General features: G+C 45.5%; 1 long non-coding RNA gene across 1 annotated transcript; it reads right to left on the minus strand.

The window, feature by feature from the left end:
* Positions 1-9314: 9314 nt before the first annotated feature.
* On the minus strand, positions 9315-38789 carry LOC146857351 (uncharacterized). Its single transcript, XR_014979892.1, has 3 exons — positions 38712-38789; positions 38073-38167; positions 9315-9774 (listed from the first exon to the last, which is right to left on the minus strand). It is a non-coding gene; the product is annotated as an uncharacterized LOC146857351 (long non-coding RNA).
* Between the last annotated feature and the right edge of the window lie 33300 nt (positions 38790-72089).

Consider the following 72089-nt stretch of genomic DNA (forward strand, 5'->3'; position numbering starts at 1 on the left):
TAATAATTACTGCAAGTATATTGTTGCACATATTACCCTATTGCCAGAAATGTTTACAATGTTACTGCTGAACATTCTTTTAGTGACTTACCCCCGCATGAATTGTCATATAGACTTGCGCTGCGTAATAACACTTTCATTAGTATGTTACATCATTCCCATCAGACTAGTAATGCCACCAATTGTTGGGTGTGTGGCCGACTCCCTCCCTATCAGAATTATGAAGGAGTCCTGCCTTTCTTTCCACATCCGTTTACACATAATGGCTCCTGTGGAGCATGGTTCAGCTTAATCAATTCCATAGACTCAGATACAGCCGTTTACCAAGACCAGTGGGTATGGGGAAATCTGAACCTAGTTTTATTCAAAGTCTGTTACCCTGACAAGGAGGGTCGCCCCAAAGGAACAGGAACTGATCTAGAAAATGAAGTATATGGATTAGGTAACTTTACTCCTAATCTCATGGTTCTAAATGTCGAATCCGAAGTTGAACTAGTTTTACCAACCATGTCAGTATTCCCAGCGAAAGGTGAATTGTGTGTAAGAAAAGTTGGTTCCATACATATGGGCCATAGTAAATGCACTACTACAGTAGAATTCAGTGATCAAGGCAAATCTTCATTTAGAGCTTATCGCCACTCCTACTTTATATGTGGTCAGACTGCATATATGCGTCTACCTCTAGATTGGGATGGTACCTGCTACATTGCATTCCTTTTGCCACCTGTTTTCCTAGCTCCTCCTGATTATTATAGAAATATTCATTTAGTACACAACAGAGAGCGGAGAGATCTCCCAATTGTCGATTACACTGAAACAGCATGGGAAAAATACACAGATTTCAATAAAGGCATCTTTCCCTATATAGGTACTGTTACTAATAGTAAGCTGATACGTAGATTAACTAGAACCCTTGAAGCGGTAGTGAATGAAACTATTTCCGCCTTAGGCAATTTAACAGAAGAGCAGTCTGCTATGCGGATTGTTGTGCTTCAAAATCGTCTTGTCCTTGACGTCATCCTGGCTGATAGGGGCGGAGCTTGTAGGGTCATCGGATCAAGCTGTTGCATTTTCATACCAGAAAATTCGCCATCTGTATATAAAGCTATAACTCGCCTTCATAAGATTGTAAGCCAGATACACCAGAACCCAGGCACATGGACTTGGTCCGGTTGGTTTTGGAGTATAATATCTACCTTTGGATGGAAAGTTCTATCATTCCTAGGTATTGGCCTTCTCATACTATTCAGTTGCTGTCTATGTCTACAATGTGGACCAGCGATCTGTGGTCTGTGTGCCACATCGTGTATTCCACCACCAAGAATTCATTCGTCACGAAAGAAGAAAGAAGAACAAATGATGTTATATGAACAGATCAATGGATTAATGAAGATTGATATCTCTTGACGGGCAAGTAGGGGACAAGGAGGGAATGTGGAAATATGGATTTTTCTGGTCAGTTATGTCCCCTATCTTGGACCCCAACGGTTCTATGTGCATGTTACAAGTACATGTATGTTCCCTCCAGTTCCAGTTATGAAGACGCAAACACATGTGCGTCCACCGTCAACATGTCCTCTGTCAGATCCGCCATGAATAGGCCGGATATTCCATTCCCAAGTATGAAAAGCCACCGGCTTTATATGGTTCACCTATGCCATTTTACAGTCCAGGCAAGTAGGCCCTGATTCTGTCATCGAACTCTTCTTGCCTTCTGCCTCTGAAAGCACCAGTCTGAGCCTGCATCTGTGACCATGAACTTTGTCTCATTCTCTGCGCGGCTCACGAAGCCTGACATCAGCCTATTCTCTGCCAAGAACTGTATTTCACCTTCGAGTTATCTGCTTCACTCCCTGCCCAATGCATTCCTGTCTAGTAGTTTAAATAAACATTCTTCCAGCTACCGAGCAATGGCTCGGCTTCTCTGTCCTCATGCAAGTAATTCATAGTCCTGTTACCATGGAATATTCCTACCCCCTCGCATTTAGTGTAGACACTTAGACGCTTGTACACGCACGCACGGTCAGTATAGAATAGATTCTGTCCGAGAGTCCTTCTTTTTGGATAACACAGTTCTTTAAACATAGGATATTAGATATGATTTGGGATTAGGTTGACTTGACCCCCCAGACTTTTCGTCTCCACATGTAGAGCTAAATGTCAAGTCCCCTTCACCCCCTAGTTGCACGTCAATCACACGTCATGCTGCTGCGCGCGCATCTATGCCAAGTATTATCTTATAGATCCACCTATATATGACATCATAACCAATTATGTTCCTTTTTACTCCTTATTACACCCATTTTCGGTTACGCATATGAATCGTCATTTTCCTTATCAATTGTTACGCCTACTGTATTCGCTTCATTGTAATGTATGTTCTATAAAAGTCATTTCTTGTCAATAATGTATGTACTTCACTTCCTGAACCTCCGTGGTGATGGAACTTGGAGCAACCGATTATAATCGTTCATTGGAATAAAGCCCATTCCGAACCTCTAATACCACGGATTCTGCCTCTCATTTTACTGAGCTATTTTATTATGTTTCCGTATCAAATTAAGTCCCGGTAAGGAATTTTATTTACCACAGCTCCGGTAGTTGCACACAGTTCTGATACCCAAGTCTTCAAAGTATTCAAAGTCTTCATCTCTGCCTTGAGCTCTACTATCAAGTCCTCGATTTCCATGACTCGCACACTCATATTGTGAAGGTCTACTCTAATAAGTGTAACCTCAGTGGAGACCGAGTCAATCTTGCTTTCCAAGACAGTGCGTATCCCTTGTATTGCTGTCATGATGCTGTCAAGGTGGGGGTCTCCCCCGTCTGAATTGGCTGTGCCATTGGTTGCTGCAGATGCCCCAGCTGTTGTGTGTCTGTGGGTTCTGTTGGTAGGACTAATGTGTCCCACTTGGTTATGATGAACTGTGTGGGTCCAATGTCCCTAGGCCCCGCAGCTGCTGTTAATGGAGCAATAGGGAGTGCATGGTGAGCGGGGGGAAATGAGGGCAACTGACACTAACCCCTGCCTGCCAAGGAGCAAGGAACCAGCCCAAGGCGGCATGTCAGGTTTCACTTCATTGCTCCCAGCCCCATCACCAGTGTCCCCCCTTGCATCATGCACCTCAAGAAAAGTGCCCCCCTTCCAACTAGCGGTGGGAGCAATGGAGCGTCTCTCCCTCCTTCACTGCTGGTTGCAGACCAGAAGTAATCTCCAGGCAGGATGTGGCAACTTGTGGGGCGCAGATGTGAGGCTAAGGCATGGTAGTAAGCAGTGGGGCCCCAAGGAGAAATGCGCCTTTAAAGATTGAGCTGGAGAATGCAAGCTGCCCTACAATGATGACAGAAGTAAACCAAAATACACCCAGAGGCACCAGGCTCCACCACAAAAGTGCTGAAACACCACGGCCCAGCAGGATTTCCCTGCACTGCGTACACTAGTGTCACTTAAATAGGCCAGATGGGCTGCACCGCACGTCTTATAGGGTGGGGGGAGGGGGTCACGCGGGGAGGAGGTCACGCAGGTGGTGTTAATTTTACATTTTTTTTATTAAAACTTACCTTCAGCGGTCTGGTCCCGCCTTGCGTCGTCCTCGCAGGAAGCAGCCGCAGGCAGCCTCCCTTCCCTAAGTCAAACACAACACTGCAATGGCACAGGTGCCTATTGGGAGGCTGTTTTCTCAATGTAGGCGGCATGCAGCCTACATGGAGAAAAGGGCGAGTGTGCATGACTGTTTGGGTTGGCCCTGGAGCCGACCAAACAGTCAGCGCCCACAACATTGGGCTAGCCACTCCTCTCCTGGACTCCAGCAGACCTGATCCAACCAAATCCTTCTGCTTTCTCGCAGTGCAAGAAACATAAAATTGTATTTATACCATTTTATGTTTCTGCTTCTTGCACTGCGAGAAAGTAGTGGGGTGATGCTCCTCCGCCCACATGGAGGAGCCACCCCTGTGTTAGGGGCCTCCCATTGGAGAGTTCACATCCAGAGGGTGCCCCCACTGGACACAGGCATTGCCCCGATGGCAGACGCTAGGTTCAAAGATGATGCCGGGGGAATAAGCTGCCAGGTGGCCAGCAATCAGCCCCTCCACCCCGGGTCCGGAAGCAGGAATGGGACTCCCATGCGAAGTCTCAGACACACCTCACCTCTCACGTCGGTTGCCAACAATCTGTGGTGTCCGAGATATCCACCTGGATCCGGCCCTCATAGCCATATAGGCGCTGTGCTCTGTTTCACGTCAAGCAGGAGCTGGCCCTCTTCACTTTGCAATCCCGTCAGCGCGTGCACCGTCCATCTTCAACAGTCATGCGAGGCCGGTGCTCCACCACACTGAGTAAGTAGTCCGCACCTCAGGCGATGGGAATCATGAGCCCAAGAGCACGTTTTTCCTATTTTTGTGGCATCCCAGTTGTTGTGTCCTGCTGAACACGTTCTAGAGTCTCAGCAGACACAGAGTTTGTTAACCACTCCCTTGGGAGAGTGGGCACACATGCACCCCACACCCATCTATCACAGGCATCACGAGTGACGTGAGCCTTTTAATAAAAGGGCTCAGGTGTACATGCTCATGGGCAGATAGAGTACCCTACTCGTGTGTCCGTGTGGTTCATCTGCTAGCATGTGGGCCTAGTGCCCACGACATAACATTGGGGACGAGTGGGTTGTGACCCCATGCCATGCCGCTGGTGAAGGAAACCCCGTGTTTGAGGGAGCATGAGATCTCTGCTGCTGCGTACGTGCATGAAGTGAGCACGACAACCGAGAACAGTTTGGCCCGCATTGTACAGCAGGAGGAGAGGACAGTCTATACCACCGTGCTGGATGAGGAGGTCGAATGCGTTGCGGCCTATCAAAGTACAGCAGCACCCACATAACCCTCGCCTGAGGAAGTGTCTATCACATACCCCAACGTGCCACCGTCTGCCCTGGCATGAGGTGGAGAAAGGAGCAGTGCTCTCCCAGGAAATTGAGGCTCGCTTGCCTACCTCAGGCAAGGCAATGGAGACCCTGCAGAGTTGTTGGTGAGCGCCAGATAACCGCATCACTGAGGCACGGATCCTGAAGCGGTAACAGCTGTGAGGAGGGAGTGCCTCGTCAACCCGAAGGGACTGGCAAAGAAGCTAGGGGCCCTGCAGCCCACCTGGCCGTAAAAGCACCACGAGGCATATCGAAAGGAGGCCGGCCCCGAAAAGGAAGAAACACAGGCCGTGCCCCACCTGCACCTCCTTCCTTGTCCACAAGATAAGCTGCAGCCTAGACCAACCTGAACATAAAGCCAAAGAACGGCTGCAGCTCACTATCCACAGCTGGTGCCCTCATAGAGAACAGGAACGCCGAGATAGCGAACACTCGCCCCACACACCGCCCTGCCTGCCACCCTCAATTTATGAAGGGGGTGGATCAATGCATCAGTACACCGCGAGGCCCGCAGCGTCATGTAAGCTGCTGCGGTCTCCTGGGTTGAAGCCTGCACACCCTGGGCGGTCGTTAGTAGAGCCCGCATTGATGAGCCTGCAGTGCTTAGCGGCCCCGATGGGACTCATAAAAGTGAAATTGCGCTGGCTGGAGAAGACTGATGGGCATAGCACCACCTAGTGGCTACTTGGTACGCTGCACCCAGCTGAGTGACTGCCACGTTAATGAAGCGGCCCCAATTGGGCTAACTAACTGAGGAAGAAAGCAGCAGCAGCAGTGCATGCCCACACCTGAGGGGCCTGGATGTGACAGAGAGCAAATAACCTGGTGCTGCCTGTAGTCACATCAGGGAGAGGATACACGGCTCGTGAAGAGAACTCTGGATGACTCGAGCAGGCGCCCAGCACATATAAGCTCCCAAAGTTCCTGAACAGCAGGAAAGTGGAAGTGCATGAAGCAGCACAGCACCTGTAACTGGTAAGGAGTTGCCACCACATACACCACTGCAGGAGCCTTGCCACAGAAGGGGACAGTTATATAAAAGGGGAGAGCAGGTGCCCACACCCACTGAACAGCTCACTGCGCAGCTCATTCATAAGTGGAGGAAAGAGTGGAAGGCATTGAGCACTGCTCAAGACATCCCAGTAACAGACTGGTCAAGAGAGTGCCACATGTCGCATGGACTGCCTGTTAGGTTGAGAGGGAGAGACTGCAAAACCCCCAAGCCAAGAGACTGGTGTGGGAAGGACAGGCAGTGCTGCTGTGAATGTCTTTCTGCCCCAACTCTCAGCACCTAGACAGAGAGAGAATGCAGTGCCAATGAAAGTGCTGCCCACAGAACTGAGAGTGCCAAGAAGCCCAAAGCTGCCCCAGCACAGACAAGTGTCAAGCGACCAAAGGCAAGCCCCCCCTCTTGAAGCACATAAGGAGTGGGCACGATTCGTACAACTCCCAGTGGCTGACCGATGCCACCGCAATCAAGAGTTTTGCTACACAGCCCCAGTGGTGAACGGACATCACAGCAAGCCAGGAAAGCAGGCACGCCAAGCCCCCAAAGCAGGCGTCCCGAAGAAGGTAAAAAAGCGCGAGATGCACGACACATGCACCCAGAAGATTGTCAGCATGGGCAAATGCCCAGGAAAGGGGGAGATCTCCCCAAAGTGAAGAAGCAATGCCGAAGACAGCAGAGTGTCCTCCCTCACACTGCCTCAAGACGGAGTCGTCGGTGACCCAAGACACTCCATGTGGCAAGCTGTCACACGCAACATGTGCCCCAAGGACATGCAGCACGTGGCCGGATGCCGCATTGCACTGGAAGCAAGGAGCACGCCACTTGAAGTAACTAAGCATGCCTGAAAGGAGGCAGAAACAAGCCCCAGGATTGCGCAGCTGTGAAGTGCAAGCACGATGCCCTCGAGCGAAGAAGGTAACGACCACCCTGGCACCGCGAAAATCCAGGAAGAAGAAGAGAGGAGAGCAACTTGAAGTCTTGCTCACATAGCCCAGAGACTGTCAAAGTTGATAGGCCCAGTTGGCCTGATTGTAAGAAGGGTCATGCGACTGCACCCGGAAGAAGAATCGAAAAGAAGAGTGACAATCCTGTCACCATGAAGGACCGGACAAACACAGGTGCGCTAGGGAGAACAAGAGAAGAAGCATGAGGACTCTCAGCACCACAAGCCAAGAGCACACCCAGAGACACCAGACAGCCACCAAGGCGGACCGACGTCCCTGGAGACAGCCCAATGGGAGAACCAAACGTAAGCCGCCGCATGCACAAACCGCGTCTCTCCCCAATGCTTCCCAGTGTGACCGTCCATCCCCGAGTGTCGGCAGTCTAAGTCAGACGGCATCCCTGCTCCTGACTGCAGATGCCATGGGTGAAAAACAGCCTCAGCAAGACAAAGACACATGGCTGCGAAGTCCCTCCAGAAGCCTCCTCTCCTAGAAGATCGTCACTACCTATTGTTCAGGTCCAATGGCAATTTTCATCATCATTGCCATGTGCATGACACCGCACTCAGCAGGAAATGTGGAAGTGTGACCGGATAGTCTACACGAAGAATCGGACAACCAACCAGGTTCAGGAGGGGAAGTCGTGAGTGGCTGGGCCGGACGTTGAAGAAAACTCGAGCTGTTAAAGGAGCGCATCCCAACACATCAACAAGTAAAGGGGGGGACAATCAGAGAATGACCGCCCAGCGGGAGACCGAGAGTAAGTCGAAAGCATGCGCAGAGTTTCATGCCTCGCGTTTCTCAGCGTGTCCATCACACCACTGTCACCGACATCTTAGTAGCCCAAGAAGTCCAAGTGCACGGATGTAACTGACTCCCCAAAGGAAATGGAAGCACCTGGCCAGCCCCCACTCTCGGTGATCGACTCAAGTCGAAGGGCTGCAACTCTCACGGTAAGTCATCACCAAAGGTTGTCCAGTTTTACCACACGGCTGGCAATGCCATCATGCCAGTCCTCGTCAAATGTGTCAAACACTACTATCATGAGTGCCAAAGGACTGGAGTCCTACACCGTTGCTAAACCCGCCGACAAGAAGACCCAGAGACTACCTGCTAATATGGCTCACACCTGAACTGCGGCAGCGAGAGTATGTCTTGACGAAGACTCATCCACCCCTGAGGTTTGTGCGAGCGACTGGGTACTGGCTCCTCGGTGGTCTTGCAACTGACCCACGTCGGCACACAGGCAGCTCCAGCGCAGCTCACAAGCAGTCCTGTGGCAAACCCGACAAAGGGCCTCCCCATGCGGGAGAGTTGGACGAGACATTGCCCCACCAACTGGTTACCAGATCCAGCAAAATAGTGGAAAAGAGACTTCGGTCAATTCCGCAACACTTTCATGAACTTTCACCATGGACTCCAACCATGCTCCTGATGCACCCTGTTTGATGAACTGTTAGTATCCACCATGTACCATCCTCAACATCAGCGAAGGAGAGCCACCACAGACCAAAAAATCATGTTCCCGCCGGCATGGTATGAGAGTGCAGCTGACGTCTCCAAGCCAGCGTTCGTGTCCTGAACCACTCAGGTAAATTATGAGTGCCCACCGAGATCGTCCTGCTACATTCCCTGTCTGCTGTCTTCCTGCTGCCTGACACGAGAAGCTGATGGACCCTGTGGTGTATAGTTAATTCTATAATTCTATAATATCTATAATTCTTGTACGTATATAATTTGTATAGATCAATGTGTACAGCTCTGCATATTTAATCTTCCCCTCTCGTATTTAGCAAAATAATATAACAAATAGAAGGGTTTCATATTTGTTGAAGATTATATGGTCCAGGTGTGCTTTTTCACGTGTTCGGTCCAGGCTGCAAGATTCTGACCACTTACACTCTTCTCTCACTCAAGAATGTCTGCGTCTACCCAGGGTTGGGAATCCCTCCCATCCAAACTCTCCAAAAAGTAAATTGTTGTACAATATACTGCTCCAGCAACAAAGTTGATGACACACAGCTCACTGTAGAGCAAACATCCCCAATGAGGGGCAGTTATATTGGGCACCTGTTATTAAATATGTGACCCACAGCACCAACCGAACCACCAGCACATGAGAACTCTTACTTCACACACATCTGTCACACTTTTGTCCTGTCTGTGATGCAAGTGGCACACCACTACAACTTTTCATTTGTCACGCATTCAACACATTCTGGCCTAGATAAAGGCCACATCACTCACTAGCTTCCTAAGCCCCACTTGCATGCACCTGGTAACAGGGCTTCAAGGCAACGCTACAAGCAATGTACCATTATTTTTTATACTAAACAAATTAATATGTGGTCTTCGATTTCATATAATGCCACAATAAAATTAGAAAATAGCATACAAATGTAATGGAGATCCAGTTATTAATAAATCTCTGGCGCCATATCCATTCAGCTTGAACTTTACTGAGAACACCAACAGATGCTACAGCGACCCTCATTTGTTGTTATCCTAAAACAGCTCTTTTGCACCCCAGCTCTTCATGTTGGAAGTACCCATCCCTGACTATGACATTGTACCCCGCAAACAGATCACATCCCCTGCATTAATGCACTGCACTCTGTCTGTTTTTTCTTGCCAGCCTGCCTTAATTTGTGGCTGATTTGGTACAAGTAGGGTACTTGGCACTCAATAACTGGCAGCTCATCAAGAGATGCGCCCACGTCCTTCAGCACTTGTGGTTGTGGGGGTGTCTCAATATCCTTGTGACTCAGTTGGCTCCATCAATGTGGCATCTGCCAGGTGAATGGAAGGCTTCAGACAATGATCCATTTCTACGCAGTCCAGCAGAGTCTGGGAAGAGGGTCGCGAGGTTCTCTCTCTGAATCCTTTGTTGCGTGAACTCCTTAAATGATAATCGACAGAGCATTTAAAATCAATATTTTTCAGCAGTTACAAATAACAGCGTGCAGTCACATAAAGACACTTCATCGAAATAGACACGCATGTGCACAGATTATAGCTTTGTTTTTTAACCCATGTTTCACTTTGTGGTTTACATAGAGCTTTCTTACTGTGCAATACCACATAATTCCTTTAAAAACACACATTTCTCATATTTGTCCAAGTATTCCAGCTGAGTCTGTCAAATGTGCCAGATAAATCAAATAGCAAAAAACGCACTGCAACATCATAGATGAAATGATTACATTTAAGGAATTATGGAATAATATTTGAATGTTTATGACTTTAAATTCATAATTATTGACCGATGCAGATGTTCTACTGTCATACAATGCTATGAAACCGTCAATATTAACTTTCTGCTAGCTTCGTTTGTGTTTAAATTGTTATAATTTAATGAAAATGTATAGATTGTTTAGTCTTAACCTTTGCCTAATTACAATATTTGATTACCCCCATCCCAAAATTGATAATATGTTGGTTTGTGTTAGATAATCGTGATATACTTCGAAGATTGTTTTGACTATAAAAATAAACCAAGTGAACTGAGTGAAAAATGGGCATCATTTCAGTTCCAAAAATATCCATGAAGAGGAACTCCAATAAAGTTTAAACTAAAGATATCTCACGCTTCACCCGCTCTCCCGTTTGAGGTCATGGTGTGAAGACAGCACCAAATCAGCAACAAACAGCCTCTGCAGCCCCCAGCCCCGAATCCTCCATTTTGAGTGACATTTTTTGCCAAGTGAACGTTCCTGATGCTGGGAAAAGCAGCTGTGAGTGGGGGGATGGGTGGGAGGGGAGAGATGCACTGCACAAATGACATGCTCTTCTCCACATATCTATTGTCTGAAATTAATTGAATAATTTGGCTTCCTGAAACTTGAGGTTCAGCACTTAACATGATATGGAGCAAACTTTCTAAACATGCCAGTTGCTGTTGATAGTTACATGCATGTATGTCCTACATACATCTACTATGCAAGATGAAAAACACTGACTGTTATGAGCTTGCTGTAGACCTGGGCGGTAAACTCCACTCCATTTGCACGGTTTGCGGCGTTTTTCCCACTCCACGTAGAGCACAGAGCTCTGAAACATTCACCGGAGTCCCATCTGTCACCCGGTGAGCACGGATTACAAGAAACGGGGGTAGCCTTCCTCCAGATTACTGGGTGCAGGGTACTCCAGACCCCTTTACGGTCCAGCAGTTCTGAGATCGGTGCTGCAAGGGTCTGGGCCAGCCCGCCAGGGTTCCCAGGGGCCTGTGTCCATATCTGCCTCCTAGCCCTGCCAGATAGGCCTTTCCTCTGAGTCTGCCTTTCCCGAGAGCAGGCAGGGACCTGAAGTCGACATCCCCATGCAGAGGGAGGGATGCAGAGGGGTTCCGGCCTATGGGAAGCCGCCCCCACCATGTGCCACCCGGCACGGGAACCTCCCCCTCACACCCTGCGCTGCCAGGTGCAAGGTCGGGGGCACAATCCTTTGCAATGTCAGCAGGGTGACCAGATGTTGGGAGTAGGATCCCTACCCTGCACGAGTCGCTGGGAAGCAAGCAGCTCAATTAAGGATCTTCCTAAGCACCGGCCTCAGAGTGGATGGACCGCTGTGTGTCTGGGGGCTTAGGCCTGGGTTGTTCCGGTCGTCCCGTGCCCTCTGATCGCTGGGTCATCCCGGGCCATTTGTTCACCAGTCTGTCCAAACATATGACCCAGTGTAAATACAATATCAAATGAAGATCAACATCACCTGTTAAATCAATTACAAACAATGCTTATTCATGTTGAACATATTTAATCAAGTTTGAACATATATTGTCATGTTCAAAAGACAGCACATTTGTCAGAAAAATTGCGCCGAGGTGCCCCAAAGAGGAGGGAGGGAATGGTGCACTAATGTGCAAAAGTAAGGGTAAGTGAGAAAGGGAGGGCAGTGTACAATATATACATCCAAATCATAAAAGGCCTATCCAGCCTTAACCAAGGCTAAATTATTTATAGAGCCAGCGAACGGACGTTTATTCTGTTTCAAGATAATTGGAGCATCTTGAATTTATTGTGCCTTTTCCACAACATTAAAGAAAGGATTTAAAGCCATTAACTTTCACAAGAAACTCGTCCCTCTCTGACCCTGGAGCCTGTGGGCACTCCATGTCATATTTCTCCACCGCATGCCCTGGTGGACATAGGCTGCCCCCACGGTCCTGATGAAGACCCTTCTGTAAGGACTAGAATTCCCTACACCAACCTTGGGTCAAAACGTCTACAGCTCTATGTTATGTTTACCAAATATAGACAACTGTGATAGATTCACTGTGTCTTTTTAAACATTATGGTTGCGTAAATAATTTAGCCTTGGTTAATGTTGGATAGGCCTTTTATGATTTGTTCACTGCCCGCCCTTTCTCACTTAACCTCACTTTTGCACATTGCTGCACCATTCCCTAACTCCCTTTTGGGGCTCCTCGGCGCAATTTTTCTGACAAATGTGCTGTCTTTTGAACATGACAATCTAGGTCAACCTGGTTTGCAATGAGTCAGGGGTCCTAGTAGAGTGCCAACATGTTTTGAGCTTACCCCCAAGCTCTTCTTCAGGACACCACAGGGTCCAGCCCTGTGTGTACCACTCCAAGGTGCAGTAAAATGGTGATATTTACAAATGCCGGTTAATGAGCATTAATTGATACATACGACATTTAATAATGTTCGGTAGGTATTTTTTAAAAGGCCGTATTATGCCTCATGGTCGAAGCGAGGGGCAAGAGAGTTCCACGTGAATTTTCAAAGGCTTCTCTCCTGGCTGGATACCAGCTGGTGTTCCCTCGAGATCGGATCTCTGGACCCTGCAACCATGTCCAGTACGATTCAATCTACAAGGATCACAAGTGTTCTGACGTTTTCCTTGTTTCCGTCCCTCCACTGCAGAGCCAGTTTGGACCCTTCATATCTCGTTTTCCATCCAGCTGGATCCTCAACTACCACCACAGCACTATATTGATTAAAGTAACCTGGTCCTGCTGATGACCTGGAATCATACAGGTCGAAACGCCGTCGACCACTCAGCGTAACCTCTGGCATTACTGTGGTCAACCTAAGCAACTTAAGCAAAATACCTGACTTGTATATATTCTTCGTTGTATTGTTGATCTCCAAGTCTTCTGTATTTTTTTGCATTGTCCAAGCTGTTTTTTCACTTTATGTGTCACTGCGCCGTTCACTGTCACGAGCACAACATGTGCACACCCACGTTTGGGTTACTTATGCATACACTGTATTGTAGTGCTGATATAACTACTTACAAATAAGAATTTACTTTCTTCTTACAAACTTCTCGTTGCCTCCACTTTCTTCTCCTCTCCGATTGATTAATTCTTTCTTTGCATTTACCCTCTAAAATCATCATTGGTTGAGACATTGTTTGGATGGCTTCAGAAGCACAGACCTGGCCAGGACTCCGGAGGACCCTGGAGTGGTAGCCCCCATCCTGAGGCCCGCCGTGTGTCCAAGCACCCGGGACCTGCAGGTTGAGTAACTTGAATAAACTCCATATCTTGTGCCCATTTCGGAAATACATAGGTTACCTTGATACCTATTTTCACTTTTTATATTTTACCAAATGAATTGCTTTTACACGGTACACAATGAAAAACCATTGTAAGGTGCAGCTCAATTATTGGCTCTGGGTTCTTGGAGAACCTACAAGTCCTATAGATCCTCTCAACCAGAAGGGTCTAGCAGACGTACCAGTATATTGCTTTTGAAAATCTGCCATAGTTAGAAGTTACAGAAAAAACGTAGACACAAATGGCTGTTTTTTTTACTCAATTTCAATATTTTTGTCATTTCAACTGTTACTTTTTTATAGGAAAACCTTGAAGGATCTACATATATGACCCCTTACTGAATTCAAAATGTTGTCTTCTTTACAGAAATGTATGGGATCCAAAATGGATTTCACATCCACTTCTACCACTAACTGGAAGGACGATGAAAGCACAAAAATTAGGAAAACTTGACTATGTCCCAGTAAAATGCCAAAACTGTGTTGAAAAATTTAGTTTTCTGATTCAAGTCTGCCTATTCCTGAAAGATGGGAAGATGGTGATTTTAGCATCACAACCCCTTCATTGATGCCATTTGCAGGTGGTAAAAACTGAAGCTTTCTTTTGCAGCACTCCCCCCCCCCCAACCTCTATATTTAGATACATTTTCACTAATTTCTCGGTCCCCTCCACGGAAATCCACAAACCCTGGGTACTTTTAGAATCCCAAGGATGTTGGAAAAAAGGACACAAATTTTACTTGAATACCTTATGTGGACAAAAAGTTATGGGGTCTTAGTACAAACTAGCCAAATAGCCCAAAAAAAGGCTAAGCGCAGGGGGAAAGGCCTAGCAGCAAAGGGATAAAGAAAAAAAATATGAAACAAACAAACAAACACACAAACAAACAAGTAAACAAACAAACAAACAAAGAAACAAACAAAGGAGGACACAAAAAGAAAAAAGCAAGGAGGAAAGACAGGAGGAAATAAGGAAAGGCAGAAGGAAAGAAACAAAGAGAAGACAGAAGAAAGAAACAAGAAAAGAAGTAAAGAAAGCATAAAAGAAGGAAAGAAATAAGGAATGCAAGAAAGAAGAAAGGCAAGAAAGAAAGCAATAAGGAAACTATGAATGACAAAACAACAGACCAATGGATGAAGATAGCTGGCTGAAGCCCCTTTAAGTAATTATAATATACATACAATTTTAGTAAAATCAAAAGGTCATGGCTAACGCCAGACCTAAAAGTTGAGAATTTGTAAACCCACAGTGGTTGTCAATTCATGTGCAAAGGTCAATGAACCATTATAATCCAAATATTCTGTATAGGTACCCAAAGAAAATAATGTTGAGTCAGGTAGACATAGATGTTGGAAAAATATAAGTGCATCAATGTTAATGCACCGTCGATAATTCCTTATACACAAAAAAGTTAAGATGCTAAGTGAGGCCCAAGTATATCAGTTTTGTGGGTGGCACTAATCTTTTAAAAGAACCAAATTGTGAATTTGAGCACTAAACTATCATAAGCACATGCCGAGAGGTTGAAACGGGTTTATTTATTAAAGACGCCACCGTTCTGGCAATATACATCTCATTTAACCCCTTGTGCGCTCATGACGGAACCACTCCATCATGAGCCACGGGCACCGTGAGCTCATGACGGAGTGGTTCCGTCATGCTGCGGCCGTTGGTGGCCGCTCCTCCCACGCGGCTCTAATTCCCCGCCTGTGCGGGCGAATTAGAGAGTGGGCGGAGTCGTGACGGAACCACGCCGTCATGAGCACAGCTCGCCCGTGACTCATGACGGCGTGGTTCCGTCATGAGCATGGCGGCGCCGGGCTCACCCCTCACCCCCCCAGCGCTGCGGCGGAATTCGCGCCGCAGCGAAGGGGTTAAATAACTACTAACTTGTAAACATTGTATACTTTATAACCCTTTTCAAGCATGTTTCAATGACAGACATGAGAGGTAGAACTGTGTGGAAGATACCGCACAAATAACAGTACCTGTGGAAGTGGAGTGTTGAAGCGTCTAGAGTCAGTGCATATTTTCGCTTATCGACAATAAAATGAAGCATAACGTGTTCATGTATACATAATGTAGAAATGTAAGGTTATTACTTTACAAAGGTTCCATCCACAGACAGGTGTGGTTCAGCCTGAAATGCGGTCTTCTCCCAGCTCCCTTAGCATCGTTTAAACTACCTAACATTCCACATTCTACTCTGCCTAGGAGCAGCTAGAATGTGACTGCTCTGTGCTAGGTACCACACATGGTTTAGTGGAATTAATTAGGAATATTAATCAAGCAAGAATCATCAGGGTAAACATACATGATTTTTTGATCATGATAAACACGTGTTATGCTTATGTATTCTTTTTCATTGATTGTGTACATTTTCATTGGTTGCAGAACTCAGAAAATTTTGATAAAATTATTCACCTAAAGGGAAAAATAAAACATATAAAAGTGAAGCATGAAGTATTTGTTTAATCAACAGAAAAAAACAGTGCAAATAAGGCAAAGACATGCAAGATAAAAACACAAGGCGGTATATTCACAAAAACGTGTGATAACTACCCCAAAAGTAGCTTAACGCAACTCTCAACATCGAAGCCCATTGCGGGAAAATAACCCTGTGTCAATGTGGAATTCACAACAAGGCAGTACCATGCGATAGTCTTCCTAAACCGCGGACAATGTCCGCGATACAACCACCTCGATGGAAATAGAAACACAAACCACAGCACAAAAAAACCTGTGATGTGCCAAAGTGTGATGAGGAAATCAGCGATAAGCGGCGCCAGGCCTGCAACACACACCTGGCAGGCGGGAAAAATCACCATAAAAGTAGAAAAAACACCCAAACACAAACTGACCAACACCCAAGCACCATGGAGGCAGCAGGAGCAGGCGCAGAGGATAAGCGCAACCCCACAAGCACTCCGGATGACCAGCCCGGGACCTCGGGGACAGGGAAGGGCAAGGACAAGAAGAGGAAGACGAAGTTCAGTCCGCAGGCAAACAGGATCATAGTCACGGAGGTGATGGAACACCATCAACAACTGTTCGTCACCTCCAATGTGTCATTGGGCACCAAAACTGGAATATGGCTGGACATCGTGGACAAGGTGAATGCCGTCGGAGAGCACAAGAGGACAATGGACGAGGTCAAGAGGCGATGGAATGACATCAAGAGAAAGACCAAGGAGAAACTCGCAGCCAACCAGAAGGCAGCAATGCAGACTGGAGGTGGGGGCCCAGCGCCACAGCTCGTGCTGGATGACATGGAGGCGCTGGTGTCGACTATCATCAGTGAGGATACTGTGGCCGGAGTCGGGGGACCGGACACTGCTCGACAGGACACAACACAACCGCAACAGGGTGAGTGACCACCAGGTACTGGGGAGATAGGTTGAGATGGCCACGATGGCACACATGCACAATCAAGCTGAGCACAGTGCACACCCTCAATGACTCTGGGTCATCTCCCAGATCTATAGTCTGTCACAATGTACAATGCCATGCTCTCTGAAAGTCAACATGTACCATGCGGCTACATACATGTGGACACATTGCAATACACCACCTCCCCTTCACATTGTAGGGCCACCGTCAACACCCCCTGCAGAGCAGTCCCAGCCACTCTTCACTGATGATGAGGAGGACAAACCCAGCATCGACGCACAAGCCCTCCTAGACATCATTGACATCATCCACGACTCACCTCCAGGTTCAGGGCTGACCAGCTGCATCAAGGAGACCCCACCCACCACCCAATCCACCCAGCAGGAAGCACCCATGGTCTCAGCAGTCTCCCAAGACCCCCAGGAACAACACACGGCCTTCCAAGCTCTGTGCTGAAGACCCAGAGGGAGACGGCTGAGCAGGTGCAGGTGGGGTTCGACCACATGGCCACCAAACTGGACGCCATCCATGGGTGTCTAGGCCTGCTCCATGGTCTCCAACGAGCCCTGACTGACATTGCTAGAGACCTGACGTGGAGAGAAGAACACCTGTCCGCTCAAAGGGGCACCAGCGATACCAGCCGTGGCACACATGCGGAGGCTCATGGAGGACAGGGTGGGGATGGAGGCGGAAAGGATGGCAGCCACCGCTGTACATCAGCGAAATGTAGCTGGGATCTACCAGGCCCTGCAGATCATCATCATGGCATTGCTGCCACAAGGCGTGGCACAGATGAATGCTGCTGCATCCACATCTCTGCCCCATGGTGTGCCATTGCCTCACAGTGCGGCAGACGTAACCACTCCGGCACCTGTAGCACACAGTGCCTCAGCCGGTACAGCAACACCGACAGGTGGGGCAGAGCACACATCCAGGGACGAGGACGTGGATGGGTTTGTGATCAGGAGGCACTAGCATCCATTTCTGCGACCTGGCCTGTTTCTGCTTGGTGCCGCACATGGCCTCATGACCTTCCACTGACCCCCAATACACTCCGTTGCATTCACTTTGGACAGCGACATGGACCACCATATCATGTTTGTTGACCAATGACACGGCGACCAGACTGTGGACTGTACCCTTCCTCTTCCGCAGTACTTGTCATTCCCCGGATGGACTCTGGCTGGCCCTCCACGGGCCCATATTGTGTATTGTGCTCGGCATTGCCTTGTACCGCTCCAGCTGCAGAACTGCACTGGATGTGCTATAAACATCCAGTGACGCACTGCTGTGGCATGTCTTTCATCATTCATGTATGAATGTGTGGATGAATGTAGGGACAGTGATTTCCCTTGCATCAATGATGCTCATCCTGAGGGAGGCCAGTCAGAGGGTGCTACATTGCATATTGTGTACCGGGTCCCGTGAATACTACAACAGAGACACAAGCAGTCACTTCCATGTCTGGACATGGACTGAACCACGCCCAGAGCCCACGAGTCATTGTTGCGAGCCCTGGGCTGGTCCAGCATATGGCAGACCAGACCACTCCGCTTACGCTCCGAGGGGGGCCCTCATTGCTACCCGTCGCAGGCGTACTCGCTGGTGGTGTGCAGGTCACTGGTCTAGTTGTCAGCATGTCCCAGCCACTCCCTGAGGGCAGGTTTGCACGCACACCACACCCATACGGCACAGGTGTCACAGGCCATGTGACTCCGCCAACATAAGGGGTCGACGACGTCACATTCCCCTCTGCCAGTGGTGACTGGATGACGGACGCTCCACGGTTATCAATCATAAAAGGCCCATGAGTTGTTGCGCAGACAGACTTAGTGGCACCCGAGGCCTTGCGGCCGTTACGGGCCTACCACCACGTGGTGCTGACTGGGGTTGCACAGGGTTAGTGGCAGCCGGAGCATTGCGACTGGCACAGGCACCCCGCCACGGGACGGTGACTTTGGGTGTACTGAGTTAGTGGCACCTTAAGCTGCTGAGCGGGTGTGCACCCTGCAATGATGCCCCGTCCCGGCGGTCCGGACAGCTCAGGTTTTGTGTGCAATGCTGGACCGCAGTGTAGGCCAGAGCCAGTGGGCAGCGCGGGCCTACCGCCAAGTGGCGTCGCTCCCGGGATCCCAGAGTTAGTGGCACCCATTGGGCTGAGCGGGTGTGCATCCTGCAATGATGTCGGGTGCACTGGTATGTCCTGTGCCATGGAGTAATCCAGACCCAGCACCAAACGTGAGACCTGGTGGCCTGCGGAGCGGGGCTGCATGGTGTGGAGGGGGCCATGTCCGCGGGCCCCGTGCTTGTGACCTGCAGCGGCATGTGGTGGGACCTCCTGTCTACACGCCGGTGGCGGAAGGTGAGCAGTGAGGCCTGGGTGTGCATGGGCAGGCATGCTCGGATGGGCGGCGGGAGGGGCTGGGGTGCCTCTGCCTGTGTGTGCATGGGCGGGCAGGCGATGTTGTCTTGTGCAAGTGTGTGTACTGTGCCAATCATTTATCTGGAGTCTGTTTCAGATGACGGCTCTGTCTCAGATGTGTGACCTGGTGTACTGCTATACATACCGGCAAGTGGTTGGAGACACACTGGTGGCAGCAGGTGAGCAGTGTGGCCTGGGTGCGCAGGGGCGGCACTCTCTCTCTCCCCCTCTCTTCTTCTCTCTCTCTCTCCCCCTCTCTTCTTCTCTCTCCCCCTCTCTTCTTCTCTCTCTCTCTCCCCCCTCTCTTCTTCTCTCTCTCCCCCTCTCTTCTTCTCTCTCTCTCCCCCTCTCTTCTTCTCTCTCACTCTCCCCCTCTCTTCTTCTCTCTCTCTCTCTCTCTCTCTCCCCCTCTCTTCTTGTCTCTCTCTTTCCCCCCACTCTTCTTCTCTCTCTCTTCCCCCTCTCTTATCTCTCTCTCTCTCTCTCCCACTCTCTTCTTATCTCTCTCTCTCCCCCTCTCTTCTTGTCTCTCTCTCTCCCTCTCTTCCTCTCTCTCTCCTTCGCTCTCTCTCTGTCCTTTGATGTGCGCAGGACACACCTTCTCATCATGATTTTTGGCATGCAGGCTGTGGCCTACGGATTGTCCCGAGGTGAGCTGCCATGTGTCTTCATTTCATTTCAGTGTTCATTTTAATAAAGTTTCATTTGTTGCTTCAAAAGTGAATGTGTGATGCTCATTTCTGTGAAGACACATGCATTTCACCAGTTGTGATTGTGCGACATCAAGCGGATTATTTTGTACATGTTTAGGTGTAGCTGATGTGCCATGTTTTTGGTCGGGGGTGTGCCGGGGAGGGGGGAGTCCTGGGGGTGGTTGTGGCGGGTGTTGTTGCCCTTTCGGCGCTCCGGGCTACATGTTCAGTTGCCCAGGTGCATCTGTTGTTCTTCAGGTGTGGGTCTGGGCTGGGCTCCCTTTTGTGGTGCAGGCTGTGGTCCGACTTTGCACCACGTCAGACCAGGTGTTATTTTCCTGCTGCCAACGCGCCTTATCGCCTGTTTTGTATTCTTATTGCAGTTCTGGCTGGTCATTGTGAATGTTGTGGAGTGGTGTTGTCACGGCTTTTGGCACGGGAACGCCTACTCTGCATCTCATTAGCGATAGTTGCGGGGGTCATCAGTGGCGATGTTTTTTGTGGCTGCTATCGCGGGTAAACTGGTGCTGTGGGCTGTTAACACCAGCTTGTGATTGGGGCGATAAGTTTATCGCAACTTTGGCTGCGATAATGTGCCGTTAACTCGGCGATAGATCCTTGTGAATATCACCCACGGACTTTGGGCACTACCAAATGCTGCAAAAAGAGGGCAGGCACTCATTCTATAAGGTAAAGTGCTATTGTGTGGAATGCCTCTACAAGACACTTACTGGGTAGCCTCATAAAAGAGCAGGCACATGTACACCACCTACTACTACCTGGATTTGACCGAAGCAGCTGACTCAGCAGTGGGGCATAAAGTTGTACACAACCTGCTTAAATACGAATGAGCCTGATTTTCTGATGTAATACATGCTCTCTCTGCCCTGGAGTGAAATGTTTACCTTGTTGGGGCAGAAAGTGGTGCAGGTTGACAGCCAATGTGCTATGCACAGTTGTACAGTGGTTTTCCTCCTGGAAGGCCGAAAGACACACAGAGTTGGTCTAATGTGGATATATCTCTTATCGTGTCCAAATAAATCAAACACATTTGAGTACATACAGTGAGTGCAAATATTTCGTTGCTGAGATTGTCAGATTAGAGAAAAAGGAACGAAGATAACAGGTTAATAGAAATAAAATTATATAGGGACTTTAGGTATGAAGGTTGGCTTGGTTCATAGGATGACTTTGTCTCTGGTGAATCAAAGAAAAGTCTCTCCATTGAAGGTTGCACCATATAACTCTTCACTCCACCAGTATTCATCCTGTCTCCAAACATTCCCTACTTATGCCAGGTCTTGCAGCAGCAGCTGCAGCATAGTGTAGATGACACACTCCTACCTGTCTGGGCAGTCCATACATCAGCACTCCACCAGTGAAGTGCCTGCTTATGCCAGGGACAGAGGCTGTGTCACCGATGTTGGTCCATCCTGAACCTTTAAAGTCCGCAAGTCTAAACTTGACCACTAAGCAGCAGGCTAGGTCCAGAAGACCAGAGAAAGGCAGTCACTGAGGCAGTCGGTATGGCACTCAACCAGCTAAATAATGACAGTCTCCGCCCTCCAATTGCTCTATGTGGGCAGGGCATAACCAGCAGACTGGGCTACGGAAACGCCCTCTATGCCGGAATCAACAAAACCTTGCTACACAAGCTCCAAACCATCAAGAACACCGCAGCCAGACTCGTCCTCGGAACCCCACAACACAAGCACATGACCCAGCACCTATGAGACTTCCACTGGCTCCCCATCGAGAAGAGAGTAGCCTTCAAGCTACTCACCCATGCCTACAAATCCCTCCACAACATCGGACCCAAATACGTCAAGCCCATTACCGCCGCAGTTTCCTGCCGCTAAAGCGGCGATAATGTTGTCGTCGTTCCTTGATAATATGGCCCTAAGTGCCAGTTGAAACCACCAGCATAAATTTAACCACCGAATACTGGGTGCCTTGGAGAAAGAGTTCATTATAGCGACTCCTTGAAACTCCTAAATACCTAAATGACTCTGCAACTTACAGAAAGAACCCTTACACATCACCTCTGGCCAAAGGATGAGCAGGCAGAAAGCAGATTGGATAACACATATTTTGACAAAATAAACTGCTCCCCTTTGCATTTGAAGGCATATCCTTGGCACTGCCAAAAAACAGAACATGTAGATATATTACACAATCTCAATCTGTTTCTGAGCGTATTTTATATGCCATATCTGAGTGAGACTGCTACAGGGAGGAGGTGACAAACACGCTGAAACATGAAAAAGTACAAGCTTATTCACAGTGTACTTTAAAAGGAACACGGAGGAAAATGAATGATCTACCTGCCTTTCGCCTGAGTAAACACACTATAATTCCGTTTCAGAGCAAATATTGTACCTTTAGGGCAGATTTACAAGCCCCATGTGCCACTTTTGCATCACTTTTAACATGGGAAAAGTGACGCAAAAGTGGCGAAATGGGCTTGTAAATCTGCCCCTTTGTGTTTAATGGTGACGCTAAATGGGTAAAAGCCTTAAAGACAGTGCAGAAAACGGTTCAACAATTAAAGGTCTTTGATCAGTGTGCAATGTCCATAGCTTTGCAACGCATCGTTCATATCAAAACACGTGTTGTGTTCCCGGAGAGACTGAGAATCAATCAACATTTTACGAAGTGATGGTCTAGAAGCATTTTTGACCGAATTAGAGTTGTGATACAGAAAGGGCAACATAATAATGGGATGGATCCTCTAAACTTATCCACGAGTCCTTGTGCATTGTAGTTCTGAGAGCTTAAGTACTTTAGTGCCGGGGCCCTCGTCAGGAGGCCACTGCATCTTGCAGCACCAGTTGTCATGCCAGTGCTGTCAAAGACAGTACAAACACAATTCCTAACCATCACACTCTTACACGTGTGACAATTCAGAGTATTCCAGGCCCCCTAAGCTATAAGAATGGGCTGCGTGGCAGGTATTAGTATTTTTTTTTTTTTTTTTTGTATTTCTTTATTTCCACAGTAATTCTGGCGATAATACAATTTATATACATGACGTGACTGGATATTATACAAAAATATTATAATCAACCTCTGACAATTTAGATTTGAGACATATTAATACATTAATAACAAATACCATACAATGTTTCATGATGCAAGGTAATCTGACAAAACACCCCAAGTTAATAATCCAATCCGTTTTTTTCTAACCCCCTTCAATGCATATAAACTCCATTCTAACTCATAGATACTGTAAAATTTGTTTCTCCACAATTCGAATTTCGGAGTGTCAGGGGAAAGCCAATCAGTTGCAATAAATAAACGGACCACAGTCATAGCTAAAAAAATGAAATATTTATGCTCACTTATGGCAGGGAGACCATTTAAATTTGGTTCCACTCCCAATAACAACAACACAGAAGATATCCTAAACTGATAATGTAGTACCGCTGACAAACTTTTCAATATTGATCAAGAAAGGTGATAATTTATTACATTGGAAAAATATATGCAGCATATCAGCATCGGAATCCCCGCATCTAAAACATTTCCCATCATATTTACTACCCCAACTTGCCATCCGTTTAGGAGTATAATATAATCGAAAAACTGTTTTATAAACTTGAGCTTTCAAGTTTGCGGCTAAACATATCTCTTTAGAAATGGATAAAGTATCCTGAATATCCAATTCCGGCACTCCAAGCTGATTTTGACAATAAGTATTATATTTTTTCATATCGTCCTCTCTGGACTGCATCAAAATCAAATAAAGTGATCCAATCCTTAATTTCCTCCGAATCCCCTCCACTAAATTGTTAGACAAGGGCACAAATTGTTTTTTTTTTTTAAGCAGAAATTTCTAACTTGGAGATATTTAAAAAAGGAATGTTGAGGCAATTGATATTTAACTACTAATTCTGTAAATGTAGCAAATGTACCACTTCCATTATATAAATCTCCAATTCTGAATAAACCCTTTCTTATCCAACTCTTAGCAACGTTGTCCCAGAATACGGAAGGGAGAATTTTATCCGCACTGAAGGGAGTATAAAAGGTGACTCTGCCCAGATTTATTAAATTCCTAACACTTCTCCAAACTTGATAAGCTGAAATCAAAACCTTAAATCGAGTATGCTTGTAATAATTACCCTCAAGTTCTTTTAATAAGCATCCTTTTGCTTGCTCACCCAGTAACAGAAAAAATATCGAAGGAGCTTCCGCTTCATCCTCCATAGGTTCGCCAGTCAACATATATCTCATTCTTTGTAAAAAACATACATAATAATAAAGTAAGAAATCCGGTAGCCCGCGTCCACCCCTTTCTTCAGGTAGCGTCAGCCATTTCATAGCTCGACGTACTTTTCCTGGAGCCCACAAAAATTCCCCACAGACAATCTGAAGTTGCGATATATTTTTAGGAGAAAACTGCAGTGGAATACTCCGAAATAAATATAATATTTTGGCAAGAACCTTCATCTTAATAATATTTCCTTTACCAATTATTGATATTTGCAGTCGTCTCCATCTAGCCAACGATTGCTTGATTTGTGATATTGTCTCTTGCCAGTTAATATCTACTATCTCTTGCATATGGGATGTAATGTTTATACCTAAATATGTAACTACATTGGTAACTCGTGGATCCTTAAACTGAATATTTTGTGTACATAATATTTGAGTTTTTGCAGAATTTAATTTATACCCGGACCTTCCACCAAAATCTCTGGCTAAATGTTCAATCTCGGTGATTGCCTCTCCTGGGTGAGTTGTTACTACTGCGATATCATCCGCATATGCAAAAACTGAATAAGCTATCTCGTTTACTATAAATGGTTTAATATGGGACGATTTCTGAAGACTAATGATAAAAGGATTAATAAACAAAGCAAAAAGCAGAGGAGAACACGGACATCCTTGCCGTGTCCTTCTTGTTATAATGATCTTTTCAGATTTTAAACCCATTGCGGTTATTCTAGCGTTTGGTGTTTTATATAAAACTTGAATTGAAGTTAAGATAGCTTTTCCAAAACCCATCCTTGACATAATTTCCCATAAATATGACCACTCCACCCGGTCAAAAGCTTTCTCAGCGTCAAGTAATACTAAGGCTAAATCCCTGTTTTTCCCCTCTGCAATGTCAAATAAAGTGATGACCCTATTTATATGAGTAGCTGTACCTCTTTTCGGAATAAAGCCATGTTGGTTTATCGATACAAGCGGGGTTATAATCTTAGATAGGCGATTTGCAATCATCTTTGAATAGATCTTACTGTCACAATTAAATAATGATATTGGCCGATACGACCCAGGTAACTCCGGTGGTTTTCCTTTCTTACTAAATACCACAATTAAGGCATCATTCCATGTATTTGGAGCTGTTCCTCTTTGCGCCATTCTAAAGATATCTAACATAACCATCTTTAATGATTTGAAAAAACATTTATACACTTCTCCTGGAATAAAATCAGGGCCTGCCGCTTTTCCAGAAGGTATACACTTGACTGCTTCCTCTAATTCTTCCATAGAAAAGGGGGTATCCAGAAATTGCGAATCAGTATTACTTAGCTTGTTAAACATCCCCTCTTCCCAACCTTGATCTTCAACCAAGTTGGGCTGATGAGTATATAAATCAGTGTAAAACTGTTGAAATATATTTAATATTTCCCCCGGTTCCTCATGAGTCACCCCTTTCTGATCTTGTAATTTAGGAATTTAACGAGAAGTGGAGTTCATTTTTAGGCGTAAAGCCAAAGACCGGCCTATAGTTTCTCCATATTCATAGATATGACGTTTATGAACTAGATATTTTTTTGCAATCTCTTGGGTCCAAATTCCGGTTATGCTCGTACGACACCGTGCGATTTTGGCTTCTGCCTCATATATACTAGGTAAATTATTCTCCTTCCCAATTTCATTAATCAACTCTACCTCCGCGATCCTTAACTTATTATATAGTTCTCGCATGTCAGATCGTAGTTTATTTTGATTATACAAACCATAGCTTATCGTCTCTCCTCTGAAACAGGCCTTAAAAGTATCCCATACACTTAGAATATTAGCCGACCCGATATTAATATTAAAGAAGTCTAATATCCACTTATTCATATAAATTTTATATTGTTCATCAAGACACAATTTTCTGTCATATGAAAAATTTCTTACTCTGTATATCTCTTTTGAAATTAAAATCTCGATTAATATAGGGGAGTGATCAGAAGTAACTCTTGGAAATATCTGAATCTTAGTCCCGCTATGAATAGATGTAGACATAAAAAAATAGTCCAAACGGACAAATTTCCTATGTGGAGCAGAGTAGTGGGTATACCCTGGGGACATCGGGTAATTTTTGCTCCATATATCCACCAGTCCATGATCGGTGACCAAGTCGTATAAAGCTTTGAAAACTCGTGGTTTACGACCTCTATAATTTTCTAAACCAGCAGTAAATTCCACATTATTTAAATTGATATTAAGGTCGCCACAGATAATTAAGGGAGATCGCCATTTCGCAAGTTCTGTATTCAAGTTTTCCAGAACCTCAGCTTCATCAGTGTTAGATCCATAAACTGAACATAAAGTAAAAAATCAATTTCCCACTTTTAATTCTGAGATCGCCCATCTACCCCATTTATCTGTTAGACTGTGAACTGCCTCACAATAGCCGGGTTTTCATAAAATCATTACACCTCTAGTATTATTGGTCTGTTGAGTGGCCGAAATTAAAACATATCCTAAGTCAGCTATAAGTTTCCTATTATCCCATGCCAGATGGGTTTCTTGCAAGCAAAGAATGTCGGGTTGAATAAAATGAATTTCGGCTGCAATTCTCCTTCTTTTATTAAATTGATTAAGCCCAGATACATTAAATGAGCATATTTTAGTATTTCGCGCCATACAGTGTTGATTTCAAAGTACTCAAATCATAACTACTCATAATAAGTAATGAATTTTTTATTCTACATAAACTGATGTTCCAGCCACTATAGGTTTCCTCTTGACAATTGCCATCAGAAATTACCATGGTTTTTCCCCTCTTAACCCTTACTACCCCTAGTGCCCACCACCTTATCCATCCCTCCCCGATCCTCCCCTCTACCCCTCCCTCAATTAGCAACCCCCGCCTACCCCCCCTTAACGAGGCTTCAGGACTTATGGTCCTATCGATGGTTCCGAACTGAATACCCCCCCTACCTTCACCACAGGAAAAAGAAAGATTATCCCAATTACATATCAGAATGCAAAAATCAGAAGATTGTAAATCAGTGATACTTTTAAACTAGCTCTACTAACTCTAGTAATTCCCCAAAAAATACACATAAAATTTAAAAAATTTCCAATTCCATAAATCTAAGAAAAAAAAATTAAGAATCCTTCAAAGAGTGTAAATATTCTTTTGCTGCCCCAACGTTTGTAAAAAAGCGAGTTTTCTCCTTATAAACCACCTTGAGTTTTGCTGGGTTCATAATATAGGCTTGAGCACCTTTTGTTTGATATAAATGCACCAGCTGTCGCAATTGCCAGCGATTATCCATTGTATATTTGGAGTAATCAGGTGTGGCAAAAAAGGAGAATCCCTCCGCCATAGATTTCCTATTAGGTTGAGTGCTCATGTATACATCTTCTCTGGCGCGAAAGCTGTTAAAAGCTACAATGAAAGGTCTTGGTTTAATTTTAGTTGGATTCTGATCGGGTCGAAGATAAAAAGGAAACCTATGAGCTCGATCAATTTCACGTTCCCAGTCCCATTTGTTCAAAGTCGGAAAAGCCAGTTGAAAAAGTTCCACTATATATTTGCGCGGATCTTGGCCTTCTTTCCCTTCAGGAATCTGCATTAATCTTAAATTATTGCGACAAGCGCGGTTTCCAAAATCAGCCATTTTCCATAGTAAATCCTCCTTGTTGGCGCTTAAAGTTTCTGTTATCGCTTTCTGCTTAACCAGCTCGTCCTCAATATTGGAGATTCTAGTTTCCACCTCTGTGAATCTTTCCCCAAAATCTGCCTGTGCCTTAGCTAACTTCCGAATAGAACCTTGTAATTTCCGACATGAATTCTGAATTTTATGGCTCTCTAATGCGGTTTTATCCATATGGCTGAGAATAGTCTGATATATCGTAGTTAACGTAATCTTATCTGGCACATCTTCCACACCATCTGACGCGTGCACATCACTCAAGCCTCTGACGGTTACAGGACTCTCTTCTTCCATAAAATCAGCTGGTTCACTCTCATCATAATCGCTCTCTGCCCCCTCTAAACTGAGCGGTTTAGAATATTGTGTCGCTAAATCTTCACATGAAGAGGCTGAATTTTCTGAGACTAAGAAGAAATCCACAGATTCAGCCTCTGCAGCCACTACCGATATTGTGTTAGCAGACGCTTGGGGGGAAGGTTTCTCCATTATATTAAAGTCAGCTGAATTTAACGTAGAGCCTTCTTTCTCTAAGTATTATACTGCTCTTCTGGGTTCACATAGTCACTATGAATACTTTGTATTAATGTATCGGAAACATTAGCACTCTGCTGCAGCACTACCATTAAATCTTCCCGGTGAGATTCTTGCCGAACTTTTGAAGCCTTTGAAGCCTGCCCCTTTTGTTTTTGCTCTGAGGCCGTAAATAAGGCAGTTATCGTCTGTTTCACTCTAGCAGGAGTCCCCTTTGCATTCTTCTTTGTAATAGTACCGTTTAAAGTTCTCTCACCTTGATCAATATTGGTAGTTGGTGCCTCACAATCTGTTATAGCCTCTTGTCCGCGTTGCTTACGCGTAGTTTTAGGAGCCATCGCGTGTCTCAGCAAGTTCTCCGAGCAAGCGCAGTCGATGTTCTGCTGCTGCTTGCTTCCTGACAAACCGGCTACACCTGTGCGAGTTACCGCCCACCAGGCTCTACGGAGCTTCAGCAGCGCTGTAACTGCCTCCAACATGAAGGTATTTTTTTCTTCACCGTATTTGCAGTTTTTCAAAGAGTTCAAGAAAGAGCTCCGAACAACAAAAGCAGCCAATTACTGAGCGGAGTTATCCGCTATTCCATATCCTATGGTGTTGGTGAGAGAGGTTTCAGCTCACATGTCCAGCACAACCGGCGGCACGTTCCCCATCTTGCCCCCTATTAGAATCTGTAGTATTAGTAATTTTTAATGTATTTTGATTTAGTAAACAAATGTTGTTGTGCTCATCTCTAAATTAGACAGACTGCGCCACCATGTGGCAGACTGCCTTAAGTGGCTGTGCTGAAACTTAAGTGCCAGTGCCGAGCCCCGGAAACCACCATACAAATTAAGCACTGACTGATAGCAAAGTTCACAAAGATAAAAAACATGAAGCAAATTACAATGGCCTAGAGGAAGGTCATGTTTATGGAAAGAGCTCCCTACTACACTATGAGGCCTATTGACAAAGGGAAATGTATGTGCAGAGATCTCCACAAATGTAGATTTCCTTCTATGCCTACCTCGAGAGGTCCACCTGGATACTCTTCACCAATTCTGAGCGGATATCTTCATCTAGTAGTATTATTTATGAGACTCCAAACCATTTATAAAAGGTGGTGGAGCCCCTTACCTTTGAAATTATGAATGTGTAGTAAATTTAGAGTCTCATTTCAAGTTATTGCCTGTTTGGGAAGTTCGCGAGATTTTTTGCCACTGGCATGGAAAATTCTGAACGGAAAGTAATAGAGAAACCCCACACACATGATCCAAAACACAGACACTTGATACACTATAGCACTTCAAAAATAAACATACAGCACAGACCCTTGTCTCTCTTATATTGAATAACTAACAGGACGTCTTGCTACACCTACAGATTTCAAGATGCAAGCAGTCCCACTCAAGAGGAATCAGAAGAACTGTACTGAGGAGGATATAGACCTTGTAGTTACTTATGTTTTTGATAATTTCAAGTAAATACGTGGACCACCTTCATACACCTCAGTGGAGCAAAAGAGGCAGCCATGTTGCAGAAGGTGACAGGGTACGTTAATGCATTGGTGGTGGAGGCACGCAAAATCGTGGACCTCAATAAATAGGGACAGGATTGGGGGGAGGCAGGTGAAGAAGTTCTCCAGGGTACAGGTGGTAAGGGCTCCTCCTGGAAGCTGAACTAGGTCCTGTCTCTGTCTCAGCCCCCTCGAGTAGCGTGTCCTAAAAAGCATGCACCCAGGAGCAATTATAATGGCCTCCCTATTCCAGTGAACCACAATGTATGGACAGGTCAGACAGAATTCAACACTCCTCTCTCAACTCTATTTTTTGTTTCACCATTCATGCTACTCTAATCTAACAACACATTACACTTACTAACACATTACACTTAAAATTACTTAAACTACTTCTAACCAACCTATTTGCGGCCTGATTTAGAGTTTGGTGGATGGATACTTTGTCACTAATATGATGGATTTCCTGTCCACTGTATGACAAGTGCATTATAGCATTTGGCACTTGTAATATGGCAGGCAGCATATCTGTCATGGCTTGACAGACCATTTTGTCCACCAACTTCTAAATAAGGTCCTTAGTAACACCTTTGTTACTTTGTAAATCCACGACCCCCTCTTCTCTCACCTCTCTCTCCTCCTCTTCTAATGGTTCCTTAAAATGAGGTCCAAAGCAACAAAGGTATACTTCAACATGGTAAAAGACATGTGTTTTGGTGTATCATGTGCTTTCTAATATGGCCAGGCTGTGTTTAATTTGTTGCTATTGTAATGAGTTTTAACTGCCGATGGATATGGTGGTGTCTTAACTATTCACTCCCTACCCTTTGCATTTGCCTGAGTTTGAAGTCTGTCGAAATATTTGTTTTATATTACTTGCACCTCAAAATGTTGCTGTTTATTATATTAAAACAAATTAAACATATACAGTTGTTTTGACATTGAAAAAGGTTTTCCCATTATTTTACTTTTTTCTACATGTAGTGCTAATGTTACTACGTGGCTTAATTACTTTCTGTGAGAGTGTGTTGTAGTAGTAATAATGATTGGCAATATGTGGTGCTTGGTTTTCTCCCAGAGTAGATTTGCTCTTGTTTTGTCAGTGCCGTCCTGTATTAGATTTAGGTGAATTTTTTGTGTATAGCAATTGTATTGTTTGTAGGTGTATATTATTATTTACATGCACCTCCCTCTAACCCTTCTTCAGTTTTCTTAAGCCCAAACATTTGATAATACATTTTCCCCATTTTGCAAGCCAGTCCCCCTTTTTCCTACCACATTTATTGCAAAAACAGAGACCTCCATTTCACCAATTCACAAAGGCATGTGAGAGTCCATGAAATAGTACTTCTGTAGTACTCTTTCCTGGACTCTTACATTCAATTGTGCACTGACACGAAATAATTTAAAATGGAAAAAAATGGAAATAAAATGAGAATATGTATACAATTGTTAAAAAAGTGAAAGTACTATGCCTTCACTGCACCTTTACTAATAAGGAGTTGGAGGTTTCAGTCCAATTCACAAAATAATTTTAAAGTGTTCAAAAGAGTGATCCTATTGTAATACTTTCCATGCTCCTAAATGCTTTTGTGACTCAGTTCCTTGTGTGCAGGGCACTCAGCACATAAGAGAAAGGACAGGTGGAAGTGGAGATTTCCAGCCATAGATTTGTGCATAGCATTTGTGAGGATGGGAAGCAGTACAACAGGAATGCTACTTGCCGGACTCAAAAAGCCTTTTGTGAATAGGTCACTGTGTCTTCAGAGGAGGCCCATGTACCTTTAGAAGGGATGGGGCTCTTTTCTTAGCATGGAGTTAATGACGTTGACCTGAGAGAATAGCAGAATAAACCTAATCTGTGGTTTATTGCTCAGCTGGATTCACATGTAAAAAGTATTTTGACTCAAAATACCACTAGAAAATATGAACACTGACAAATCCCCTTCGGGTACTATAGGGCAGAAAGGAGTTAATGGGCTACAACAATGGTGGTTGGGGTAATTAGCCTCTGGTGTCCTGGGGTCTGCTCTTCTATGGCTCTGCAAACTGGACCAAGTACAACGGTTCTGCACTTAACTCTAAGTGTAGATAGAAGGAGTTGTCAAAGACTTCACAGGGAGGTATCGTGAGGGGTAAGAACTCAGAACTTAACATTCAACTAACAGGCACAATAATATTCTGTTCATCCCAGTACTTCTTTGCAAAAATGTAATACTATACTCAGGAATGGTGATCAGTTAAAGGGTTCCTCCAATGATATGAGTTACAACCAATCATAAAGATCCCATGCCCTCTTGGGTTTCTAGACCAGGTACACCAATTCGCACCCTACTACAGTGATCCAGTACTATAGCCCCCACTTATCTAAGGGGGCGTGTTAGTGTGGGACACAAGAATCACTCAGGCGCAAGGTGGTTATGCAGATTGTTGCCCAGTGCATGGGACCTGTAGGTCAGTTCAAATTATGTCTTGGTAAATAATTCATGGTGGCACAAGTTACAGATTACTGTACTTAGTTCTAGGGCAAGAAACAGCCTCTAAGTGATTTGGACACAGCCTTCCAATCAGTGTGGAGTGCTACTTGGTACTGCTGTGGTCATGCTGCACAGCAGAGTTCTCCAGTAGATGAATCTGGTTTGTGGTGACATCTCTGACTTCTGGGTCATGTCAAAGTTGTGGCACGGTAGAATGAGAGCCAGTAGTCATCGTTTCTTTGTCTATATCAGCCTCTATGTCACAGGGGAAGTCTTTTTCTTCAGCAGCGGGGATGTCTGGATGCACAAATTTTCATCAGTGGCAGGCAGGCATCACAGGTTGCAGCAGAGATGCCTGAAGACACCCGGGCACTTACAGCTGTCAAGTTCACTCAATGAATCATGTATGGAGGTTGGATAACCCCTCTCAACTTGGGTTGGCATCGAGCACACTCCCAAAGGCAAGTCAACTTCTTCTGTTCCGCTGTTTGTATCATGAACCAGGAATGCTTTTGTGCTTATCCTGCTGGACAGTTGATCCTGAAGTACCAAGCACCCTTCTTCACTCTCTGAGCAGGCAGGCATCTGGGCTCTAAGCAGGCCCATAGCTTCTCCAGCAAGTTGCACAGACTTCAGGTGACGTCTCCTCACCTGTAGGAGATTGACTGTCCTGAAGACACCAGCCAAGTTCTCTGCTGGGTACTTTCTTGCTTGATCATGAAGAACTTGGAATTGGAAAAAGTAGGGTTGTTTACGTCCCACATTTATAAGGATTTTCCAGACAGATTATGGGGATCCACTGTCAAAGGTCTTGGAACTGGTACAAGGTGGTTCCATTTCAAATGTCATTTCCTGGCTGTAGTGCAGACACATCCTTTGTGCATAGTGATGCTCTCAGAGCAGGTATTGATTGTGCTGGGTTAAAAAAGGAGCATCCAAACATGGACATGATGAAAAGTGAAGCCTCTGTACCTTCCTGGCGTTAGCCTTCCTGAAGTAGCAGTCAGGGAAAGACAAAAGAAATCAAGAAGCGTCCTCACCTTTAGTAAAAGAATCTCTCCACCTCTCCCATACTGTTCACCAAATGGCAATGCTCAGGAAAAACTGACCAGCAATCCTTTGTCAAAAGGTTGTCATAGACTATCAAAAGGTAGCGATGTCGACATCCTCCCTCAATTTAGCATTTAGATTTGTACACTGTAGACAGAAATGCAGGCAATATTCTTCTTCTCTCTAGAGAATCTGTTCCTACCCTCCCTTTGGTGTCATGCTAAACCATGCAATCCAAAATGGATCCCACTGGTCTCAGCAATCATACTTTCACAACACACAGATTCTTGCTACCACAAATCTGCCACACATCCACCATGCATACACCTACTCAACACGAACACTAAGGGTATATTCACAAGAAACTATCGCCGAGTCAACGGCACTTTATCGCAGCCAAAGTTGCGATAAAAATACCTCCCCATTCACAAGCCGGTATAAACAGCCCACAGCACCAGTTTACCCGCGATAGAAGCCGCAAAAAACATTGCCACAGAGGCCCCCCGCAACTATCGCTAATGAGATGGAGAGTGGGCATACCCGTGCCAAAAGCTGCGACAACATCACACCTTAACATTCTCAACGACCAGACAGAACTGCGATAAAAACACAAAACAGTCAATCAGGCGCATTAGCATCAGGAAATCTACACCTGCTCTGACCTGGTGTAAAGTTGGACGGCAGTCTGCACCACAAAAGGGAGGCAAGCACAGGGCCACATCAGAAGGGCAACAGATGCCATGGAGCCACCCATCATGCAGCCCGGACATACAAGAGGGCCACAACACCCACTGACACCACCCCAGGACCACAACCCACACCTGGAACCCCCCCCGGACCACCACAGACACAGCGCAGACAAAGACAGCAGGCCCCAGGAAGCGCACCAGCCGCATAGATCCAACCTCTGACAATGTCACCATCCACCACAGGCTGAAAGGGACAACCACCCCACGCATCACAAGTTCAACCATCATCGCTCAACAGGCCTATGGCACCAACATCCCACCCCACACCAAGCTGCTGCCCTGGCACCCCCAACCAACACCGCCAGAGTTGAAGGAGTCCCACTGCCAGCCACATCCAAGTCCCTCACACCTGTCCTGGACATCACCAACACCCTGGTACCCCAGTCTCCATACGTACAACACAATGCGCAGGTCATGCTGAAGACCAAGCAAGGATCATACGCCATAGCAGGAGGCACGCACATGTTGGGGGCAATCCACAGCACACATGCCCCACCTCTGCCCCCTGGTGACACAGCACACAATCACCGCAACAGAAAGCACACGTCCCACCCCAATGTGCGGGCAACAACAGAATACCGTGGAACCTCCAACAATGTCGCCTCCAAATACACAGCCAGTGTGCATGATTCCTCCATCCTCCGACAGTCCATCATCAACCAGAGCTCCCAGGATGGCACCAAGGGAAATGCACAGCCCCTTGGAAAGTTCCAAATGAACACCCCACTCACCTCATCTCCCCAACCATGCAAATCACAACTCTGGCAATGCACACATCACAAAATCACAAACAACATGCACAACAACATGCCCACCCACCAGACATGACAGAACAACTCACAATGGTCACCTGGCCAAGCCGTGAATATGAGCCGTCAACGGCATGGCACCTCAGCCACACAACAGCCGAATGTGGGGAGAGGTGGCAAACAGGCATGTGTGAAGGATGCAGTAGTACCATGATTGGGAAAGTACACAATGCCAAGAGTGGCAGAGATGTGCTGGACAGACCGCAGTATGCAGCACACACCCATATCCATGGTGACATACACCTCTGGTGTATGGAGTGTAGTGGACGCAACCATGTCACCACAGCCAGTGGGGGACCTCACGGAAATCTTGCCTATTATGCCCCCCTAAGGGTGACCGGAGTGGGATGTCCCGGCGTATGCCACGTCAGCATAGGGGTGTGAATAAGTAGCACGTAGCCCTGGGCGTGCTCCTCTTCCGGAAAGCCCAACATCTCTACCAGGACAGCACCTCACACCACGCCACGAGGCAGACGCCGTCCTCGTGAGCGGAGTTGCCTGTGACGCTGTGCGCCTGCCAGACCATGAACACGTCAAGTTCGCCCCTGCACAGCCAGGCCTCACTGGTCAAGGAGGGCTCACCATGTTCCGGCTCAAGCTCCAGGCCCGAGTCCCGCAACCTTGGCAGCCTCCTCAGACCATCACGGCCTCCACGACAAGAACCCGCTTTAGTCCTTTTTCGTTGACATTCTCTACTGCCGCCTCAGGCCTACTCCTCAGCCCAGTAGGTCCCATGTCTGAAACTGTGTCCTGAGTCACGATTGGCAGTGACCCCAAATCTGGGCCACCGGCAACAGCACCAGACTCCCTTCGATCAGTGAGGCATAGTTCCATATGGGCTTCTTGCGACACGTGGTGCCACTAACCCTGTTCAATACCAGCCTGCGACCCGTGGTGCCACTAACCCTGTTCAACACCAGCCGGCGACACGTGGTGCCACTAACCCTGTTCAACACCAGCCAGCGACATGTGGTGCCACTAACCCTGTTTAATGTCAGCCGGCGACACGTGGTGCCACTAACCCTGTTCAACTCCAGCTGGCGACACATGGATGAGGGACCAGGACTACCCTGTGGACCAGTAGGTCCCACATCCAGCACCGAGGCGCAAATCACGAATGGCAGAGTCCACACCAGTGGTTGCATGGAGAGAAGTAAGAGGAAGATGCGGCACAGTCCGGACGAAACCCGGGTCACTTACATGGAGGTGTCCCAACACCTGGTGCCACTGAACCTGAACTACGCAGGACGGTGGGGCCATCCAACCGATGCCTGCGACACTCGGTGAATGGGCTGTGCTGACCGCTGCCTCAGGCCTACACCACGGTCAGGTAGGTCACACATTTGGAACTGAGTCTGGATTACACCATGGCAGTGAACACCATTTAAGGCATGGGACAAGTCACTATACTCACTTTGATGTGGTGCCAACAAGTCTGTGCATGGCATCACAACCACACATGTCTGTGGCCCTACGTGGACTACTGCCCTCGGCCTACGCTGCGCACGAGTGGGTCACAGATTTTGAACTGAACATCGGTTATTCAAAAGGCAGAATACATGTCAACGCACGCACAGAGAGGCATAAGAGGATGATGCGTTGCAGTCCGGAGGGAACAAGATCATTGTTACGGAGGTGATCGAACACTACCGACAACTGCCCTTGTGTCACTAACTCTGTGCCTCGCCAACCAACGACACGTGGCTGTGGGCCACTGCTGACCACTGCCTCCGGCCTACACTGCGGTCCAGTAGGTCACAGAGTCTTCATTTTGCAATGACTGAGTTCATATCAGCGTACCGGCATCATCGCAGACAGCATCCCCTCTCAGCCCCGGTGCCACTAAGTCTGTTCCCCGACAATCATGGACACTCTCTGGTCAAACTTTGGTGGCGTCTGAGTCTATGGACTAGAGGGAAGTTTTCATCCTCATGTAGCTGATACCTAATTGGTGGTGGCAACGAGGCTGTTGCATTCCACTCCTCCATTTGCTGCATCTGGATAAAATCAAACCTTTCAGCGTCATGATTACAAAAGTTGATAACCGAGCAAAATGGCTCAATAGTAAAGCACAAATTAAAGTCCAAATTTCGATTCAGTGATGTAGTCTTCTTTAATTCAAGCTGTTCATATCTTTATCTCTTATTCCAATATAAGATCTTCAAAGTGTGCCTTCAAGCCACGTGTTTCGTCCTGACAATTATAAGTCATGGTCTTCATCAGGGCTAGAGACAAAAGAAATAACTCAATTGGGGACATATTTCCAAGTGTAGTACAATGGATACATATGATGGATTTATACTGTGTTCATCCCATGCATACTCAGAAGAGCTGGAGAGTTATAAGGTGGTGGAACAACCACATCATTAGTACACTGCAAACGAAAATAGAGCAAGAGGAAAAACCAGAGGGAAAGATTATCTAAGTATTATAAAGGTCAGAAAAGAAGGAAAAGAAAAGGAAGTAAAAGTTAGAAATGTGATCCCACACCACGAAGGAAACAAAGAGAAATCTAAAAGGAAATAACCTAATATGTATATATTGCGTGTCCCATAATATGGATAAAAAAAGGGAAAAGAAAGAGAAGGGAAAAAAGGAAAACAATAAAAAATGAAAAGAAATATAATATCCCATGCTCAATATTGAAACATATGACCTCACAGAGGAAGGAAGAAACCGAAAATATTGAGACTTATATCAAATTGAGGACGTACCAAAGGGAAAATTAACCGTGCAACCACAGAAGTGAAGATCACTCTATATTGGTAAGAAGCACTTACCAAGATCATAAGGTCGATTATTGAAAAAGTAGAATACAGTTTGAAGAAGGCTCAAGCGCAACCTTTATGGTCCTAAAAAATCAGAGTACAATATAGAATAAATACTTGTTATCAACGACTACAATCTTGCAGGCTCAATAATATGTGGCCAATATAACTTGGTCCTCTCACCAAGTTCTTCATCACAAAATAATATATATATGAAAAGGAATATAGTAACCCTTAAATTCTCAACGATCATTAATCAATGTACGTTAACGAAAACCTGAGCAGAAAAAATTAGAGTTACTATAAGTGAGAGGAAGTGCCACCACTTCCTCAAATATCAGAGGCTACTAATAAGTATTAAACATGTAGTGAATATAAATGTATAGTAAACAGAAGACATACCTAATATAATAATGCACTTTCCTTCCATAGGTTCAATCAAAGTTTATCTCTGCTTATATCTCTGAACTCTCAGGTTAAAATATTAACCTCGCATCCTAAAACAAGAGAGGAAATAATCTTAAGCTAAAATTGTTAGAGGAAAAATACTAGCAGCAAAGGCAAGAGAAGAACGGAGAACAGACCAGGTGGGTTACTAACAATAAGGCTAAATAAACATCTATACCACAACCAAAATAATAATGATAAATATCTAAAGGAGACTATATAAAAAGAAAAGTGAGCACTAATAAAAAACGGAAATTCCAAACGGTGCTAACTGTCTATACACTGTTGATAAATATTCTAAACTAGTCTATATTCAAAAAACGCGTAGTACAAAACCTGGCTCAATCACATCAGAGTAAAAGGGACATATATCTTCAGGAAAATAAACTCAGGCAGACGCTATTGAGGATGGAAGATGTTAGTGGAATATGCTCCACTAATTGTATATTGTCACACTCTCATATGAAAGTGAAAAGCTAGTAGCGGGAATTGGAGAGGGCTGAATATTTAACAGTCTTACCCTGATTTCTATAAAATTATATATAGTAAATCCCTGTAAACTCACTAGTAGTTATTCAACGGTGCGGCACTCACCTTCAGACAGCATAGCCGGGCCCTCAATCCAGACCTCTCGTGACGGTGTTGGCGTGTATAATGCGCGCCATCTTAGAATGGGATTAAATAGCTACATGAAAGAGTAGAGGACGGACTACATAGGTGCTGAGTAAAGCTACCAATAGGCGCCATATTGGAAAGGTAAATGGGCCCGTTTCAGAAAAAATGAAAATAATCTCGAGCTTCAGTAGGTCTCTCCCAAAATAACGTATAAGCATTAATCTCTAGACTAATAAGAGGCTGCTGTTTTATCGTATGTTATTTAAATTAAGGCAATTCGTAAAATATCATAATATAAACTTCATGTAATATAAAGAAATATAATCAGCGTGCGTAATATTAAAGTCGATAGAAGAATAGTTAAGTGGCTAAATCGTCTAAAGGCAATTGATGCCGGTTTAAGGTAGCTAAAGACGCCAAGTTATGTATGTCAGTTACCATCATGTATAATTGGATATAAACTAGCTTTGTATCAAGGAGAAAGAGTGATTTAATAGGCAGATAGAGAGTCGCAAGGTAGCGTCATGTGATGTTAGTCAATCAAGCAAGGTTAGAACATAGTCACAAGCAAGAGACAAAAGGAAAACTAGATATAATAAAAGACAAGGACTGAAAGGGATAAATTAATCAAACCGAAGTTAAAGACAAAATCAAATACAAGATAAACATTAAGAGCGAATTGCCATATTCAAGGTCATTTCACAATATTGCATCGTTCTCATGTTCATAATCCTCATTGTAAGACAGACACTAAAAGGCATTGTCATCATTTCAGCGTCATGCCCTGGAGGACACCTTCCACTGTTCCCCGATAGCCTCCGCAACATACACCTCGGACATTGATGGTGACCCGCTCAGGTCGCATGGCCCATCTGACTGCACCGCAAGTCATCGTCCCGTGGCTGGGTGCCTGTGCTGGCCGCTGTGCATCCGGGGCCACTAACTCTGTGCTGGTCAGGTCCTGGACCCCTTCTTCTGAGATATTGGATGGCCCCTGAAGCGTTGGCCTTGGGGTCATCAATGCCATTTCTCTGTGGCCCTGCGCTGTATGCAGCCTCTGGGCCCAACAGCATCCCACCAGAGCTCACACACCAAATCGAGTCCTGACCGGCCCGGACGTTGCATCACCGCAGGAGGCACACGCCACCAACGCAAGGACCATGTCCAACAGCCATCTGCCAGAGTCAAAACAGTGGTCCTGACAGACTTGCGGAGTTTCTCAGACCTGTCGTGGAAGCCATCATCGGCCTGATACCCTGGTCAGCAATCCAGGTGCCAGTGACTGCTACTGTCCGCTACTGATTGAGTTTTGAGCTGTGGAGGGTTTGTGCCTGGTTTAGGTAGTCACGTCATGCCAGCGCCTCTTGGCCTCCTGGATTGGCCTCCTGGGCACTCTGACTACAATCCAGGTGGTCTGCTAGTGGGTCAGTTGCTGGTAGTGTTCTGTCACCTCCGTGACGCTGGTCTTGTTTTCCTGCGGTCTGCACCCTGTCTTCCTCTTCTTCTTGGCCTTCCCCGACCCTGTTGTTCCTTGCTGGTAGTTTGTGGGGGTTGTGGGGTTCGAGTTGGCCCCAGTGCTGTGTCAGGGTGCATCCATGTTGCTACGCGCTTTGGATTGTTTTTGGTGTGTTTTTTCTGTGGTTTTTATGGTGCATTGTTCCGCCAGACGCGTGGGATTTGCAGGCCTGTGGCTGGTTTTCGCTACTTTTTGTACCGCGGTTGGCCTCATCGCATGTTTTTCTGTGTTTGCGTATTGCATTTATGCGGCGTGGCGTTGATTTTCACGCAGAGATTTGGCAGGTTATCTGGTTACTATCGCATGCTACCGCCTTGTTGTGAATTCCACGTTGGCACAGGGTTATTTTCAAGCGATAGGCTGCGATATTGAAATTTGCGTTACGTTACTCTTGCGGTAGTTATCACACGTTCTTGTGAATATACCCCTAAGTTTCATAGCAAGGGTCTTGGTGTTACATTGCATTTGAACTTTACATGAGTGGGGCTGGTAGGCTGCAGTACTCTGAAGAAGAAAAAGATCTGATCTGGACAATCATTCTCCAAATAGTTGGTATGTTAGCACCAAAGCTCTCTGTTAATAACCAGTCCCATGTAGTCACAGAGGGTACACTTGGTGCACTCCTTCCAGGTCATAGAATACGCTCTGGACCATGGCTTTAGCATTGAAATGGTTAGGTCCCAGTGCACACGCTGTACTAGTATGCTATCTGACTTACTAAATAAGTTAGGATATCAGTTTCATATACAGTCAGGCCACTCAGTACAGTGAAACACACCCACTTACCATGCAGGGGTCATTCGAGACCCAGCAAACACAAAGTGCACTTTAAGGTAGTAGGTTTTGAGCAGAGAAGGAAAGGCTTCCTACACTACATAACTATTTGCTGCTCATTGTTTAAGTTGCAGCTCTTCCGGATTTCCCAGTTATTCAACTCTTTTTGAAGTTTTTACCTGTTTCCATGTATTGTTTTATATACAGAAGGCTGATCTTGTTTTGAGGACGCCTTCATTTTTTTAAAAAGAAATTGACATCAAAAGTTGGAAGAAGTTCACTTTGCATATCCAGGATGTCAACAAAGAATCAATCTGAAACGAACTTTGCAAAAACCAACAGGATTTTCTTGCTTTTTAAGTAAATGTGATTATGCGGTTATGTGCATATTTTGTTGTGTTATGTTTAGGTGCAAATACAGAAAAGACACACATAGGAACCCACATGTACACAGACCACAACCAGGAGTGAATATACACGCAAAATTCATATTTAAAGACACATTTAAATCTAAGCAAATCCCATGTGGACACATGTAGTCACAGGTCGATGTTGTTTAGAAGCATGGTTGGATGGTAGGATGACTGTGTGGGTGTACACAAGGATAAATAGGTGGTTGGGTGGCTGCACATAATGCTGGGTGACAAGATTGATAGGTTTAATTGAATGAATGAATGTAGAGTTGGATGGATGAAAGGTTATGGCTTGATGGATGAATGCATATGTAGAAGGATGTGTATTTGAGTGAGGGTAGATGATTGATGCATACTGTACTACTCGCATGACCAAATTCTACCTTGCAACATGCAGCCAACACCCATGTGTGGCCATTTTGTCAATGTCACAAAAAAATAGGCTCAAAAACATATTTAAGTGCAAATTCCCATTTATGTTCAAACTTACATAAGGTACAACATCAACAGGAATGTGGAGATGCTTTATGATGAAAAAAGACATTTAGGAGAAAGTACCACATTTAGATGCTGTTAGATCTGACAGTCTTAGGGTGGTCTTCCCCCAACTTTTTGCCTTCGTCCTCCACTTTTCTGACCTCGTTTTTGCTGGTATTAGGACTCTGAGTACTTTACCACTGCTGACCAGTGCTAGAGTGATCGTGCTCTCTCCCCTAAACATGGAAATATTAGTTAATCCCCAATTGGCATATTTAATTAATACATGTGCCCAGACAGGGCCTTAAATGCTACTAGTCGGTCTGCAGCACTGATTGTGCTTACATAGCCCTTTAACTATGTCCCAGGCCTGTCATTGCAGCGCCTGTACGTGCAGTTTACACTGTCATGTCGACCTGGCTAAATAAACCTTTTTCTAGGCCCAAACCTTCTATTTTTTTTACAGATAAGTCTCCCCTAAGGTAGGCCCTGGACAAACCAGAGGGCAGGGTGCAATCCATTTAAAAGGCACAACATGTACTTTTAAATTGTACATGTCCTGGTAGTGAAAAACTCTCAAAGTCCCTTTTCACTTTTACAAGGCATATCTCTCCCTTAGGATAACATTGGGATTAACTTATTACATCCTATAAGTGTAATCTCCAATTGGGAAGAGATAAATCCTTAAAGTCTGGTGTCTCTGGAATCACAATTTCAAATCCAAACTTAAGGTGACATTGTATTTCAAATTGCAATTCTGGAAATGACACTTTTTAGAAAGTTGGCATTTTCTTGCTTTAGTCATTTGGTGCATGTAGCCTGTCTCTGATCACATGACTGGGTGCAGTTGATAGTTAGGCATTGTGTAGTCCTCCTAGACAGCCACACACAATGGGAGTTCAGGTGTGTCTCAATGGGCCATCAATGGCAGGATGGGAGGGAGGAGCTGGGCATAGCCTCACTCACAGCTGAATCGGCTGTGTCCTGTCCACACACAGAGGGCGGTATATTCCCCTGTAGTGACTCTGGAGCCAGGGCAGGAAGGGAGGACATCCGCGCACTTCAAAGACACGTCTTTGATGTCTCCCCCACTTCAAAGGCACCACTGGGTATAAGTACTGGACCTCAGACACCACTACCACTTTAGTACACTTCTGGACCTGTGGATACTCTGCCAGGAAGAAGGATTGCTGTGCTGCTGAAAGATTGCTGGCTGGCCTCCTGATCTGAAGCCTCAGGGACATAACAGGCTTCCAACCTACTTGCATCTGCACCTGGACTCTGCCATCTGTAAGTCTACCCAGCCAAGTGGTGCCATCTGAGTCTTGGACCCTTAGAAGTGGGCCAAAGGTGCTTAACAGCTAAACCGATGCATCTTCTTTGCTGAGCCGATACATCCCGAGCAGAATCAACCCATCACCGTTGCTGTGTGGCTTGGACCCGTCACAAAAGACTTGCATCGGCACCACAACCTGTATCTTGGGACCGATGTATCGCCTTCGGAATTGCCACTATGTGATGCTTTCCACGACACAGAGCCTCGCATCTCTCATTGACGGAGCCTTGACACTAGCGACGAAACTCTGCATCGCAGCTTCACTGCTCATCGGAACCAACGCATTGTCTCAAATATACATCGCACCCCCAACACAGGACTTCGCATTGCACGCCCCGTCGCTTGGATCCTCAGCGCTGATGCAACAGGACGGCCCTCTTGCCGACTCATTGCCAAGGTTGCATGAGGCATCTTCGACACAGATTCACCCACGCTCCACAACCAGGACTTAAGGTACTCTATTCAGCTGGCCTAACTAGGTCCTTTAGGGTCCCTGTAGCCGGCATGCGCTCCATTGCATTCGGCCTGAACTTGTGATCTTGTCCCAGTACATCGTGACCAGATATCCCCAATAGTGCGCTGTGATTTTTGGCACTTTTTTCACTATAAACTTTAAAATTCAATATCTCCGGTTCTACTAATTGGATTTTTGTTGCTTTCGTCTTGTTTTATGTATTAAATTCAGCTCTATTTGTCTAAACTGGTGTGGAGTTATTTTGTGTGGTGTTTGCACTGTTTACTCTTTGAAGTATTGTACAAAAACACAGTGCCACTCAGTTAAGTCTGACTGCTTTGTGTCAAGCTACCAGTGGGTGAGCACAGGTTAATTTGGGGTTTGCCTGTTCCTTACTCTGACTAGGATTGTGATTGCTGCTTGACCAGGGCTTACACCCCAGTCAACCAACACCCCAATTTCTAACATATGCTCAAACACATAGGTGAAAAAGGCAAACTTAATACAAAGTCAGCAGAAGTGCAGTATTTTATTTACGTGCAAACTCACACAATACAGAGAGAAAATCTGGAAGTAAGAAGTCATGTTAGCTATAAACAATATGCATAAGCACATTTGGTTGATATCATATTGAGGTGCAAAATAATACTTGGTGCAAAATTCGCATGAGTGAGAAAATTTAAAGGGACATATATCACCTTTATTTGCAAAATCACATTATCGATCAAAATCACTAAGTGCAAATTTGGAAGCATTTTGTATCACATTTAGGTGCACCCTTGGTAAAACTTTGGCATGAGTGAAAAAAACAACCTCACTTATGAGTGAAATTACATGTAGGTGCAAACTCACATTTTTGTGTAATATCGATAGGAGGCCATAGGTCACTCCCTAAACAGGATTGTTACCTATTGTGAATGGTGGCCTTAAGTGCAAAATACATTTTTAGGTGTCAAAACAATTTTAGGTGCCAAATCAATGTTACAGAGAAGACATGTTGTAGTAGGTAGCACAGTAGGTGAAAAGGTATACATCAATATGTCATCACATATTTTTGACAGCACTTTGCAGTGTAAAGTCACCCATGGTGCAACCTATGAATGACTGTAAATAACCTTTAGGAGCACAAAACAAAATATGCAGGATTTTGGTATCTTATTTATTAGCAAAACAACATTTAACTGTAAAATCAAATTTGCATACATTACCATGATAGTAAGATTAGTACACTGTCGAAACATCGTTAGGGAGACACCACACCTCTAGACGCTAAATTGGATTTAGGTGCATAGTCACATTTAGGTGCAAAATTGTGTTTGTTGCAACATCAACCAGGGGGTAGAATTACTTTTAGGAAAACAAATCACATTCAGGAGCAAAGCCATATTTATGTGCAAAATAACCCCTAAAACAACTTTACCAGGAGTGTGGAAACAATTTTAGGAGCAAATGTCACAGTATGGGGCAAACAAATCGCAAAATCACCCTTACTGCAATATCGGCAGGAGTGTGGTAATATTTTTTAGTACAAATACACATTTAAGTGCAAAATTACACAAAGGCACAAAAATAAATCATCCTTAGTATATCATCATCATCATCAGATAAGCTTTATTCGGTTTATGTACAAACCTTAAAAGCGTGACAATATAACAATATGTACATTTCATAAAAACTATAATAAAACACTACAGCATAAAACATACATACATACAATAAACACCCCTTATTACACATCAAAGAGTCATAAGTCACTGCTGTTTCTTAGTCTCGTAGCAGATTTTAAAAAGCAAACTACATTCAAAATAATGTCTAAAGGTAACAATTGAAAAAACAAGGGAGCTGAACGTACATGGGTAAACTGTGCTCGTTTCAACACTGGGACTAAGTAGGCCTTTCTGGGAAAAGCATAACAACTGCAAAACATAATAAAATACAGGGTATCCTGTGGGGAAACATTCTTAGTATATCATGAACAGGAGAATGAAAAACATCTTGAAGGGAAAAACACAATTAGCAAGAAAAGTCAAATTTTGGTTCACAAACAAATTTAGACGCAAGATCACTCTTGTAGAACCAAATTTGAGGGCAAATGAAACAATGAAGTGCTGACTACATAACAAGGGAATAACACATGCATTTCATATTCCTTTACATTGTTGAACTGATTTGACTGATGAAAATTGCCAAACACCATCAGCCACGGAAAGAGACAAGCAATAACACACCAGAATGAATGTAATATCTGTCAAGGTAAATATGATACCTGGCAGAGTGAATCTGACTTGAACCAAAACAAATATGAAACCTGGCAGAGTGAATATACTCCTTAGTGATTAATATGAATAACACACACTGTGAATTGAATAAGAGATATATCGAAATATACATCAATGGTACTTTAATGAGTATGGCCCTCACTATAAAAAATGTATCAATCAGTGAAACAAATACAATATGCATAAAAAAGAATGGGACATTCCTTGAAATGACTGACACATGCCAGGAGGAATATGACATACATTAAAATTAATATGACAGATTGAAATGAATGCACGTTACTGAAATGAATATATTATATTCTGAAAAGAATATAATGCATAATGAAATTGTAATAACATACAATGAAATGAACATAACACATGTTGCAATTAATATAAATTGAGTTGAAATGAATATTATCTAGATTGCAATGAACATGAGATATACAGAAATCAATAGGAGATGATTTCAAATGAATATGGCTTGTGTTGAAAGGAATATAAGCCCATTGAACTGAATTTGACATGCCATAAAATGAGTATGAACAAAGCTGAAATTCTCATGACATTTGTCAAAATTAATATGGCATGCATTGAAATTAATATGATACATATTTAAATGAATATGATATATGTTAAAATGGATAAGTTGCATCTTAAAATGAATATGACAAGTGTTAATATGAATAAAACATTGACTGAAATAAATATAACATTGATTGAAAAAAATCTAAAACATGTTAAAATGAATATGAAATGAGTTGAAATTAATATGAGGTCCATTGAAATTAATTTGACATGTATTAAAATGAATACGAGTAACATCAAAATGAACATGACATTTATGAAAACTAATACAGCTTGCTTTGAAAGTAATTTGATACACATTGACATGATTATGATCGGTGTTGAAATGGATATGATTCATGTTAAATTAATGTAAGATGTATTATTTTGAATGAGACATCTATTGAAATATGCTAAGATGAATAGGACATGCATTGAAATGAATATGAGCCCCATTAAATTTGATTCAAAATGCCTTAAATGAATATGACCAATACTGAAAATAAAATGAAATTTGTCAAAATGAATATGTTATCCTTTAAAATTAATATGATATACATCAAAATGAATATTTCATGCATTGAAATGAATATGACCTATGTTGAAATAGATGTGACCCATGTTAAAATTATTCTGACAGGTGTTAAGGTGAATCTGACATCTATTGAAATGAATATGACATTCATTGAAAGGAATATGACATGTTAAGATGAATATGAACCACTTTGAAATGAATATGACACCTGTTGAAATTAATATGGCCACATCAAAATGAATATGGCATTTATTAAAATGAATATGGCATTTTATGCAATGAATATGAAACTATTTGAGATTAATGTAGCATGCTTTGAAATAATAAGCACACATCGAAATGAACACAAGACATGTTTAAATGAATATGACCCCTGTTCAAATGAATACGGCTTGCAATGAACTTATGTTGATTTACTTTAAAATTAGTATTACATATAGAATTGAATATTACATATTCTGAAAGAATATGATAAGGACTAAATAGAATTAACTAAAATTAATATAACACAAATGTAATAGAATATAAAACAAGGAACCAGCCTTTACCATGCATCCATTACATCCATCCATTTGCAACGCAGGTAAGTATTCTACATTTGTCTCACTGTACTTATCACATAGGTAAGTAGTTTTGTAAATAACACAATTTTTTTATGTGGGCGGAGAGGTAAAGGGAGGTAAGGATGATTTTAGGGTTTAGTGATGGTTAGAGGTAGAGGGAGGTAAGAATAATATTTGGTTTTAGGGGTGGTAGAGGTAAAGGGAGGTAATGGTGATTTTGGGGTTTATGAATTGTTTTGAGGTAAAGGGAGGTAAGATATAAAAAAGGGTCTCTCATGTACAAAATAAAAAGAAAACCCTCACACATATACATTTATATATATTTACATATATATCCATATACATGGGTGTGCACACAAATGTATATATCTTTATTGTTTGAGGATTACAATGCCGTCTAAATTATGCAAAAGAGGAAGCAGGGAACTCTGGGTAGTTCCCAAGTTTATATGGAGTTTAGCTCCTTTCTATGGAGCACTCTACAACACCACTGAATCTGCTCACCTCAAATGTCCATTTTTCTAGCAAAGTTTCTAAGCATAGGATTTGTACAGTGTGATCCACTCCAAGCTAGAAAGTGACTAAGGGCCTGATTACGACTTTGGCAGTCTTGGATCGGGCTGCCACACCAGCGCCATGCTCCAAGACCGCCAAACCCATAGTCTGGCCACTCGCCGTATTCCAATTGGAATACAGGTCGGGCAGTCCTGCGGCAGCTGGCCGGCCCACAGCGGTGCCTATCAAAGACTCATATGTGAACCTTAGAAAGCCAGCGCAGTGTAACTGCCACAGCTCGTTCCAGCGCGGCATGGACTGTGGAGTTTATGTTGTGCTGGAACAGGGGGCGCATGCAGACAGGGGTGGAAACCATGTGCCCCCTGCCTGCATTCCCTGGCCCAGAGGCAACAGGGGGCACCCTCAGTTTCCACACTTTTCATGGTGGGCTTACCGCCATGAAAACCGTAGCGGTGAGGGAAATTCGTAATATGCTTGGCAGTGCCACAGCAGCACCACCAGCATATTGTGGGCCTCAGACCGCTGCAAGACTGACAGGGATTATGGATCCCTGTGGTAACAGCAGTCCTATGGGCAGTCTGACCGTCAAACTCGCAATACGGCAATTGGACCACTGGTAGCCCACCGCCTCCGCGAGTTTGGTGGTCCATCAGACTGCCAAATTCTTAATCAGACCCTAAGTCTTTTGTCATTTTTAGAACAATGTTTTTAAACATAGGATTAGCTAGCGCCATCCATGACGAGATATAAAATAACCAAGGTGTTTTACCACTTCAGGCACTGTATCACAACTTTGAATTAAATAAAAGCAACCCTTGACACATGAGTCAATCAGTCAATCATGTGACTTGTAACGTGCAACTACTCACCCATAAGGGTCTCAAAGCGCTGGGGGTGTGTGGGGAGAAGACTGCTGATCTGTCGAAGGCACTGTGGTTCAGTCGAAGAGCCAGCTCTTGAGGTCCTTTCTGAATCGAGGCAGTGATGATGATTGCCTGAGGTGGAGATGCACTGTTTTCCTAGTCTTTACTGGAGGAGAAGGATCTTCTTCCGGCCGTGGTCTTATGGATACGTGACCAGGGCCAGTTGAGCTGATCGGAGGTCTCTGGTGGTTGACTGGAATGCGAGACGGTGGTTGAGTTACGCAGGTCCCACGTCATGTAGGGCTTTGCAGGCACGTGTGAGGAGCTTGAAGGTGATTCATTTGTTGAGTGGGACCAGTGGAGGTCTCTAAGTTGGTGGGTGATGTGGTTGTGGTGGGGGATATTGTGGATGAGTCTGGCAGAGACGTTCTGAATGTTCTGCAGTTTCTTGAGGAGTTTCTAATTGATGCCGGCTTAGAGTGTTTTGCCGTAATTGAGTCTGCTGCTGATGAGTGTGTGGGTGAACATCTTTCTGGACTTGGTGGGGATCCACTTGAAGATCCTTCGGAGCAGGTGTAGCATGTGGAATCAGGATGATGAGACTGTGTTGATCTGGTGGCGCATGGTGAGCGAGGAGTCCAGAATGATGCAGAGGTTTCGTGTGTGATCTGTGAGTGTGGGGGGATCCAAAATCTGTGGGCCACCAGGAGTCGTCCCAGGCAGAGGGGGTGGAGACCAGGATGAGGATTTCAGTCTGCTCTGAGTTGAGCTTGAGGCAGCTGTCCTTCATCCAGGTGGTGACAGCGTTCATCCCGTCATTGAAGTTGTTCTTGGCGACTGTGGGTTCGTTGGTGAGGGATAGGATCAGCTGGGTGTTGTGGGCGTAGGCAAAGATGTTGAGTTTGTGGTTCCTGACGATGGCTGCAAGTGGGTCCATGTAGCTGTTGAAGAGAGTGGGGCCCAGGGAGGATCCCTGAGGCACTCTGCATCTGATCTCTGTGGGTTCAGAGTGTAACTGTGGTAGTCTGACTCTCTATGTTTTATCAGTGAGGAAGAAGCGGATCCCTTCCAGGGCTTTGTCACCGATGCTGGCTTCATAGAGTCTTGTGCATAGGGTGTGGTGGGAGATGGTGTCGAAGATGGCCGAGAGGTCCAGGAGGATGAGGGCTGCAGTTTTGCCTTGGTCAAGGAAGGTGCAGACGTCATCTGTGGCTGTGAAGAGTGAGGTCTTGGTGCTGTGGTTGCTTCGGAAGACGTATTGGGAGAGGTCCAGGATGTGGTTCTCTTCAATGAACTCAGAAAGTTGGGCGTTGATTGCCTTCTCGATGACCTTGGCTAAGAAAGGGAGCAGAGAGATGGGTCTGAAGTTCTTGAGGTCCTTCGGGTCAGCAGAGGGTTTCTTCAGCAAGGGGTTGATCTCTGAGTGTTTCCAGTCTTTCAGGAAGGTGTCAGAGTTGATGGAGCAGTTGATGATGCACCAGAGTTCGGGGCGATGGAGGTGGCGGCTCTGTTGAAGATGTGGTTCAGGCATGGGTCCGAGGGGGCTCCAGACAGAATGCTCTTCATGATCTTGAGGGTGTTTTCAGCAATAAGGGGAGTCCCACTGAACAGGGTCTGCTGGGGTCCGGTGTCATTTGGTGTGGTGGTTGCGGGTGGGGTGAGAGGGTCTTGGGTATTGAGGCTGTTGTAGATCTACTTAATCTTGCAGTGGAGGAAGGTGCTGCGGATGTTGCAAAGGTCTTGGGAGGGTGGGATGTCTGCTGTCTCTGTGCTGGGTTTGGCACATTTTTTGACCATGGCGAAAATGTATTTGCTATTCAGTGCGTTGTTGTTGATCCTTTCTTGTAGGGCAGCTTTCTTTGTTCTAATGAGGCGGTGGTGTGCAATGACAGCGGTTTTGAAGACTGAGTGTTCCTCTGGGGTCTTGCTGCTCCTTCATCTCTTCTTGAGTCATCTACAGGTGCGTCTGGACTCATGAAAGGCGGGAAAGAACCAGCTGGCTTTTTGGAGTGTTGCTTGCCTGAGGTTTTCTTGAGGGTAGCCAGTGTGTCGGCGCAGTTGGAGATCCATCGGTGGTTGCGTGCTGAGGTATTAGTGTCCGCAGATGTCGAAGGTGGGGTTTCGTTGAGGGAGGTGGTGAGCTGTTCTTCGTGACCTTGTTCCAATTTCTGCAAGAGTATCGGGGGGTCACAGTGGTGTACGGTGGGTTTGGATGCAGCAGTGGTCAGTCCAAAGGAGCTCCGAGGTGTGGCTGAGGGTGATGTTGCCATTTGCGGAGAGGATGGGGTTGAGCGTGTGCCCTGCTGAGTAGGTTGGGGAGGTGACCCGTAGTTTGAGTCTGACAGTGGTGAGGTCCTCCAGCAGGGATGATGTGTTCTTGTTGTTAGGGTTGTACAGGTGAAAGTTGAGGTCACCGAAGAGGATGTAGTCTGCGGAGGCCAGAGCGGGTGGTGCGTTGAAGTCGATGATGGAGTCGCTGAAGGGTGGACAGGGTCTGTAGATGAGGGTGCCACAAAGGGTTGTGTTCGGGTTGGTATGGACCTGGAAGTGCAGGTGCTCCATGTTAGGCGAGTGGTCGTCCGAGTGGGTGTGGAGGTGGAGGGTACTTTTGTGTACGATGAGGATGCCTCCATCTGGTTTATTGATGCAGTTCTTGTGAATGATCTTGTAGTCATCCGGGATGGCGGTGGTGATGTCCGGGGCAGAGGTGGAGTTCATCCAGGTTTCAATGAGGAAGATGATGTCGGGGTTGATGGAGTAGAATAGGTCCCAGATATCCACTGCGTTTTTGTGGAGGGAGCATGTGTTGAGAAGGATACAGCTGAGGCGACTGGGTCCAGTATTTGCCGGCCGTGTGGTGGGTAGGGCTGGAGTGCAGTGGCAGGCGAAGGTACAACTGCAGTTTTGGCAGGTAAAAGGGCTTTGGGTGTCATTTGGCGATGCCCGGCGGCAAGCAGTGTGGCTGTCAGTTGTTTAAGGCATGGAGGGTGTTGGTGTCATAGTGGTGAATGGTCCGAGGACCAGGGTCCGTGGGGCTGGGCGTGGTCCAGGAGCCTTCGGCGTGCAGCAGTGTGGCTGCCATTAAGTAACGTGAGGGGGAGGTCTGGACAACTGGGGGGCGGGAGAAGGCGGTAAGGTGCGTTGGAGGAGGGTGGGGCTGCAGGGAAAAGCAGTGGTAGGGACACGGCGAGGAAAATGTACAAAAGTGAACACAGGAAAAAGTGGAAAAGCGGAAAAATGCAGAAAGTGACAGAAAAGCAGAAAAATGCCGAAAGTGAAAAAGTGACAGAAAAGCAGAAATCATGTAAGGAGTAAAAAAGAGAAGGTGGCAGTCCCAAACAGCGTGCCTCAGCAGAGTGTGTCAGCAGTCACTCACACAGAGTCTCTCGGTGGATTTTCAGGCCCTGCAGGGGCAGCAAGAGCATACCAGGGCCCCACAATGTCAGTCAGGGCGGGCATGAATGCACTCCAGAGCCGCCACAGGTCCCCTCATAGCAACAAGCTCTGGCCAGCCATGGCGAGAAGCGCTGGCCAGCTGTGGTGACCCCACACCCAAGAAGGCAGCTGCGTCCGAGGCCGGCACCAGGCGCAGAATCCCGACCTGCAAGGCCACATGGGTGAGGCACGGCTGGCACACCACAACCTGGGACACCCCCAGCAGGTAGCCTCTCAGCTACGCTGCCCAGGCTCCCAACCAACCCAATCAAGGCTGTGTGCAGCCGCAGCAAATCCAGGAGAGAGGTAGGAAAAAATGGGGGGAAAGATGCCCCAGGGAAGTTTGGATAATGGAATAGTTCCTCCGGCCGGCTCAACAAATGTTTAGCTCTTATTAGAGCTCTCCAGAGAGAGACAGCTTTGTCCAAACACAAGACAGCACCCAGTATAGGTGTCTCACTCCTATATGTATAAATATATACATATAGGAGTGTGTGCACAAACATATGTATAGATACTATACATACATATAGGTACATATTTATATTACCTACTGGCGGTCGCCAGTAGGTAGTTATAGTTAGGACCCCTTTTCCATAGGAAAACCGCAACATTCTATTTGGAATAACTTTGGCGCCGGTCGACGAATCCTCGCGAATTTCTCAAAATAGGTGGGGCGCTACGCTCCGCTCCTACCCTGAAAGTCTCGGGGGGATTCGTCAAGCGGGGGCTGAGATAAAAGGGGGGTCCCAAAACGCGTTTTTCCCATGCATTTTTCCATAGGACCTTTAGACAGGGCTACAGCCCGAACGGCTGAACAGAATTACTAGAAATTTGGCAGAGAGGTAGTCCTCAGGTCAAGGAAGTGCCTTTTGTAGGTTTGGTGTAAATCTGTTCAGTAGATTTTGAGAAAATAGGCTTTAAATCAATATATATATCTGAGCCAGCTTACGGTACGCTTACCGTAAGCTTACCGTACGCGTACGGTGGCGTGCGCGAGCGCGATTCTGATTGGCTCTTAGATCTTAGTAAACATTCGAATCGGCCGAAACCAGGAAGCGGCGGCCGCCATTTTCTCTCTCGCACTGAGAGTTAGGTTGTTAAATAAAACCAATAAACATGTAAAGGGGCTGTTTAGACAGCTCCCACACACATAGCCATATTGAGGGAGTCCCCAAAGACCCCCCAAGGCCAAAAATTGAATTTTTATTTTTTAGCTAATTTCGCCGATTACGCTTACCGTACGCGTACGGTAAAAAATGTAGTAAAAAAAACACTATCCACCCTTTCCCCACCCCCTGTGCTTTTGGTGGCCGCAGGCCACCAAATGTGCAGCGCTTATTCGAGGTGTGAAAAACCACAATATGTTAAACAAAAATAATAAAAGAAAAAATTATCCACACTCTCTCCACCCCGTGTGCAAATGGTGCCCGAAGGGCACCATTTGTGCATGGCTTATAAAAATTACGAAAAATTAAAATATTACCTTTCAAAATGAAGTGCATCATATGTCCTCCATGTGCGCACGGTGCGCGAAGCGCATCGTGCGTACATGGCCCATCTAGCGTAACGTGGGCACGCGGTGCGCGTAGCGCACCGCGTGCCCACCGTGCGTGCACGGCACTAACTGCGTAAAGTGGGTGCGCGGTGCGCGAAGCGCACCGCGTGCTTACTGTGCGCGCACGGTGCGCGCACGGAACGAACTGCGTTAAGTGGGCGCGCACGCCACGAATGGCGTAAAGTAACTTAGCATTTAAAAAACCGTACAAATTCACTGAAAAAACCATAGGTTTCACACACGTTATAGTTAGGAATTAGCATTTAAAAAACCTTGCAAATTCACTGAAAAAACCATAGGTTTCACACATGTTATAGTTAGCGGAAATTTTACTGATAAAAAACCAGTGAAATTCCCCCGTTATAGTTAGTGCAGGCAACTATAACTCACGCGACCGCAATCTTCTGCTGATGACATATGTGTCTTTATGAAAAAAAAATATTTGTAATATATGTATAGCTAAAAATGTATGGAAGAAGACATGGGCAAATAAGTGTCTAAATGCAGTATTAGCATCAGCAGAGGATTGCGGTCGCGTGAGTTATAGTTGCCTGCACTAACTATAACGGGGGAATTTCACTGGTTTTTTATCAGTAAAATTTCCGCTAACTATAACATGTGTGAAACCTATGGTTTTTTCAGTGAATTTGCAAGGTTTTTTAAATGCTAATTCCTAACTATAACGTGTGTGAAACCTATGGTTTTTTCAGTGAATATATATATATACACACACACACACACATATATATATATAAAAAAAGAAGCAGAGAACTCTGGGTAGTTCTCAGGTTTAGGTGGAAGGCAGCTCCTGTATTAAGCACCCTCAACACCAGCAACACTCTAAATTAGATCACCTCAAATGTCTGCTTTTCTATCAAAGTGTTAAAGCGTAGGATTAGCACAGTGCCATCCACGCCGAGATAGAAAGGGACAAAGTCATTTGCCATTTCTACATCAAAGTTTTCAAGCATAGGACTAGCACAGTGATATTCAAGCCGAGTAATAAAATGACAATAGACTTTTAACATTTCAGGCACAGTATTACAGCTTTGAATGGTAAAATACCAACCAAGCCAACCTGAAATGAATAAAAGCAACCCTGACATGTGTTTCGCTCTCATTAGAGCTCTACCGAGAGGTATAGCTTTGTCCAGACACAAGGGAGCACCCAGTATAAGTCAAAACAATACCCTTTCAGGCTTAGAGTGACACATAAATTATGCAAAAAAGAAGCAGAGAATTCTGGCTAGTTCTCAAGCTTAGGTTGAAAGCAGCTCCTGTATAGAGCACCCTCAACACCAGTGACACTCTAAATTTGGTCATCTCAGATGTCTGCTTTTCTATCAAAGACTTTGATAGAAAAGCAGACATGTGTCACTATAAATACAACATCCAGAGTAAGAGGGGCAGTCCTCGTGGGAGGCTACAGCAGGAGAAAAAGAGGTACTAAGGAGAGACTTAGAAACAAATTAACCAATGAACAAAAAACAATTAAAAAAGACAGTCAAAGGAGCCAATTAAGTACATAGCCAGAAAATGGGCAGGATGTCAAGCCCATATTCTGAAACCAGCATGTCTCGAAGAGACAGCGCAAGTCTTAAGCGAGACCTAGAAATGTTAAAAGGAATACAACACTCAATAATTCATCACTGAGCCTATATTCACAGTGTGGGGATGAAATGTTAGGGAAGAGTGATGAAAGATAAATCAGGGCTGATAGAGATCAGAAATGAAAGGGTGATGGATGGGGATAAGGACTGAGACTAAGGCATGAAGAGTAAGTGGTGCGAGATGAGAAGTACTGCATGAGGTATGAGGAGCAAGAGATAAGCAGTGAAAAAAGGTAAACGAGGGATGAGTGATTAGGAGTGAAGGCTGAGAAATGAAGACTGAAGAGTAAGAGTACAAAACCAAGGATGAAGGCTGAGGGATGAGGAATGAGAAGTAAGGGATGAGAGTTAAAGAGTGAGTAATTGTTAGTGAGAGATTAAGAAAGAGATGTGAAAGGTTATTGAGGGACAAGGAATAATTAGTGATGATAAAGGATGAAGAGTAAGAGAGGAGAAGTGTAGGACAAGCAGTGAGAGAAGAGAGGTAAAGAATGAGGTAAAAATGAGGTGTGAGGGTTGAAAGATGAGGGATGATGACTGAGGGTTGAGGCCTGAGCAGTGAAAAATGAGAAGAGTGTGGGACAAGGAATCTGGCAGGAGTAAGGTGTAAGCGATAAGGTATGAGGAAGGAAAGAAGAGATGTAAAGGTCTCAGGATGAAGAAAGAGAAGTGAAAAATGAGAAATGAGGGCTTCGGGATAGGAAGCAAGGAATGAAAAGCAATGAGGTCAGAATGAAAATTGAGGAATGGGAGATGAAGATTGAGGGATGAGAAGTCTGAAGTAAGGCAATAAAGAGATGAAAATGAAACTGAAGAGTGAGAGATGAGGAATGAGAGATAAAGAGTGAGGTATGAGGTCTGAAAGTAGAAGAGTGTCGGATGGGATGAGGAACTAGCACTGATAAATAAGAATTGAATGGTGACGTGGAGAATGGGGGTTAAGGAGGGAGGTTTGATGAATGAGGGGTGATCACTGAGTCATGAGGACAAAGGAAATTGGAGATAGGGATGAGTGATAAGGAATACGTAATAAGAACAGAGGCATGTGGTGTGAGGTATTAGATTGCCCTAAAATAGACAGGGTGGTGAACATTTTAGGATATCATAATTTGTCAATTGCACTTATCAAGCAAAGCGAAAAGAAGAGGTGAAATCCAAGAGGTATAGAATGAGCGATTAGGTGTAAAAGGTGAGGAAGAATGAAGGGAGGATGAGGGAAGAAGGATGAGGGTCCAGGGCTTCTGGAGCATTTGATTGTTGTTAAGGACACACCGAACCTCCAAAAGGACCTTCTTGTAAGAAGATTCAGAAGTTTGAGATCATTTGGAGCATTTTTGTCAAAAATCGCCATAGCTTGACCGACCTGTCGTCAACAGCCAAAACCGGCGACATCAAACCGTGACTTGCCCTTGTCATTGTTGTGTGCTCTATCACCGTGGATAGTTCTCCTGCCCTTCCCTAATGGAGAACTCAACCCAGGAGAACCTTTCCTGTCAGGGGCTAGTCACTCCACCCCATTTAGGGCATAAAAACGATTTGAGGTGGGAATTGTAAAAGCAACAGGCCTCATCACATGCTCAATAGGAGTCCTTACAGGGCCAATGCAAATACATGACCTTTTTTTTGCAAAATTATCACATTCCCTAAAACATAATGGTTTATAAAAATACCCCAGCTGGAATAACCCAATCATAGACTCTGTCCTGAGTTGGGGAAGCTGGCCAAATAACCACTGCCATTACCTGGGGATCTGAAATGTATAATGATGCAATCACTACAATGATCCTTGGGTCCCGACATCAACCACCCCACTCTCCATGTGAGCGAAATCTCATTAGCCATGTAATAGGGGAACTTCCTCTGTTGGGCCAGCCAATTTAAATCATGTATTAGTTAATTCGTCCTAGCCCTACATACGATTCATTGATTCACATTCAACTCAGGAACTCTTACCAAAACAAGTACATAGGCGCAAGATGCTGTGGTGAGACCGGTCACTGGTTGCCTCTGTATGGATACTGGGGTATTTAGAATAGGTGGCTGTATCCCCGCAGCTCTAGTGTTAAAGGACAACGAGGCCTTATTAACTGCTAATGCTGTGTATGTGTGAAAAGTACCTGCAACCTCAGTCCCTTTACCATGGCTAATTACAGCATCTCTAGGTAAAGTGGCTGTGTAGCTGGTGCTAGAGTCCTTAACCAGTTTGAGTTGGCAGTTGGAGGTCATAACCTGGGCACCATCCTCTACTACTGGTATTGAACATACAACTTGCTTTTGCTGGGATAAAACGCAACCGAGGCCCCTTTGGATGGCCTCCAACCGCACTATCAATGAGGAAAGTTCTTTATGTGGATAGTCTTTAATTTTTTCCAAATTGAACTCTGACATCCGCAGCCCCAGGAGGTGTAAGCATGATCCCCTCTAGGATGGAATTATAAGGGTCAATAATGTTCGAGTCAGCATATGGGCTAGCAGGGGCTAGAGGGGACTGAGACGTGTGCTGCTGTTTAGGCGGTTTGGTGGCTCAAGAAGGTCGAGATGTAACATTCAGGCACGCCCCTGTTGGATTATGGGACAAATTTGCCTCCTCATCACTGGCTTGGTTGTTACCCAACCTCAAATGGTCCACTGCACTATTTGTACCAGTTGGGCTGCATGATAAGGAGCCGTCCAAGCTTGAAACATTTAGGACTTCCTGAGACAATATTCTCTCAGTCAAGGCTATTTCTGTGGAAATTATCTCCATAGTCCTCTGCAACATTTTATCGATGCAAGTAGTCTTAGAGGGAGAAGGTTCTTTCGCCTCAACCGACTGGGGTTTGCGTTTTCCCATTGTAATTTGGCGTTATCAAAACCTCAAGATCATGAGAGGCAGTATCCACAGAATAGCAACCAGGGTAGAGCTATACCCAAACACGTTAACACCTCCATGCTATTCAGCTCTCCAATACAATAATAGATAGACCCCAGGATCACGAGGACAGAGGGTGGGCCCAGCCTCCTCCGGGCTCTATCAGGGGTAAGGACATGCCAGGCCGTGGCCCGCGCTGCAGGAGTTTGGGGATTGCTTTAAGCGCTAAACACACTCCTCCCCTGGCTGCAGGTGCACGCCTCCTGGAGCGATGGCAGCTAGGACATGGAGTCCCCAAACAGTGGTGTAAGTCCAAAGAGTAAAATGGGGGATGGATGGTGACATGGTGGGAATGTTTATACACACTGATTCCAGGACAAAAGCTCTAAATCTAATAGTATCTGAAGCGCCATCTCGACCCCATTGTAGCTTTGATGAATGCCACTATGGTTTGGAGATGCCGTCCTGATGTGTTAAAAAATGTTCTGAGAAAAGAGGGATACTGTTGTATTGTTAATCTATTAAAATATATGCTGCCCCATGTGTTAAGGCACTGTATTTACTACAGGGAAGTTTATTGTTTTGTATAGAGTTCATATAACACAAAGTGAATTTAAAATAAATAAAAAAATAAAAAAATTACAGAATGGTTTAAATATGGGAACTCTTGATATAAATAACCGTGAGGCAAATAACACTTTTCTTGAAATTAATATATGCATCACTGGAATTGGATATGAATCACATTGTGTTGCATAGAATACTGAATGAAATGGATAAGGATGTGAATTAATTGGATATGGTGAATTGTGTGTATAACACATACTGAAAAGCACGTGACACCGACAGCCAATCACTGTTGGATCTTCTGACGCCGCATTTTGGCGTAGGGAAGTTAATGGTTCAGTGCGCTGGTGGGCGTGGATCCTGTCGGAGGTCAGGGCGCTGTGGCCCTTGCGTTCACCCCATACCACGAGCTCCGCTCGCATTTATGAACGGCAGGGAAATCCTGGAGTGTCCATGCCCATTATTGCTACTCAGTGCGGAGCCTTGATGACCATCAGCGGCTGAAGGAGTGAGGCGGGCATGGCCAGGCTTGCTCCGTGCTTGATGCATCTTTGGGCCCTTTGACACGGCGCATGTCCTATAAACTGTTATGGGAACTAAATTTCCTACGGCTGCGAAGCACTGCAGCCGCGCTCTCAGGTGTCCATCAGCGCCACCCACCCGAGCTCTAGCCGAGTGTCGCTGCTGTATCGTAGCGAGGAGCCACTGCTGCCCCTCGGAGATGCATATTTTTGGTTGAGAGAGGCTGTGGTGGTGATAGCGTCTGCGGCCACGAGGCCGTGGCCGGATGCGCTAGCGGTGAGAACACCGTTCTACTCGGCGTGCCAGCGGACTCCGCTCTCCCTTATGAGCCCCTGTTGGTCAGCCGGCCCATGTACGGAGGTAGTACGAGCAGGGCCGGCTTTAGGGCAGTGCGACCGGTGCCACCTTCCTGGGGGCGCCGTGTTTGAAAGTTTATTGTGCCTTTGAAGCACCTGCTGCAGCGTTTCTTTCCGCCTGCAATTACCAGGCCTCACATAAATGTCAAGATAACTTGTGTGATTAATTATCTTCCTGGAGAGAGATCAGCATTTTGTATAGTTGAGGTTTTGACTTGGGTGAAGTTAGTGCAGAGGGTTAATATGCCTGCTGCAAAGAACGTGTACCAAGTAGATTGCAGAGTGCGTGTGATGTAAACTGATCAGCTGGTTACTGCTTTCACAAGAGACATCCTTTTATTACTTGCAATTTATAACTTAAAGTCCTAATATAGAATAGTGAGCTATTAACTTTAATCCTAGAACTGCATACACACTGCAAAGTATACATTATTAGAACATTGATTAATGTTGCAAAAAGGGTTAATTTGGCTAGAAATCGATTCTTATTATTAAAGAAAACTCCCAACTATGCTGTTTATTTTTCGACTCTGAGTTTGTGCTTCTCCACACCAAGCACTCAAACTATACTGCCTACCAGTATGGATGACACGTGACTCCTACACTTTTAGTCCTTTGGCTTATGTAACATTTCCTAGACACTGATTTACACACGTATGATTGATTGTCTCTGTGTAATGTGTGTGTGATTCAAAGTGCTCGGACACCCTACACTGGTATGAGTGGCGCTATATAACTAATTCAATGCATCTGAGAGAGTGTGGTCATGGAGACTTGGGGGCATATCAAAAACAGCCGGCGATAATTATCGCTGAGCGCACTTAGCGCTCGGATAATTATCGCTGGCTAGCGCCGATTTTTATCGCTGAGATAGCGTGCTATTAGCAACGCTTATCTCAATAGCGATAAAAATCCTGGCGCTAAGTGGCTAACGTGAATCTCACGTTAGCTTGTTGATAGGGACAGACAAACTTAGCCATGATATCCTCCTTCCATAGGATATCATGGCTAAGTCAGAAAAATACCAGACGTAAAAAAGCAGCGTTAACCGCGATTAGCGCTGCTTTTTTGTCTCTAACAGGGTTAGCGATATTCTTGATAATAGGAGAAATGTCGCTTAGCGACATTTCTCCTATTATTTTACTCTGGAACGCCCCCTTTGCATCTCATTAGAGATGCAAGGGGAAGCGTAGAGTAAAAGGGTGCTAACATGCGAATTTGCATGTTAGCACCCTGTTGTTGATAGGGTGCTAGTTTTATCTCTGCTTTTTTGGCTTTTAAAGCCAAAAAAGCAGAGATAAAGCCCATGTTGATATGCCCCTTGGTCACTGTTAAAGGGTGCTAGTGAGAGAATCCGTGGTGGAGGTGGTCATTGGGGGGGGGGGCGCCAACAAACATTGTCGCAGAGGGCGCCACCAGCACTAAAGCCGGCCCTGAGTACGAGCTACCTTCCGGATCTCTACTGGCGCCCTGGAAAGTGCTACTGTACGAGGCTCCATTGCTACATGATGTCCATCCTGCTCCTAGCGTGCAAGCTGTTACCACACTCCTTATAAGGCCCTCAAAGTAGTGTGCCATTAAATACTGAAAGTGATGGAGATAGACGCTTCGGCATCAGATCAGCGCTCTATAACAAGGTGATGCAATTTCCATCTGGGCCTGCATCCTGGCTAAACACGGGCTGCGCGCTGAATCAGCATCCTGCCAACCCTCCCGATTCAGGTGGGAGACCACCGATTTCAAGGCTAGTCTCGCACCTCCTGATTCCTGCTGAGAAAACCCCGATTCCTCTGTGGGCTTCTCCGTACAGGCACAGTTTGTGTGACTCAAAGTATCCCTTACCAGTGCCAGTGACCTTCTCTCCCTGCAGGCCAGTGTACATTTTTGTCACGCTCTCTGCTGGCCATGGCACTTTCTTCGTGCTCTGGGAAAAGCAAATAGGTCTCACCTATTGTGTACAAGTGAGTGGATTGTGGAAAAGGGAGCTAAGCAGTGTAGTCAGTCAGGGAGCGGAGAGCGTTGAAGACACACAGTTAAGGGTGAAAGTTCCAGAAACAAGCCATTGGCTCTCTGGTGCTCAATAACAAAGAGGGCAAGCAGTTATTTCAAAGATGCTCACTAGCCCACCTAATCAGCCCTAGTGATGAGCTGGACAAGTGTAGATCACAACCCCCATTAATGAGCTAAAAAAGCAGATAGTGGTGAGAGGCTAGCAGAGTCCTGTAGTGTGCACCTATTCAAATAAATCAGCAATTTGGAAGCGGCTTTTGAGACCCTCTGAAGAATTACAGAAGTATTGACATGATGCCCGAGAACAATATTTGCAGTCTTGTAGTTGTATCTTGAGAGCCACTTTTGTAATCGTCTGTAGAGTGAAAAATGTTCAATGTGATCCTTATCAGCTATTGTCCTTATTTTAGTTTGTAAAATATGTACCACGGCTCTGTGTTGAGAAAGTGGTCTTTTTAACTCCTTGCCTGCTCATGACGGAACCACTCCGTCATGAGCCACGGGCGCCGTGTGCTCATGACGGAGTGGTTCCGTCATGCTGCGGCCGTTGGCGGCCGCTCCGCCCTCGCGGCACTGATTCCACGCCTGTGCGGGCGAACAATGCAAGTGGGCGGAGTCGTGACGGAACCACTCCGTCATGAGCACAGCGCGCCCGTGGCTCATGACGGAGTGGTTCCGTCACGAGCATGGCTGCGCCACTAACACCCCGAACCCCCCCAGCGCCGCGGCAAAATTTGTGCCGCGGCGAAGGGGTTAAACCATACTGCTTATGTTTTGTAATGAGATAAACAAAGGACATTGAAATGGGTCCCTTCCAGGCAAAAACACTAATTGATTTCTGAATGATGAGTGTAAGAGGATAAAGGTAACCATGTTGTTCCTGCCTACATTTCACATGCTTTACTTAATCTTGCATTCCCTATGTTTTCGCTTTTTCCAAGATGGTGGTACTTTTTTTTATGCAGCATAATACGCTTGTCTAGTGCATAATTTTAATTGAGTCGCATCCAGGTGTTTATAGAGGGGCACAATTGGGTTGTAGCTGAAGGCAGTATGAGTTTCTCTCAGTGGGGCCGTATGGTGTTCAGTGGGGAGGGGGAGGATGTGGCACTATGGCCAAAGCTGCTGAATTTAGAATTGAGAAACCAGGTTCAAACTTCATGACCAGTCCACCAGACCACTCTCCTGAGGAAGCACATTCCCATGCTACACCATAGAAGCCCTGGTGTCTTAGTGTTAGATTTGGTGGTCTCTAGTTGGCATAGGTAGGTACCTGTGACAAATAGGGACCCTTGCATCTAGTCAGGGTAAGGGGGTACACTCCTAAAATAACCCCTGCTCACCCCCATGGTAGCTTGGCACGAGCAGACAGGCTTATCTCAGAGGCAGTGTGTAAAGCATTTGTGAACACATACAGTAATCAAGTGACAACACTACAGATGGACACCACACCAGGTTTATATCAAAAGTATTCTTTGTATAGACTTATCACAAGACCACAAATGACAAAAATCCACAATACTGTACTTAAAATGGTAGAATTAGCTTAGTTCTCTTAAGATGGTAAATGCGACACTCCGAGTTCAATATACCTTAAGATGCGTAACGCAAGACAACAAAAGTGTTGCAAGGATGGTGATGCGTTGAAGATCTGGTGCACAGAAACAAAGATGGCGTCTTCTTGGTGCGACACGATGCGAGTCGCGACAGGCCCTGCAACACGCTTCCCGGTGATGCGGCGGCATCTGATGCGACGCCGATCCTCTTCTCTGGTGATGCGAGTTGCTTCGCCAACAATGCAAGCTGTGACAGACCCTGCGACACGCTTCCCAGTGAGGCGGCGGTGTCTGATGCAACGTCGATCCTCTTCTCCGGCGATGCGAGGCACTTTCTCGTTGTGAAGTGGCAGTGCAGTGACACACTTCTTGCTCATGAGTCACGCTTGCAGTTCCTTGCGACACGCAGTCCCTCAGAAAGCCTCGCAAAACAGCAGGCACTTCCAAATAACTCTTGGGGAGCTGGTGAGTGAAGTCTGTTGTCCCTGAGACTTCAGCATGAGGCAAGCTCTTTTCTCAAGCCCTTGGAGATCCTTCACAAGTTGAATAAAGTACACAAAGTTCCTTTCTCCTCTCTTTGGCAGTCAGGCAACCACTGCAGGCCAATCCCTCAAGCTTAGGGATAGTCTCTCTGGTCTCTGTCTCTCTGGTTCCGCTCTTCAGCAAAGGTTTCTTCTTGTGTGCCAAAGTGATCTAAAGTTCTTGGGTCCCAATATTTATACTCAGTTTCTCTTTGTTCTCTGAAGGCAGAGAGGCCTTTGCCTAGTCCAAACCAGTTCTGGTCAGTCCTGGAGCCCTCTGTTTACATGACTCCTTTCCTTTCACAGTGCAGGGCAGAGACATCAGACGCACCACAGGAGGTGGAGCCAGCATTGTGGAGGGAAGGCACAGCCCTATTCAGGTCCCAGGTGCAACTCCTCCCACCCATCTACATGGAGATCTCTATTCAGCCTGTCTCCTGGAAGTTCCCCAGCCCCTGTCACTCAAACTCCAGACAAGGAATACACAACCTAGCAGAAGCATGTTTGGATGGTTAGACAAGAAAATAACTACTTTCAAAAAGTGGTATTTTCAAACACAGAATGTTAAAAGCAACTTCACTAAAAGATGTATTTTATCATTCTGAGTTCAGGCATACTAAACTCGAATTTCTACCATGCTGCCTGAGTCAGTTAGGATTATAATATGTAATAATCAAACTGCCCATTCTGGCCTATGGAGAACAGTTAGCCTTGCAATAGTGAAAAACTAAAATGCTGTAATTCACTTTTAGGACAAGCCACACACATCAGAGCTTGTCCTACCTTATACTTACAATGCACCCTGCTCTTGGGCCTACCATAGGGGTGTCTGATATGAAGAAAAGGGAAGGTTTAGGGACTGGCAAGTGGGTGCACTTGCCCAGTCAGCATGGCAGTACCAAACTGCACCCAGGATCTGCAATGGCAAGCCTTAGACACACTTTTACAGGCTGCTTCTGTGGGTGGGTCAACCAGTGCTGCAATTCGGATTACCAGCCCTGGTCACTCCTGGTGCACTGTACTAGGGTCTGACAGGTAATCCAAACCAGGCAATCATGGAATCACTAATCCATACATGAATTTACAATAGGGAGTACTTGTACTGTGGCAATGGATAGCAGTGGCACAGTGCCCAAAGCATCTAACACCAGCAAAAACACGAGGCAACAGCAAAAAGTGAAAGGGAGACCCACGCCAAGGTGCCAGGTCTAACACTTAGCACAAGCAGGTGGAACCTAACAGTGGCACGTGTGGGTTAAACTCAAAGACCTGTCCACCACAATCCATACTGAAGTTCACCTCCAGACTTGCGGATGAGCCAAAGCAGCACACCCTAGCACAACAGTAACTGTCACTGAGGTCACAGGATCCCTGAGGCCAGTCTGCCTCACCCATTGGGACCTCAATTGGCCTTGTTTTATTAGTAGAAGTGCAACTCCCCAGGTATTGGTAATGTATGATTTGCACGCACTCCAAAGTACGTGGCTTATTTACAAGCCCCTATCGCCACCACAGCGTCACTTTCAGTGAGGATGTGATGGCGATAGGGGCCTCGGCTTATTTACAAGGCAGCAGTAAGCCACTTAACATGGCTTAACGCTGCCTTGTAAATAAGGCACCCCTCACGCTGTATTTAGCATGAAAAAGGAGGGCAATGGGTGTTGCAGTGGGCGTTCCACCCACCCATTGATTTTGATGCTGCCCCCTATTTACAAAGGATGCGTAAATAGAAGGCAGTGCCAAAATTAAGACCAGGGAAAATCTGGTCTTAAACAGGCGAAATGAGAAGAAATGCTTTATTTCTCCTCGTTTTTGCTGTTTCCATGTGTGCTAACACACCTCGAATGAGCAAAGAGGTTGGAGATCCTTCAAATCCCATGCACTTATTAAGAAAAACGCACTATAAGTATCATTGCAGTCCATTATCCAAAGAGGAATCTGGGCCAGGATAACATCTAAAGGAAATATACCAACAATGATACATCATTCCTTTGCTATGTGAACAAACCTCCCTTCTCTCGACAGATCCTAGGATTGGAGGAGGTGCAAGGGAATAAGCAGTGGAAGTAGGGAGGTGTGGGAAACAGGGAAAGTGCAACAAAGGAAAAAGCAGTGGTGGGGTCGGGGGAGGTGGTGATCAGTGGACGGGGCATGAGGGCGGGTGGGAGGGGACAGAGCTTGCAAAAGCATGAGCTCTCTGTAGAGTGCTGAAAAAGAAATAAAAAAAGTAGGTCCAAAAGTGATCGTAAAAGCGGGAGCAGTGGTTGTTTTAAAGTACTTGGTCCATACTCTGGTCGGAGGGCTAAACACTAAAAGAGGCATTACCATACATGCCAGGGGCAAATGGTGACAAAGAATATGAGACAGACAATGGAGTGAGCAAATGGGAAGCATGTGGGCTGGCTAAGGCCCACATATTCAACACAGCAGTCTCTTTGATACAGTACATGGACTGTCTAGCCAAGACCTAAAAAAAACCTGGTGTGACAGCCTCAGTCGCACCAGCAATCCCTGCCTGCCCAGAGCAGAAATTAATATACTTCACCTGTTGCAGTTCTTGCACCGGGTGACTGCTGCTCACATCAGAGAAAGGACCTGTCTGTGCTGGTTCCCGAAACTGATGAGGCACATAAGAAATACCCTCCAAAGAATAGAAGAGATGAGGGTTTACTACTCTATAGTAGTCCTCGAATACTTGGTGAGTATTTGCCAACCTCGCAGTACTTTTGACAAGTAGGGAGAGTAAAAATACGGGCATGTTACATACATGCAAACATTTTAGAACAGCAAAAAGGGAGATTTTGAAAACAAAAATCGAGCTAAAGGTTCTTGCCCATTGACTTCTAATGAAGCAGGGGCTATTTCAGGATGGAGACACCTAAAAGAAAGCCATTTTTGGCTTCTGAATCAGGAGTCTCCAAGTCTGTTGGAATGTATGTGTTGGTGCGGATTATGAGCTTGAACAAACATGGGCCAGCAACCCTGGACGTGTGGGCTTCCATTTGTCCCTGTCTATAACCATTTAGTTCTTGGGCACAGAGGAAATGTCAACTGTAGTCGAGCGATAATATAACATAATGCCCCCTCTGCCTGGTGTCTAAATTTTGAAAAAGCAGCCAAGTCGTCCCATGTCATGTGCGACTACTTCACCCAGCCCTGACTGTTTATTACACTACTCAACATTGTGAGCCTTGTAGTTTTATTTTTACAATTAAAGTATGGCCATAGATAATACAGCATGTTCCGCGCGGATGCCCAAACAGCCAGAGCTTAGGGATTCTGCCGACAGGGACTGCTCTTGTGTGAGTTGGACAACATGTTTGCCACGTTCTCTCTGCCTGCCACAGCGCTTTCTCTGTGCTCCTGACAGGTACAGGAAAAAAATTGTATTTACACTTCTGATATCTGATCCTGCGGAAGCACATTTGCAAGTCCCACACATGACAATAGACCTGATTCAGGCCTCATTAGAAGTCAATGGGAAAAAAACATTCTCCCGTTTATTTTGTTAAAAACCTCCGGCTTTCCTCTTCTAAAATATTGGCATGTATGGGAGTGCTTTGATAGTATACACTCCTCGTCGCTTGTTCCCATTATCTGCTGGACTCTCAGCGCTGGATTCTGTCTGCGGCCACCATGACTCCTGCCTCTGTCTAGGGTTTACATGCTTTTCACTGCTGACCGAAGGGCTGACGCCTATCTGCTGCCTACACTTTCCCTGCCAAGCTGTTTACTAGCTGTCTCTAACCTTGCTATAATTTCTGTGCCTCCCGACCATCAGGAGTTTATTCTTAGGAGGCACACTGGGTGCATGAGTACCTCTCAGACTGCTGCCTGGCACCACTGGGGTGTCACAGGCCTTCCATCTTCTTACCATCGCCAGTGGAGGCATTGTTTCTACTAAGTTTCTCCTGAAGAAGGAGATCACTGGAGTACCCTTGATGAGTGTACACTACTTTCCACAGTTCTCTCTATTAATGATATGCACCCAGCGGGGGGTGGTCCCTTTAGGGCTCCAGGGCTATGCCCCCACCTTGTTATACCAAGAGAGAATAATAATCTTTTATTCACTTTGGTATAAAAAGAAAAGGTTAAGGCAGCTCTGTTAGAGACAATGTCTGGTGCAGGCACATAAAGGCACCTGCACCAGCCATCAGAGAGTATCTGCGGCTGTTGAAACCCTCAGCTCTGGCCTCAGGCCCCTGACATTCCTTAGTGCCTCCCAATCTGTGACGTGGTAAAGTGTCACAGATAAAGTTAGACACCGGTGTTGCAGCCTGAAGCCCTGCAGTGCCTGAGGCCACATATCAATATGCAAGTCACCCCACCCTTTCCGAGCTTGTCCCAGAGTTGGGAAAGGGTGGGGTGAATGAGCAGAGTCTGAAAACTCGAATCTGCGACTGCACAGGTTTGAGGTTTCAGTTTTAATTGTCCAAAGCTGAAAGGTTCAGCAGCAAAAGGGACCTGCATAGACAGCAAGGTAAGTAAAAATGCTTTTAAATAGTGTGTATGTATATGTGAGTGTGTGTCCATGAGAGTGTGCGTATTTGTGTGCATGTATGTGTGAGTAAAAGAGTGTCAATGAAGGAGTGAGTCAAAGTGAGGACTGTGAGTGATAAGAGTGAGAATGAATGAGTGAGGGAAACAGACAGAGAGTGTAACTGAATGTTACTGTTTGTGAGACTGAGGGAGTCTTAGTGAGTCAGAATGAGTGGGACAGTGAGTCAGTGTGAGAGAGTGATACTGAATGAGTCAGAGTGAGCAAGAATGATTGTGTCTGAGGACCTTTGGAGTTTGGTGAGGTCTCAGTGGCAGGAAGAGACAGTCTTTACGGATTGTCAAGTCTGGCAGTGGCGGGCAAGGTTTCGTGCCCAAATGTCCACAGCAGGTTTTCTGTTCTTGGGGTCAATAGCTCTTCTTTGTCCTTTCTCTTAGGTCCATCAGATCTGAAGTTTAGCGGCTTAGGTATGCCGCCTTATATACTAAATGTAGGGGCATTAAATGTAGTACCAGGTAATGTCCATTTCGCCATCTCCCTTAGGTTGACTATACCCTCTGTATGACCCCTCCCACTGGGGAATGGGTATACCCATAACATGATGATTTCCCTCCAAATCAAGATTGAGGGGAATGAAAAATGTGTTTCACCTCGCCTGCTACACCTTAGCCGAGGTGCTAGCTGAAGGTGGGCATGCCTCCTGTGCTTTCTAGTATTCCCACCTGTCCTCCTGCCAAGAGTGAGGTTATGACAGGAGGGTTGGCATCCTCCACTAGTTGGAGCTGCCTGCTTTACATTTCAAAGATGGAATGGCCTTTGAAGCTTTGCACCCTGGAAGACTGTTCCTGCCCTGGAGGAGGTGTGAATCACCTCCGCTGGGAGGAGACTTTGTTCCCGGCCTCTGAGAGCGCAGGCTCTCACCCCATGAGGTCAGGTACACATCTAGTGGTGGCAGCTGGCTGGGAATGGTCAGTAACCACACTAGCAGTCTGTAGGTTTTCAGGGGGCATCTGATGTTTGGTACCAAACATCTGTGGGTACAGTGAAGCCACCATGGAGCTAGCAAACTCATAATGACAAGTGTCCTGCCCATGTACTCGATATGGCTTTTCTGTGCACTTACAGTATCCAAGAATGGACTTAAATATTGTAGGGGCATATCTGCTCCCGCAGCTAAATCCACACCTGAAGTATAGTGTACCCTGCCTTAGGGCTGGTAAGGCCTGCTGTAGGGGTGACTTACCTATATCACAGGCAGTGACTGTAGTTGACTCTTCTAGTTTTGCTTGCATCAAGGCATGCAGCCTGCAGTCGCAGTTTGCATATCCTTGGTGAGGGGACCCTAGTATCGCACAATTGGTGCTGCAGCCCCAGTGGTCCCTCTTCAGTTCCTATGCCTTTGGTAACAGACGTAGCCTCTACTAGGGACCTATAAAGTGGTCTGAAGCTGTGCCAGTTGTAGGGAGCACTTGCACTGATCAGCAGTGGCAAAGTGCCCAAAGCATCTAGACCAGCAAAAACGAAATCCAGCACACAGCAAAAATACAGTGGGAAGAGGCAAAAAGACAGGGGAAACCACGCCAAGGATGCCAGGTCTAATACTTTCTCCATTTATTAACTATGAAGACTGCTTTTCTAATGCCTAATAGAAATCGACCAGAAGGGTCAGCGAAATGCAGGCACTCTCTGTTCACCCTCCGTACAACATCTTCTATCCGGACAATCTGGTACTTTGGACACATGCCTCCTTCCTGTAGGTTGTGATTCCTTTCCATGTAGGCCAGAATATCACACTGCCTAACTTCTTTTCTCCACCTCACAGGAGGAGAGACTTCACGGTCTGGACCCAAAGAGAGAGTAGTAGCTCTACCTTGATCGCACAAAGCAGTTCCAGGTAGACGATCAACTCTTTGTGGGGTACCTAGGGGCTAAGAAAGGGAAGGCTGTGCTGAAACTGACCTCCTCAAGAGGGATAATGCTTTGCATAAATATCTGCTATGCATTGACCAATGTGTGAACCCAAGAGGTGTACAATGACCTTGGGTCGCAATTTACTATAAAAACACTAGTCCTTGTTGAAGGTCAATTTTTGGTGAAAATAAATATAGAAGGAAATCAGTTCTATATAATTACTAACCAGCCGGATAGTAAGATTTAATCAACAAAAATATCTGGTGGTCACACTGCATATGACTAAAGTGGGACACAGTCCTGTATCCAAAGCATACATGTGGAGACAATTAACAGAAAGGACAAATAATCAGGCAAAACAAAGTGCTTGTTTGTAAATGTAACGGGTTTAAACAAGCGTAATAATCAATAACAGCTGCTACACGTTACATCTAGATAAGTGTGTGTGCACTGTGTTTTTAAAAGTCGACGACGTTTTGATCCCTTTTACATGGTTATTGGGATCAACATCAGGACAACATTAGATAAATGCCTGAAGGACATACATCTTAGTACAAACCGTAATAGGTACTAAGTGCTAGGAGTCCGTGGCCACTAGGTGGTTCAATGCTAAGCGACGGGAGCGGCTCGGGGTGCTTGAGTCGGTTTAAATCAGTGCTAAGGAAATGCCGTTGCTTGGGGTCTTGAAGTTAGGCATAATATGCCATGGTAGTCAATTATTTGAAATAACGGGCGTTGCTGAAAGCAAGGGTTCTGTTTACCGTGTACCACGGTAGCTTCGGCTGTATGGATGCCCGCAGTGCTCTAAGCAAGGGGTCCGTGTGTAGGATCTGGCAGTAGGGGCTGCACGTCAACGTGGCACATATGACTTTCAGTGTAGGCAGCCGGTCGGTGCTCGAAATCAGGGGGTCCTAGACGGCAGGATGACCGTCAGTGTGAAGCACGGTGGCTTCAATGGATGAAGCAACCCCCTGAGGGCTTACGTACTCATTCCACCAGAGCCAAGGCTGTGACCACTGAGTTTGCCCAAGGAGTCCCTGTCCTGGACATCTGTCAGGCAGCAACATGGGCATCTCTGCACATGTTAACCAAGCACTACTGCCTGGACAGTCAGGTCCAGCATGCTTCTTGCTGCTCACAAAAGCCAAGTGCAGCAGATTCAGTCTGCCTGGCATCCTTTTGCAAGCTCAGCATTTTCTGAGCAATGACTAATGATGAGGGTCCAGACTTGCACAGTTCATCAGCCTGAGGGGGGACATCCTATGACACTCCTAGTTCCTCTATGACCAATGGCTCCCAGGCCATGACAAACCTACTTTTGCCATAGTTCCTCTTTGTGTTACTCTAAACAGGCCAAAAATGCAATGTGTCAGAGCAAATCCACTATGACAAAGGTCTTTGGCCACACTAAACCTGGGCTCTGAGGCTGTGGGTGTGAGTGGGGAGTGTACCATGGTAATCCTAGTGCCGTCCCACATCTAGCACTAAAATGCAGTTTGAAGCACTCTCTGTACCTAGAACAAACCCAGAGACTGACTCCTGGTAGGTCACAACAAAGCACGGTCTATCAGTAAAAGGCATTAGATACAAAAGAATAGTCTTGGTATCCTTTTCTCTCTCTGTCAATTGTTAGATGTGGCTCAACAGAACTGTTAAGCATGATTGGACATTACAGTGCCAACAGCCT

The sequence above is a fragment of the Triturus cristatus genome, chromosome 3_2 (assembly GCF_964204655.1).
Source record: "Triturus cristatus chromosome 3_2, aTriCri1.1, whole genome shotgun sequence".
NCBI lineage: Eukaryota > Metazoa > Chordata > Amphibia > Caudata > Salamandridae > Triturus > Triturus cristatus.